This window comes from Callithrix jacchus, chromosome 19, assembly GCF_049354715.1.
Source record: "Callithrix jacchus isolate 240 chromosome 19, calJac240_pri, whole genome shotgun sequence".
NCBI lineage: Eukaryota > Metazoa > Chordata > Mammalia > Primates > Cebidae > Callithrix > Callithrix jacchus.
In genome coordinates this window covers 30513398-30583244 of record NC_133520.1, presented here as the reverse complement: position 1 = coordinate 30583244, position 69847 = coordinate 30513398, and the positions used below count along the sequence as shown (strand labels likewise).

At 50.8% G+C, this 69847-nt stretch overlaps 2 protein-coding genes across 5 annotated transcripts; both read right to left on the bottom strand.

Annotated features, from left to right (window-relative positions):
- Positions 1 to 25626: 25626 nt before the first annotated feature.
- On the bottom strand, positions 25627 to 35666 carry OPTC (opticin). 2 transcript variants are annotated; one of them, XM_035280893.3, is made up of 8 exons: positions 35570 to 35666; positions 32915 to 33197; positions 32015 to 32153; positions 30269 to 30427; positions 29280 to 29482; positions 26867 to 26962; positions 26148 to 26343; positions 25627 to 25912 (listed from the first exon to the last, which is right to left on the bottom strand). In XM_035280893.3, the coding sequence occupies exons 2-7, from the start codon at positions 33143 to 33145 to the stop codon at positions 26173 to 26175; spliced, it is 999 nt and encodes a 332-aa protein (XP_035136784.3). In that variant the 5' UTR covers positions 33146 to 33197; positions 35570 to 35666; the 3' UTR covers positions 25627 to 25912; positions 26148 to 26172. The 2 variants fall into 2 exon arrangements, with proteins under 2 accessions (XP_035136784.3, XP_078212553.1); XM_078356427.1 differs by lacking the exon at positions 30269 to 30427.
- Positions 35667 to 40049: 4383 nt separating this feature from the next.
- Positions 40050 to 54493, bottom strand: PRELP (proline and arginine rich end leucine rich repeat protein). 3 transcript variants are annotated; one of them, XM_054247992.2, is made up of 4 exons: positions 54347 to 54493; positions 48167 to 48458; positions 45523 to 46511; positions 40050 to 42947 (listed from the first exon to the last, which is right to left on the bottom strand). In XM_054247992.2, exons 2-4 carry the CDS (start codon positions 48271 to 48273, stop codon positions 42772 to 42774), a joined length of 1272 nt encoding a protein of 423 aa, XP_054103967.1. In that variant the 5' UTR covers positions 48274 to 48458; positions 54347 to 54493; the 3' UTR covers positions 40050 to 42771. The 3 variants fall into 3 exon arrangements, with proteins under 3 accessions (XP_054103967.1, XP_035136531.1, XP_078212554.1); XM_035280640.3 differs by having other exon boundaries at positions 48423 to 48458; XM_078356428.1 differs by lacking the exon at positions 48167 to 48458.
- Between the last annotated feature and the right edge of the window lie 15354 nt (positions 54494 to 69847).

Below are 69847 nucleotides of genomic sequence, written 5' to 3'. Positions count from 1 at the left end.
TCATGTGAGTGTGTGTGAGTGATGTGTGAACCTATGTGTGTGTGATGTGGAGCCTATGTGTGTGTGTGGTGTGTGAGCCTATGTGTGTGTGTGTGTGTGTGTGTGTGTGTGGTGTGTGAGTGCAGGAGTGGGGTGTGTGTGTGTGTGTGTGAGAGAGTGCGTTTGTGTCAAGTGCAGAAAGCTCTTTGGGAAGGATTTGGCTGCTGCTCTTCTGGGAGCTGGTCAAGGAAGGCCTGTTCATCTCTCTGGGCTCAGCCAAGCCCTCAGGGAGGGGAGGTGCCTCGCACTGGGGAAGGGAGGAGCTGGGGAAAGTTGACTCAGGGCAAAGTTCCCTGCTTCTCTTCCCCGAGGATGCCTCTCCCTCAGGCCCTTAGCATCCCTTGCCAGGGACTCCATAAACTCTCACAGGGAAACCTGGACAGAATTGAGTGCCGAGTGTGGTACCCAAATGGCAAATCAATGAAGTCTGAATTAAATATTGATTTCCTCCCTTTTCTTTCAGGGAAGTTTCTTGAGAGGAGTTGCTGGTTTTGTGTTTTGCTTTTTAAATTTTTCATCCTGATCCTTAAACGCTACTGCTGAAAGACTAATCGTGCAAGGCATAGCCTAGTCCTCTCTTACCCGCCTCCCCTCCTCACTCTGGTAACTTTCCTCTCCCAGTGGGAGAAGTGGGTCATAAGAACATGACTGTCTGCCATCAGCCCACGAGGCTGTGGCTGGGCAAAGGGCGGTTCCACCCCCGGATGCCCCTTGGCTGGGACATTTAGTCCCAAGTGGGAGGTCAACACTTTATCCCAGGCCGAGTAAGCGATGCCAACTAAAGGTCCCCATCTTTAGCGTCTCCTGTGAGCTGCCAGCACCGGGGTAAGGTATTTTATTTAGGGCATCCTGGGCTATAAAAAGATGATGGTGCTACAGCTGGGAATGGTGGCTCACGCCTGTAATCCCAGCATTTTGGGAGGCCGAGGCAGGTGGATCTCCTGAGGTTGGGGGTTCGAGACTAGCCTGGCCAAAATGGTGAAACACTGTCTTTACTAAAAATACAAAAATTAGCAGGGCATGGTGACGGGCACCTGTAATCCCAGCTATTCGGATTACAGAATTGCTTGAACCCAGAAGGTGGAGGTTGAAGTGAGCCGAGATCGCACCACTGCACTCCAGCCTGGGCGACAGAGCAAGACTCTGTTTCAAAAAACGTAAAAGGAAAAAAAGATGATGGTGCTTTCCTCACTGCCCCCACATCCCCATATAACATAAAAGTAAACATGAGATAAAAAAGAATAAGAAACACCAAGAGCACTGTTCCTTCCCACAGTGATGGCTAGGATATCAAGCAGTAAGTCATGATAGATTTTGGTTTGTTTGTTTTAGAGAAAGGGTCTCACTTTGTCACCCAGGCTGGCATACAAGTGGTACGACAATGGCTCCACCTCCTCATTTCAAGTGATCCTCCCACCTCGCCCTCCCAAAGTGCTGGAATTACAGGTGTGAACCACTGCCCCGGGCCTGGGTGGGCGCATTTCTGAGGGAAGCTAGAATCTCACACCCTGGGCCTGGTGGTCTGTGGTCCAGGGGGCTTCCCCAGCCTCCCTGGAGAACTTGCCAGTGGCAGGTTCCAGGCAGCATTTGAACCCCTCACCCCCATCCCCAAGCCCCATTCTTTTTCCTCCTGTGTGCCAGCAGCTTCCTGGACCTCCTGCACTTTCAGCCAGCAACTGGCTATGAAGCAGAAAAAGAAAACGGCCAGGTCTCTATTCCCAAAGGACCAGTCTGGAGGGTGTTCCGGGATGAGCTTGTTAGCAGAGAAATGTAATTACTGCCCTCCTGCCAGGCTGAAGGTTCTGTGGCTCCGTACAGTCTCCTTCCAAGCATCACAGTTTCTTTATGAAAAGGGTTGTGGGCCTCAAGGTGAAGGTGTGGAGAATGGAAAATCTCAGGCTGACTCAAGAGATCGCAGAGTTTTCTCTAGGAGAAGACCCCAGGGCTTCAGCCTTGGTGCCTTCTCCCACTGTGCCTTCTTCCACTTTGCTGGAAATTCATCAGTCTCGGTCTCTGGAATGGGTCAAATCTGGGTTTGAATGGCAGACAGCATTCATTCGCAAACACCCAATGAGGCCTATTGTGCCAGGAGTGCTAAGGTAAAGAAATACTGGAACAAAAACACAGCCTGTGATCTGAAAGGCGTCTCCCTTGGGAGAGAGACCCATAAACCATCACGCTGTAGTGGGACAAGTACTGCCATAGGTCCATCCACTCAAGCACGTTAAGAGGGACATGTACAGCATGCGCGTGTGGGGTTGGGGTGCAGAGGGCAGGGCTGATTCTGAGCTGTGAGAGATGATGGGGCGTGCACATGGGCCTTGGCATCAAATTGCAGAGGCAAACTGCCCAAGTGCGCATTGGATTCTGGGATGCTGGGAAGTCTATACAATGGGAACAAATAGGAACGGCTTCGTGGGGCTTTGGGGAGGTAATGAGCAAATGAGATGATCTATATGAAGTACTCAGCACAGTGTCTAGCTTGGGGTTAGCATCTATATATGGCAGTTAGCAGCTCATATCATTACTGATGAGTTGTATGATCTTGTGAAAGTTACTTTATCGCTCCCATCCTCAGTTTTCTCGTCTGTAAAATGGTTGTTTTGTTTGTTACAGTCTATTCATTTGTGAGCAGATCAAGGGACTGCCTCACTGACTTTAGCTTCGCATCTCCTAAGGCAGTGCCCAGTATACAAAGATCAGTCTCTCTTCCTTCCCTTTCTCTTCATTCTTCCAGCCTGCTTAGGGCCTAGCTAGTCAAGAGTGGCTATTTGTTTTCCTTTCAGTTCTGGGTACATTTTGCTCTATACACGCCTTCTAAAAATAGATCTGACTCGAAGTTCTGTACTCTTTCCACTAAACTCCAGTTGCCACAACAAATTTTTAGTCTAACAATGATGTATAGATTTTTGCCTAAAAAATTAGCAATGCATTTTTTAAATCCCGTGGTAGTAAGTTTACACAGAAACAGACAAGTTGCTACATCGCTAATATAATGTTTTAGATGCAATATACAAACCACTAAAATCGTCTAGGAGAGCTAACTGATAATATGCATCAAAAGACTAAAAATGTTCAGGTTATTTTTTTCTCAGTTATTCTTGATTCTGACAAGCCCAAGGGAATAGTCGTAAAAACACAAAGAAACTTGTTGCACAAATATATTTGTTGCTGTGTTACTGATAAAAAAAGTAAAGTCAGAAACAATCTGTATAATCAATCCTAAGAGAATAGTTAACCAAATCGTGATAGAGCCACCTCCGCAAATTTATGCGGTACCTAGGGGAGTCACATTCACAGAGACAGAAGGTAGAATCGTGGTTGGGCCTAGGGGAGAGGAGGGCAGGAAGTTGTTTAACGGGTACGGAGTTTCAGTTTTGGAAGATTGAAAAGAGTTCTAGAGATAGATTTGGATGGGGGTGATGGTTACACAGCAGCGTGAATGTACTTAATGCTACTGACCTGTACACTTAAAGACGGCTAAAATGCAAAGTGTTATGTTATGAATATTTTATACAATTAAAAAATGCATCGAAGACTAAAAAAAATTAAAAATTATATTTCCTAAAACCCAATTTATTGAAGTAGAACTTGTCTGGAGTCTGGCATATGAGATAGTGAATGAGATCAATGAGGACATGCATTCATTCATGTATTCATTTGTATAATGAAACAAATACACAGTTAGCAGGCACGGTGCCGGGTGCGGGACGCTCGGTGTGACAAGGCAGGCCTGCACCAGGACCTGCTTTCTCCTCAGTATTCATCTGAATGGGAGGACTTGCAGCTCCAGGTCTCCTCTGTTAAACTGTCTGGGAGAATATAAACTGATGCCTCGAGTGCCCTGATTTCGCGTGCTGGGGCTGGGTTTCTCCGACGGCGCCGTGAGGTCTCCGGTGGATGAGGTGTGCCTGGCCACTTCTTTCACTTCTTTTTCTTGTCTTTCTTTCTTTCTTTCTTTCTTTCTTTTTTGAGATGGAATCTCACTCTGTTGCCCAGGCTGGAGTGCAGTGGTGCGATCTTGGCTCACCACAGCCTCTGCCTCTCAGGTTCAAGCAATTCTCCTGCCTCAGCCTCCCAAGTAGTTGGAATTACAGGCGCCCGCCACCACATGTGGCTAATTTTTGTATTTTCAGTAGAGATGGGTTTTCATCATGTTGGCCAGGCTGGTCTCGAGCTCCTGACCTCAGGTAACCTGCCCACCTTGGCCTCCCAAAGTGCTGGGATTACAGGCATGAGCCACCATGCCTGGCCTCACATGGCCATTTCTAATGAATCCCTCAATATCACCCTCATAAAACTCCTCCTCTGGAAACAAACAAACTCCTGAAAGGTGGTGGCTGGGTAGACCGGCTCACTTTTTTTGGGGTTTTTAAGAGCAGTTCAGACACATGGAATGGCTAGGCAAGGATGTCCCCAGACAAGCACTCTGGAGGCCTCTGGGTTGGTGTCATGTCCCCACAGCCATGAATAGGGCCTGGTTGGTGTTCAAGACTTAGACAAAGTGGAGAAGAAGGAACAAGAGGTGCTCTGCCACAGACCCAGGACTCTTCCACGCTTGCCAATGCTCACTAGAAACGCATTTTGAAACATTCTCAGACTCTGAGTTGGGGGGCTTACGTACAAAGGGGAGTGGGATAGTGCTAAAGGTCATAATTAGGAGGGGCTGGGAGTGCGAGTATGAGGAGGAGGGCCTTGGGGCAGCCTAGTGCAGCATTAGTCAATACAGTTAAGAGTGTCTGCCATGTGCCAGCCATAGGAGGTATAGAAGGTATACAGAAATGGTTAAGTGCACAGACGGTAAATTTGGGCCACCTGGTTCAAGTCCTGGGTCTGCCACTTAACGTTTATCACGTTGGATACATTATTTAACCAACTCGGTGACTCAGTTTCCCCATCTGCAATGTGAGGATAACCTCTACCTTTTTGGTTATTATGAGATTTCAATGAATTTATAGCAGCAAAATGCTTTAAATAATGCCTGGCACATGGTAAGCATTATGTATATTTCTATTAAATGAGATTCAATAAATTATCAGTCCCATGCTGCTAAGGAAGTGAGACACTCAAAACCTGAACACCAAACCCCAGACTCAGGTCAGGCTCGGCAGTTTCCTCTGGTCTGTGCGGAGCTCCTCCACTTCTCTCTTTCCTTATCCACCTCCCTAATATTCCCTTTGTCTCCTCTCATCCAGGCCGGGAGGTTTTATTCAGGTGGGTGAAAGGAGTGGGCGTGGGGGCTGCTGAGCTCCAGGGGCCGGGGGGCAGGGGGGCGGCAGGGCGAAGCCAGGTTGGCCGCTCTGGCCATGCCTCCTGCCAGGCTCCGGGAGGGCATGCCAAGAGCAGACGGTTGCAGCTTGGGCTGGAGGCAGATTAATATAATCACTGTATTACCAGCCCCACTCACTCCCCCGCTCTGTCTCCTAATGGTGATTATTATACTTATTAGAGGCTCAGCTGCCAATGGTTATTGATTCTCCCTGCTGCAGCATTTAAATCAGGGCTGGAAGCTATTGTTGGAAATATGAGCCTCCGGGGGCCCCAGGACAGGTGCAGAGTGGGGCATCGGGACATTTTCAGCCAGGCAGGAAAGGTCCCCAGGGTTCCAGAGTCATAGAGAGTACTCAACCCAGAAATTCCCTGTCTCTGTCTGGTGGTAGGGAAGCAGGGATGGAGAGGGGAATGGCACCACCCTAGGCTTCCCATGGATGCCAGCTGGTTTTTTCCAGACGGTAGGGTTTTTTCCCCACTGGGGCACTGCTGGGGCTGCCTCTTCTGGGTACACCACCAAGTGCAGGGAGGATTCTCCCTGTCCCCTCCTCTATCACCCAGCATCCTCCCCACTCCCCTGTGCCCGCTGGTGCTGAGGGGCAAACTGCATCTGTTTGGGTGTCTGGAACACTTAAGGAGTAGTGATAGGAGGTGGGAAGTGCCTAGCCGGGCTGTGCCCGAGACATGCTGGTCATTTCCCTGGGGTGGGGGTGAGGGTGAGAGTAAATTCATGCTTGTTGAACCCACATCGGTTTCAGGCATGTGTCAGGAGTTACAACCACATTATCTCCTTTATCACGATCAGCCTTTCCAATGCTGCACCTTCCAGCACACATGATAGAAGAAATAGAAACTCAGAGAATAGAGTGGTATGCCTAAGGTCACTCAGCTGGGATGGGGCAGAGCTGGGATTGGAGCCAGGTCATACACTCTTGTAGGTGAGAAAAACCCCACTGCAGATCATTGATGGCAGAATCTTCCAGAGCTACACAACTGTCAGTCCTGCATGGCCCAACTCTGTTCTCTGCAGGCTCTGAGCACCCTGGATGAGCTTAGAGTCATTCCACATGTGATCACCAGAGAACTAAACCTGTCGCATGTGAAAGCCATCAGCCTGGGCTCTGGAGCCAGTGATGGCTCTGGACTGGGGGGGCATCCTGTGGCCCCAGCTCTGACTTCTGGTGTGCTCACTAGGCACCCTCTTGCATTAGTGTGCTGAGGGTAAGGCCACCCTGCTTGGCAGAAGCCTTTGTCTATGAACGCACTGGGGTTACTGGGGGCGGGGCAGGGGGGCCAGTTTCTGAGGCTGGCTGGGGCATGGCACCCTCCCACTGCTCAGGATGCGATTATGTCTTGAGTTCATACAAGTTCATGGCACATAAAGCCCAGACAGCAAATGCAGAGGGGAAGAGTGGCCAATAAAAGCCAAGTGGAAATTCAATAAATCAAAAGTATTAAATATTATGAAAATGGATTTCATATACCCACAAATAGTGGTGTAATGTGAGCATTTTTCAGTTCTACTGAAAATATGATGTGGATTAGGTGTTAACAGTTAAAAATGATGGCAGGCCTTTGTGGTTGACACTGTGAGCTCTGGGTCCAGATGAGGACTCTCCTGTCTACTCCAGAGGGACACATTGTTGCTGAATGTCTGTACTAAAACATCGCTTAGAAATCCTGTAGCTGGACTGGGCATGGTGGCTCACACCTATAATCCCAGCATTTTGGGATGCTTAGGTGCACAGATTACCTGAGGTCAGAAGTTCGAGACCAGCCCAGCCAACATGGTAAAACCCCATCGCTACTAAAAATAAGAAAATTAGCCGGGTGTGGTGGCAGATGCCTATAATCCCAGCTATTCAGGAGGCTGAGGCGGGAGAATCACTTGAACCCAGGAGGCGGAGATCATGCTATTGCACTCCAGCCTGGCGGACAAGAGCAAGACTGAATCTTAAAAAATAAAAAGAGAGAAATCCTGTAGCTGGTGGTCTTTTGACACCTGGGCCCCTCTACTTTCTAAGAGAAGGCAGGATGGAGGAGGCAGACACAAGTGCCTCCTGGGCACCCTGCACATCAGAAGCCAAGAAAAGGGCTTTCTTTCCTCCTCAGGGTACACCAAGAATGGCCCTGCTCGCCTCCGTCTCCCTGGCTTCTCTCCTTCCCCTTGTTTCTGTCTCTTCTGAGTCACCTTAGGGACTCACGCAATGGTGGACAATGATGTCATCTCCGAGATCACTTTGGCAGACTGGCTTCTGGGCCTCTGATGGAATTGCCTACTTCCCCTGTCTCTCCTGCGGGCTGGCCAGACACAGTCTTGGTCCAGTCTTCCCTGCTGGGTCCCACCTTGAAGGCCAGGTCTCCTTGGCATTAGAGCCAGACCTTTACAAAACAAAACAAAACTGGTTTGTATCTTTTTCTCTGCCCTCTCTTCACAATGCACCAGCTCCTCTGGGATCTTTCAGAGGACAGCAGATGCACCCTGGGCCCAGCTCCCCACCCAAAGGGCCTCTGGTGTTGAATGGCCCCAGTCCAGGCTTTCTGACCCCACTACCCACCCTGTGTGTTGCTCCCAGCCTCTGCAGTTCAGGCCCAGCCACCCCTGGCCTGACTGGCTCGGCCAAGTCTAATCCTTTGTCTCCTGAGCACCATCATTCTCAGGCCTGCACCCCCAGATGCAGACACCCAACCCTGCTCACAGTGAGGATGCATTCCTTTCCAGGAGGAAGCACCTTGGGGAGGTAGGGCTGGCAGCCCCCGGATGAACGCTCTGTGCATCATGTGGCAAAGAATATCACGGTCCTGAGCCTTAGAGATTTTTCTTAACTGTAAAATGCAAATGGGACCTGATTGAATGTGTGGATCAAATGAGACTGTGGGTGTACAGTGCTTAATCCCATGTCTGGCACACAGTGGGTGTCCCATAGGCCCTACTCCCTGTCTTCCTTTCCTCTTTCTGGCTAAGTTGTGTCCTCGCTGTAGCATATGGTTGGGACAGGGAATGTGATAGACCTAGGAGGCGTTCAGCACCTGGGAGGCCTCTTGTTGGCTGGGGCTGCAGTATTGCTGCTGGGTCACCTTGCTCTCACCTGTGTCACCTGCTTTCCACTCCAAGGAGTGAGGTATCTGGATCCACACAACTCCAGTGACTCCTAATCAGCCCTGACACTTGATGAATGAGTCACAGCAAGTGATACACAGAGATGAAAGGAGCCAGCGTTGTGATCTTGGTTATGATAATGAGTATGATGAGCTTCTCCCAGGGAAACTTGGAGATGTATCAGAGAGGCAGGCCGCCTCAGTCCCTGCCCTGACAAATGGATGCTAACACAAAGGGTCTCTGTTAACTCCCCCATCTCCCTCCACAAACACACACCTGCTCCTGGGCTGTTCTGAGGGGACTGAAGGGAGGGTGGAGGTATCCTGGGAAGGTAAGCTTTCCGGGGAGAATCAGCAACTCCAGTGGGGAGGGGCTGTTCTGAGGGGACTGAAGGGAGGGTGGAGGTATCCTGGGAAGGTAAGCTTTCCGGGGAGAATCAGCAACTCCAGTGGGAGGGCTGTTCTGAGGGGACTGAAGGGAGGGTGGAGGTATCCTGGGAAGGTAAGCTTTCCGGGGAGAATCAGCAACTCCAGTGGGAGGGGCTGAGATACGTGCTCCAGGAACTGCCCAGTGGTTTCTCACAAGTGCAGAGCAGCCCCATACCTCAGTCACCAGGACTGCTGGCTGGTCTCAAAAGGGGCTCAAAGCCTGGGAGCACATCATACTTCTCTTACAGAAGGACATTAGCTTCTGTTTGTTGAGCTCTATGTATCAAATAGCGGTAAGCACGATGTGTGTGCACATTATTTTATTATTTTTGAGACAGAGTTTTGCTCTTGTTGCTAAGGCTGTAGTGCAAATGGCATGATCTTGGCTCACTGCAACCTCTGCCCCCTGGGTTCAAGCGATTCTCCTGCCTCAGTGTCCTGAGTAGCTGGGATTACAGACATGCACCACCGAACCTGGCTAATTTTGTATTTTTAATAGAAATGGGTTTTCTCCATGTTGGTCAGGCTTGTCTTGAACTCCCGACCTCAGGTGATCCGCCTGCCTTAGCCTCCCAAAGGGCTGGGATTACAGGCATGAGCCACTGCACTCAGCCATGTGTGCACATTATTTAATTCAATCCTCATGACAGCCCTGAGTGGGGTAGCATTCCCATTTTGCAGATTAGTAGAGTAAAACATGAGAAAAATAACTTACCTAGTGGCAGAACTAAGATTCAAACCCAGGTCCATCTGCATGCATTAACCAGACCAGGCCTTATTTGTGAAGGAAGTGCAGTCTAAAGTATCTTTTTCTCTATTTTCTCCTCCTGGTTAGGGGAGCAGGTGCAAGGTGTGTATTAGCGGAAGTCCAGCAGAAGAGATGGCAAATGTAACCGGGCTGGGCTAAGGGGAGCTGGTGAGGGAGTGTGGAGCACCCCGAAGGCAGCAGAGCAGAGCCATTTGAGACCTGGAGAGCCCCATGGCTGGAGGAGGGGCTGCCCACGGGAGTGTGGTCTTCACACGCGACCGCCACGGTCACGCCAGGCCCAACAGGGAGTGTAAATGAGTGGAGAGCAATCCACAGCCTTTCATCCTCAGTCAGGTCTCCATGGCTAACCCTACCAAAGGCTTGGTTGGTGCAGCCTTAGAGTTCAATCCTCCAGATACACGGTACAGAGCAGGGTGGGGGCAGGGTAGAGGGTGGGGGATGGGGTACAGGGAGCCTCTGGAGCTTTCCTTTTGTTATTATTTTGTGTGTGCTTTGAGACAAGGTCTTACTGTGTTGCCCAGGCTGGAGTGCAGTGGCATGATCACAGCTCACTACAGACTCAACTTCCTGGCCTCAAGTGATCCTCCTACTTCAGCCTCCCCAGTAGCTGGGACTACAGGTGCACATCACCATGCCTGGATGACTTTTTAATTTTTTGGGTAGATATGAGGTCTCACTGTATTGCCCAGGTTGGCCTCAAACTCCTGGGGTCAAGCCATCCTCCAGCCTTGGCCTCCCGAAGTGCTGGGATTATAGGTATGAGACACCATGCCCGGCCTCTCTGGAGCTTTCTGAAGGGCAGACAGGCTGGCAGTGATGCTGTGTTCCCAAGGTGGTGGGCTGGGAGGTAGAATGTGCTATTCTGCCTGAGTCCAGGGCGGCTTCATCCTTCTGGCTTCTCTGATCAGCACCATGCTGGTGCAAGAGCCGGGGGAAGGGCCTCTGTTCTTTCCCTGGGGGACCCAGAGGATTTCCCAGACTTGCATAGGAGCTTACCTGGGAGTCAGGACGGCGAGGAGTCAGGAAGAAGCAGCCACCTCTGAGAGGAGAGTGGGAGAGCCAGTAGCAGAGCTGCCTTCCAGCTTTTCACTTTCAGAAAGGCACTCACTGCCACAGTCTTACTCTTTCTACAAATCTGTACTGCACCCTGACTGTGGGCAGGGCCAGTTCCTGCCAAGTGCAAGCTTGTGCTTACGTAGCTGTCAGTGTGGCCACGCCCTCCATGGGCCGCCTGGCTGCAGAGCCGGCTCTCTAAGAGAATGAGGAGGGGCAGTGTAGGTTCACCAGCTGCCTCCTCCAAGGAAGCTTCCAGCCCACGACTCCCTCCGTGTCCCAAGCCCCATGTCTGTCACTGTTAGCATTATTGCCTACAGTTATTGCCCCCCAAGTCTACCCAGGATCCATACCTGGGAGGGAGAGAACTACAGGAGCTACAGCAGGGGAGGCCTCTGCTCAGAGATGCTCTGTAATCCTGACTGCCCTGTGCTCACCTCCAGAAAGAGAGGCAGTTCAATTACCCGACCAATAATGCAGTCATTTCCTGTCCATTGGGCAGGTGAGACCAATACTACCAGCTTCCCCAGCCCCAGTCCCCCTCCCCAGGCCCAGCATCTTAGCACATGAGCTGCTTAGCAAGGGAGAGTAGTTCCCATGACTTTCTGTTTCTTTGCTCCCCGCTCACCTAGCAGCTGATGGGGAGCGGGAGGACAGTGGTCGCCTTCAGGTTCCCTGCTGTCTTGTGTGCATATGGCAGGGGTGCCATGCAGCCTGGAGGCCTGGACAAATGGAATTCAAGGGCTGGCGGAAGAGTGGGCTGAGGACTCACCCGTCACACCCACAGGCTGCCAAGCCTGCCAGGCAGCTTAAATTGCAGGGTTCAGCTCCCAGAGAGAACACGGCTGCTGCTCTATTCTACCTCGGTCCCTGGGATGGAATCTTGGTTGGATTGAATCCTAGGATATGTCATTTTCCCTCTGCTGCTGCTGGCCCCAGCATCTCCCATGCCTGATGGCGTGAGGTTGGATGGGAACCTGTATCTATGCCTGCAGTCTGGGGCTTGGCCTGTTTTCCGGGGCACTGGGGCACTGGGGCAGGGACTAGGTCTTGGCTGCTAGGTGAGCTACTCCTCAGTGCACCCAGGAGCTTCCCAAGTCCATAGCCCTGAAAAGAGATGATCCCACAGACCCCTGATCTTTCACCTTCCCCTCTCTGCTGGCCCCAACCTGTCATTTGTGCCACAGAACTGGGGACTTAGTTGGAGAGAAAGACGGGTGAGATAGATAGCTGAGAGAGAGACCCAGTTGCCCCGCCCCCTGACTGGCTGGCTAGTCCCTGAGAGTCTCCTTCTCAAATTGCTTTGCATCGTATTTCTCCTCTCAGCCCCACTGGCCCCAGCAGCTCTGGCCTCCTCATCCATCACGCTGGCTGCAGGGCAGCAGAGTACGACTCATAGAGAAGCCTTTCTGCCCCAAGCCTCCGAGGAGAGGGGCTCGGCTGTCAGAGAAGAGGGCCATTTCCAAAGGGGTCAGAGCGCCGCACCCTCCAGGATTGATGAGCTATGAATTATGGATGTCGCATCCGGCAGTCCTATGGATGTCGCATCCGGTGCTCCAGAGCTAGAGGGGGTGTCTCCGCCTTCCTTCCACGTTGGCCTCTTCTCTCAGGCGATCCTTCAGCATGCGCTCGTTTCAACACAGCATGCGTTCCTGTGTTGATGTTACTTGTTGGTTGCTTTGTTTAATGGGCAGGGGTTGTGGCACACACTCCCTAACCAACTCATTCTTTCCTCCTTTACCCCGATGTCTTCCTTCCTTCCTTCCTTTAGGGTGGCTGGCCTCTCCTGCTGCCCCCGCCCTCTGATTTCTCCTCTTCTCCTCTGCTGGTATCCCCAGGCCTGGCAGGTGCTCTCCCAAGCAGTGTTCCATCTGCCCAGCCCCACCTCTACCTTTCTCCCCTGCCACGTGCCCACATGCTCTGGTAACCCTCTTATGCCCTCCCCTGGATTCAGCTGAGCAGGAGGGCTGCTCCTCTTCCATGGCTAGAGCCTGGCTCGAGGGCCAAGCCGCCAGCCATACTGAGGTGCTCAGTGTCGCACAGTCACCTAGCCTTAGGAAGAATGAGGGGTGTCCAGCGGGGTGGCTCACCCCTGTAATCCCAGTACTTTGGGAGGCCAAAGGGGATGGATCATGAGGTCAGGAGTTCGAGACCAGCCTGGCCAACATGGTGGGTGAAACCGCGTCTCTAATAAAAATGCAAAAAATTACCTGGGCATGGTGGCGGGCACCTGTAAACCCAGCTAACTCAGGAGGCTGAGGCAGGAAAATCGCCTGGGAGATGGAGATTGCAGTCAGCCAAGACTGCGCCATTGCACTCCAGCCTGGGCAACAAGAGTGAAAATCTGTCTAAAAACAAAACAAAGAATGAAGGGTGGTTTCAGGAGTCTATGAAGTCAGCAGTGAGGCCAGACGGTGTACGGAGCAGCCACTGGGACCAACGTCCTCCCCTAGCAAACAGCATTTCACTGTGCTCTGAGTGAGGATCACCCCAATTCTTTCCTCCTTTACCCCCACCCCTTCCTTCCTTCCTGTAGGGTGGCTGGACTCTCCTTCTGCTGCCCCTGCCCTCTGGTTTCTCCTCTTCTCCTCTGCCCACATCCCCAGGTCTGTTCCTGGCAGGTGCTCTCCCAAGCAGTGTTCCCTCTGCCTTGCCCTACCTCCACCCTTCTCCCCTGCCATGTGCCCAGGTGCTCGGGTAGCCCCCTCGTGCCCCCCCCTGGATTCAGCTGTCCCCTCTGTTGCAGAGTCCCACCTCTGTGGAACGATTTCAGGCTTTTACCATTAATGGCTCCTTGGACACTTCCCACCCCTTCTCCCGTCCAAATTTGCTATCTCTGTTCTCACCCAGAACTCAGATCTTTCTTCTAACCTACATGGCAACAGCTCCTCACCAATTCCTCAGACTCCGGGCTTGTCCCCATCACAGCCACCTTTCACAGAACTTCCCAAACACCCACCTGAGCCTTCTGACCAGCCACCCCTCCATGAAACCCCAGCAGAAACTCCTTCCTGCTCTGCCCGCTCAGGCTGCCTCTCCTGCCCTCTCCACCCCTACCTCTGCTCACATCCCATGCGCCCGCTGCCCCCCTGAATAGTGCGCCCTCTGTTGAGGGTCCCCGAGTGCCTTCCTTCTCCAGCCTATACCCCCAGAGCTTCCAGCAGCGCTAGGTGTCCTGGTCCAGCATCCCTGTCTTCAGGAGCCTTCTCATGACTGGCTGCTACACGTGGCGCTGCCATTGGCCATGTGCCTGCCTCTGTGAAGCAGTAAGTGCTTTTAAAATAAAATGATTTTATTTTTGAGACAGAGTCTTACTCTGTCACCCAGGCTGGAGTGCAGTGGTGTGTTCTCAGCTCACTGCAACCTCCGCCTCCCGGGTTCAAGCGATTCTCCTGCCTCAGCCTCCTGAGTAGCTGATATTACAGGTCTCTGCCATCATGCCCAGCTAATTTTTGTATTTTTAATAGAGATGGGGTTTGGACATGTTGGCCAGGCTGGTCTCGAACTCCTGACCTCAGGCAATCAACGTGCCTCACCATCCCAAAGTGCTGGGATTACAGGCGTGAGCTTCCATGCCCTGCCACTGCTTTGTATTTTAACGGTCTATTCCTGTATCTGGAACTCCTGCCCCACCTCCCACCCTGCTGTGTCTCTCATCTCCAGCACCTGGAGTCCCTGGCACCTAAGAAACGCCTCTAAATCCTGAATGAGGGAAATACTGTGAATGAAGGAATGACTAGGAGTGAGCGGGTCCAGTGGGCAAAGGCTCAAAGGTGGAGGCTGAAAGCCGGGGTGACTGTAGAGGCAGGTCAGAGGAGCAGCATTTGAGGTAAATTAGAAAATAGCGGCAGATTCAGCCGCAGGGGGAGAAAGGCTTTGAATATACAAAACACCCCTTCCTTCGCTGCCAGCACCTTCTCAAAGCGAGGAAAATAAATCTGTTTTCCTTATGACAAAGCCTGATTTGATGATAAACCCTCTCGGCTTCCCGGGAGGTGCCAGAGACTCTGATAGGTGGGGAGGAGGCAGGAGTAGGTAAAGAAGTGGGGGCTGGGGGAAGAAAAAGGAGAGGAGAGAGAGAGACAGAGGCGGGGGAGGAGAGGGTGAGAAAACGCCTGTTCTGTGCGCTGATTACTAATGTGGTGGAAAGCTGGGCAGGTTCTGGAGGGAGGCATTTATCCTGCGTGAGAAAGCAGGCAGTGTGTTTCAGAAGCTATCCACGGGCTCCCACCGCCCAACTAGAGGGGAGCAGAGGGGGAAGGGGGGCCGGGCAGGGCCTGGGGCTTGGCTCTGCCCTGAGCCACAGCGTGAGGAGGGAGAGACCCGTGGAACTCTCTGCTCCCAGGGCTGCAGTCACCTGGGGTCTCTCCAGAAGAGCAAGGAGCTCTTCTCTTTCCAGAGGACTGCTCTAACCTCCGAGGTCACAGCCTCCTGCCTTGGGGACATGTCTACAGGGTCGCTTGGCTTCTTTCTCCACCTTCCTGGGGGTGGGGAGAACCCAGCTCCATTCCTGGCACTTGAAGATGAAACCTTAGAGAGGCTTCTGGGAGTCCCTGTCTCCGAGGGAGGGGTGGCATCTTTGGGGCAGCTGGGTGTGAGCCATGTGTGGATGTCGGGGAGCCAGGAGGTGTACCCCTGTAACTTTCCTCCCTTACTGTGGGGAGGAGCAGGGTTAGGCAGCTCACCCCTCATCCCTGCGGGGACCCCTCTCTGAGCAGCATTCCCATCAAGAAAACAAAAGAGCATGTGGGATCACAGAGCTGCAGACTGTGCACCTTGGAAATCACTGAATCTTCTCTTGGCCAGAGGAGGGAACAGAAGAAAACAGAAAGGCCTGAGGCCATGCAGCTGATTAGTGTCCAAGCGGGAGCAGTCGCGGCTTCTACCCGAATTCCACTCTCTACACTGCAGCCCCAAACAGGGGCCTCTGCTTCTCCCGTAACCCAAATCGAACAAGGCCTTCCTGCCTCCACTGTGCAGCACACTTCCAGCTGGAGCTATTCCGTAAAGGACCCAACATCTGACTCCGAAAGCTGTAAGACACCGTGAAGCACATACCTGAGTCTTCTGGAGACAGTTACCTGCATGACACCCAAGCTTGCTTCAAATGCTCTCTGTCCCCTTTCCTCAAAGCCCCACACCTGGAAGCTGCTCCCATTCTCCCTCCCTTGCAGGCCCCCAGCCCAGGAGGGGTTTCTACGCTTTCCCTCCCTGCTTTTAGGGCCCTTCTTCTTTCTCCACTTCCATTCCCCATTTCCACACATTACCCTAAGCAGACCTGGTAGGCAAGCAGCAGATCCGTCCTCTTTAAAAGGTTAAACTTGCTCTGGTCACTGTCACCCTGCAGTCTGTGAGTCATGCTGTCCTTCCCTCCTGCCTCGTGTTTTTAGCATGACTAACAGTCAGAGAAGGCGGCGAGGGGTGTGCGTTTCTCAGAGAATGATCCCGTGCACTCACAGTAGAATCTTCGGAGGCTTTCCTATCCAGGGCCCTGCTGCCTCTGACCACACCCCAAGCCCTCTCTGCTGCTCACAGGCCTCCTCTCTCCTTTGTGCTTTTCTTTCCTTTTTTTTTTTTTGAGATGGAGTCTCATTCTGCAGCCCAGGCTGGAGTGCAGTGGCACGATCTCGGCTCACTGCAACCTCTGCCTCCTGGGTTCAAGTGATTCTCCTGCCTCAGCCTCCCAAGTAGCTGGGACTACAGGTGCCTGCCACCAAGCCCAGCTAATTTTGTATTTTTAGTAGAGATGGGGTTTCACCATGTTGGCCAGGCTGGTCTCGGACTCCTGACTTCAGGTGATCTGCCTGCCTCGGCCTCCCAAAGTGCTGGGATTACACGTGTGAGCCACCACCCAGCCTCCTTTGTGGTTTTCTCCTGTTTCCACTCCCTGGAAAACGCTCCCCTCACATTTTGCATGGCTGCTGCCTTCTCCTCATGGAGGTCTCAGGTCAACCATCACGACCCCAGGAGGCCTTCCGTGACTGCCCTGTCTCAGGTCACTGGCCTCCCTACCAGTCACTGACAGGTCCCTTCCTTTTGTTGCCATCTAGCACCTGTCCCTGTCTGAATTGTATCGTTTGTCTGATATTATTTGTTTATTCTGTTCCTGCCTATCTCCCTGAGGCCAGGGACCTTGTCTGTCTTTATTATTATGCTGACCCTGGTGCTCAGCACTTAATAAAGAATCGTTAAATAAAATGAATGAAGGACACTAAAGGTGGGTGAGATTGAGGCAGGGCCCAGATCGGTGTAAATCTCTTTGTCAATGGGGCCGTGTACACTCAAGGGTTCCTTCTCCACCCTGCTTAGAAAGCTTGACTCAGTATTCACAGGAGAACGGGACCTCCTTGGTGAAGGGTTAGGACATCCTCATCCGCCTCTGAGATGCAGGATCTGTGGCTGCCTGCTCTGTTCTGGGTGGGGTGTGTGCTTTTGCTTCTAGGGTGTTGATGCCCCCACCTTGTTTATTTCTGCATCGTTGCAGGATGTCATAGAAGTTACTTGGACACCACCACCCAGCGCTGGGGAGTGGGGTGGTGGTGAGGGCAACAAACACTTTCCCCTTCCCACTTCCCTTCCGGTATTCCAGGTGGGAGGTGGGCAGTTCCAGGACTTCATGGAAGGAAAGAGGCAGTAAGTTTGGTGCTGTACCCACTTGCCCCCCAAACTGTAATGCTCTAGAATGGACAGGAGCAGCGGAGAGGCAGGGGCGCACCAGGCCTCTAGGAGTTCATATCCCCATTAGAAAAAAAAAAAAAAACTGGAACAAGAAGGCTGAGAGAGAGTCTCGATCAAGAGCTCAAACGTGGCCTAGAACACACTGGGACTTGTGATTCTGTTTACCAATAAGCAGGAAGGAGCCTATTGTACTCAGGGTTAGAGAAGCGGAAAGAAATCTCGTGAACAGGAGCACAGGCGCCAAGAAATTGGGCTCAGAGACAATAGATAGGAAGGGAGGGGTGTGGGAAGGGAGATGGAGAATGGTGAGGCTTGGAAGAGAAATCCAGGCGTGCAGGGCCCCACTTAGGAACGTCAGGAGAGGGAGGGGCAGAAAAGGAGCCGATTACATGTCAGATTTCTGCCGCAGGTCTGTCTCCCGCTGTGCTGTGGAGCTGGCCTGGCACAAGGTTTATTGGTTATGTTTTATGAGCAAGGAAGTGTGAGGTGAGATGGGATTCAGCAGGTGTGTCAGACACGCAGCTCCAAGGCCAGAGGCCAGCAGGTTTTGCAGTCATGTCAAATTTGAATATCTAGTCTGCCTCTTACTCCTCACTGTGTGACCTTGGACCAAAACCTAACCTCTCTGCCTTTTTTTTTTTGAGAAGGAGTCTCACTCTGTCTCCTAGGCTGGCGTGCAGTGGTGTGATCTTGGCTCACTGCAAGCTCTGCTTTCCGGGTTCAAGCAATTCTCCTGCCTCAGCCTCCCAAGTAGCTGGGACTACAGGTATGCACTAATTTTGTATTTTTAGTAGAGACATCAGCAGATGATCAGGCTGATCTCGAACTCCTGACCTCAGGTGATCTGCCCGCCTCAGCCTCCCTAAGTCTGCCTTCTATAAAATTGCGGCAATGCCCACCTTATTAGGCTACGATGGGGATGAAATGCAGTGATGCATGTAATGTGCAGGGCTATGTGATGTCCTACAGATGGTGGCAGGTGCTTTCTGCAGCCCACACCTCTGGCCCTGGCGTAAACCAGAGAAGATACTCATCTGCACTAGGTAAAGCGCTGTCTGCACATAGGTGCATGCACCAAAGGACCCTGAGGACTCTTTGGTCCTTTGAAATATTGACTTTCTGACAGCTTCCTGTCTTTCTCTATTTCCTATCATCTCTGCAGGGATAATGTATTGATCTGCTGACTTTAAGAAGGACCCTGTTTTCAGTCTGACTTCTTCAAAGGGGCAGCAGCTACCTTGGCAAGGTGATCACAACCCAAGCACACAGCTGATGTGGAAGACTTGAGTCCCAAAAGATGACTTTCCCCCCTTCTCTGCAGGATGCTGTAGCTGGAAACATCTGGGTAACTGCTTAACACCTTCCTATTTTGCAGAACAGTCCCAGCATGGGGGCTGTTTTCACCTTTCTGGGCTAGTATTTTTCAGGATTATTAAAAAAGCCAAGGACCTCGTGCACTGTGGGAGGTCTTGCTCTTCTCCGCCCACCCCATTTCTCCTGCCCCCACTCCCACCCCCAACACTCCCCCAAGGGCAGAGGTTCATCCTCCACTGCAGGTCGCCAAGGTTAAAACCTGCCATCTTGCCTGTCTCCCAGGATGTGGCTCCTTCAGGGATTTCTTAGATCTCCAAGAGAGGTGCTGCAGCTCTCTCAGGTGCTGGGCTCGGGAGTCTGTCCTGGGAAACAGGGGCCTCTCTGTGGGAGGAAGCACCTCTCCGGAGACTGCCCAGTGATTTTTTTGTGGGGCAGTGATTATGGGCAATGTGTAGTTCAAGGGTTGTTACCTTTGGTTTCAGGATGGGTCAGGAAGGGCGTGAAGAGCTTGGGTTATTCTCTCTTCTTCGTGGACCAGAGAAGAGTCAGGAAGGCCTGCAGCTAAGCCAGCCTTTTTTTTCTTTTTCAGATGGAGTCTTGTTCTGTTGTCCAGGCTGGAGTGCAGTGGTGCAATCTCGGCTCACTGCAACCTCTGTCTCCCAGGTTCGAGCGATTCTCCTGCCTTAGCCTCCTGAGTAGCTTGGACTACAGGTGTGCGCCACTACGCCCAGCTAATTTTTGTATTTTTAGTAGAGATGGGGTTTCACTGTGTTGGCCAGGCTGGTCTCGATCTCTTGACCTAGTAACCGCCTGCCTCGGCCTCCCAAAGTGCTGGGATTACAGGCGTGAGCCGCCCCACCAGTCAGTGAAGCCAGCTTTAAAGCCACCATATAGTTGATCTGGGCTCAGAAAGCTTAGCTTGTGAGACTGGACTGATTGTGTGTCTATATTTTCTGTGCTTCCTTCCTTTTCTCCTTTACCATTTGATATCTCTTTATCAATGGTGGTCTGTACCACTGGGGAGAGTAGGAGAGGGCTGGGTCTTTGTCCTTAGACTAGAAACGCAGGAAGATGGGGATAGGCACCACACCCCTTGGGCTTGGATATGCTTTGAGCAACAAATTTGGAGTGAGGGAGCTTCAAGGGGCCACGACAGAGTGAGGTGCTGGTGTGATGTGCTGTAGGATACACAGCATATCAGGGTGTGGGGCGGTCACACTCAGGTCTTTGGACTCTCATTCCAGTGCTCACTCCCTTGCATCACCGTCCCTTTACAGGTGCCCCAGCAAAAAACACTTCCACCCCCCACTGCGTCTGAACTTCGTGTCAGACACAAGAGGAAAGAATTCTGGGGTCGGCACACTGCTGCACATCTGTAATCCAAGCTACTCAGGAGGCTGAGGCAGGTGGATCGCTTGAGCCCAAGAGTTCAAATCCAGCCTAGGCGACATCGTGAGACCCAGTCTTTTAACAAAAGAGAGTGGCTGGCTGCAGTGGCTCACTCCTGTACTCCCAGCACTTTGGAGGCCAAGGTGGGCAGATCACTGAGGTCAGGAATTCAAGACCAGTCTGGCCAACATGGCAAAACCCCGTCTCTACTAAAAATACAAAAATTAGCCAGATGTGGTGGCGCATGCCTGCAGTCCCAGCTACTCAGGAGGCTAAGTCATGAGAATCACTTGAACCTGGGAGGCGGAGGCTGCAGCAAGCTGAGATAGTGCCATTGCACTCCAGCCTCAGCGACAGAGCGAGTCTCCATCTCAAAAAAAAAAAAAAAAAGAAAAAAGAGAGAAAATAATTCCTGAACTCAGGGCTGGGACTGGTAGTGCCAGGAGAAAGCAAAAAGCAATTTGCTCTGGTGCCTGGGCACAGAAAGAGAACAGAGAAAAGGGAGGCAGAGGGAGTGCAGAGGGAAGGAAGGGGCGAGCGGGTGCTCTATGAGGGCTCGTCTGAAAGGAAATACACAAGCACATCCAGCCCTCAGTTTGGCCATGTCTGGAAGGGCTGGACAGGCTGAAGACAAGAAGGCCTCAGTGCGGGGAATTCTATGACAATGGAAGGAGGTAGTCCTTGGGTTTCTTTGTCACCTGGGGGAGAAGGGAGATGTAAGAGCTGTGGGGAAAGAAGCCGGCATCCTCCCTCTACACGGAGACCTTTGTCCACGCTGCTGCCGTGCGAGATGGCGGCTGCTGGAGAATGTGTTGCCGGCTGGTCCAAGAGATGACCTTGAGAGAGGAGAGACAAAATTGAGCTGGTGTCTAGTGTTGGGGAGAGAGGAGGGGCAGGTGAAGTGGGAGGAGAAAGCCGAGAGGGAGCTAGACAAGGAGGGGGCGGGGCAGACCAGGGCCACCTCCCTGTCTGCTCTGTCTGCCTCCCTCCTGGCCAGAAGCAAGGAGGACACAGACACAGGCGTGTGGGGGTGCAGCAGAGATCGGGGCGGGGGGGCATGTGTCCTTGAGCCCCAAGGTTCTCCTGAGCTGAGATCTTCATTACCTCATGCTCGTCCTAGGGATACAGGCCTTGATCCTGCTGGGGGCAGGCCCTGGACTCAAGCTCTGCAGGTGGCCCCCCTTTTTCTAGCCTGGGCGATGCCCTCCAAAGTCCTTGCTTTTCAAAGCATTTCAGGGGGACATGGTGGGGGTCACCCATCCTCTGCTGCAGGAGTTGGAGATGAGATTTGCCACTTCTCCCCCAAGAATTCCCAAGATGTCTGTCGCTGCAGCCCCACTCCCGTGCCCATCTTTTTTTCTGTTATAGATTGTTTGTGTCAAGTCGTTTTTCTCTGGGACAAAGTACTTAGCCTCTCATTTTCTATCAGTAAAAGGCAGCATAATAATTCCTTCCTCACAGAGTTGTGGGGACTACCAGATTCCATAAGTGAAAGAGCTGGCTGAAGTGCAAAGTCACAGCAAAAACCTAAGAGGTTACTATTCCCAGGGAAGAGGCAAAGGGAAAAGGAAGCAGGAAGGGAGTCCAGGCAAGGTCAGGGTGGGGAAGCGACCCGGGCTCCTAAAACAGACTTAGCTCCAGCCCTTCCAGCAGCCCCTCCCACCCTCCCTTCTCCACGAGCCTCCTCTGGCCCTGGGTCTTGCTGGGTAGCCTTCAGAAAAACAGGACCCTGGAGCCCAGAATGGGACAGGCAGAGGAGGAGGTGATTGCAAACTCATCCTTTCACTCACAGAGAGGAGGGGCCCTGGCCTCTTTCCCCTGACCTCCTCCCGATGATACTCACAGGACAGGTTAGGGCAGGACCCTCCTGAAGGCCACAGGGTGCCCCAGAGGAGGGAGGCAATCCCCTTCACACAGGGCTGGGGAATAGTCACCAGGATGCCTCCCAGAGCAAGTGCCCTTGCCAAGGTCAAATATGGGTGCTACTGGGCCACAAAGGACCTGTATGAGTGAGGTTAGGAAAGACTGGTGTTGGAGGAGGTGGATTTGAAGCAAACCTAGCTGCCAGCTGGCATGAGGCCCTCAAGCTGGCTGCCATGCCTGGCTGGACCCCACCGCCCCTCCTCTCCCTCCCTTCCTTTGTGTTCTCTCGGGGCTGGCTTTCATCTGCCCTGTGTCATTCTCCCCATCTTTCCCAAGCTGCAGGCTCTGGCTGAAAAGGTGCTCTCTGCCTTTCCTGCCAGTTGCCCAACCCTAACCCCTTTGGGTCCCTGAGAAACAGGAGGCCTAGCTGTTCACATCAAGATGGAGAAGCAACAGCTGTGGGATTTCTCTCTCTCTCTCTGCCCCCACGTCCTCCTTCCTCCCTCCCTGGGCCTGAGGGACAGATGCTCTGTTTAGAATTTCTTCAGGGAGACAGCCAACAAGGGGATTCTTTCTATTCCTTGGGCTTCCCTAGCCAAAAATGGGGGATTAGTCAAGAGGCAGCTGCAGAGGCAGCGGCCCTTGGGGAACTCCTACCCGGAGTAGCAGCCATGGCCTCGGGAAAGAAACTGTCTGGAGCCGGCCTCCTTTCATTGGAACTTGAAAGTGATGTCTGCATTGGAGTGTGACAGAGAGCAGGACTGCAGGCTCTGTAGATGGACCTGGGGTTGAATCCTAGCTCTGCCACTCTCTCGATGTTTGGATTGGGGCACTCCCATTTCAGAAGCTCGTTTCTTCATCTGCAGTATGGAGACGAGCATCCTTACTCTCCAGGGTCATTGCTGGAATTAAATGAGTGGATGCACAGAAAAGCGTCTGTGATAGGTCTGGCAAACTCCAGGAGTCCAGGGATTGTTAGATCCCCTGCCACACAATAGAGCAGGAGCCAGACTACTTCCTGTACTCAGCAAAGAGTGACCAAGAGGCGTGTGGCAATGATGTGGCTTCCAGATCCCAAAAGCCCAGTTCTGGAAAACCTAATTTTTTTTTTATTGGATTTAAAAAAAAATAGTGTTCCTCAATCCAGGGTCTCTTGCAGTTGGGGAACTTGAGGCTTTCAGCTGTTGCATGCCTAGGCCTTGTCCTAATCCAATAAGGCAGGATATGGAATGGGATGCTGGTTATGGAACAGGATAGGATTGGTGGATGAAACAGAAAGGGGGAGAGGGAGAGTACAGACACACACACACACTCACACACACACTTTCACACACACACTCTCACACTCACTTTCACACACACTCTCTCACCTTTACACACACATACACACACACTTTCATACACACACATACACACACACTCTCACTTTCACACACATACACACACTCTCACCTTTACTCACACACTCACACATACACTTTCATACACACACATACACACTCACACTCTCACACTCACTTTCACACACACTCTCACCTTTACACACACACTCACACTCACACACACTTTCATACACTCACACACATACACACTCACACTCACTTTCACACACATACACATACTCTCACACACTTGCACAAACACACGCGCACACACTTTCACACACACACTCACTTTCACACACACTCACTTTCACACACACTCACACACTCTCACACTCACTTTCACACATACACACACTCTCACACTTTCACACACGTGCACACACACTTTCACACACCCACATACACACTTTCACACACTCACACACTTACACACACTCACTCACTTTCACACACTCACTTTCACACACAGATATACTCACACACATTCATACACTCACATACACACACTCACACTTCACTTTCACACACACATACACACACTCTCTCACTTTCACACACACTCACACACACTTTTACACACATACACACACTCACACACTTACTTTCACACATACACTCACACACACTCTCACTTTCACACACACTTTCACACACACTCACACATTCTCACACTCTCACTTTCACACACACACACTCACTTTCATACACACACACACACACACACACACACAGATTCTGCTGTAACAGAGATGGAAAGAGGAGGCAAAGGAGGAGAAGGGCCAGTGACAGCCCTGCTGCTCTGAAAGGCAAGGAGCCCTTGGCTCACTACCTTCCTGTCCTCCCCTAGGTTCACGTGCACTGGGATCCTAGACTCCCTAGGAGTGAGGACGGGCACCACAAAGGCATGAAGGCACCTCCTACCACCTTCAAGACTTCCCACTGCCAGTCTGTAGCCTGTTGTCGAGTCCTGGTCCAACCCTGAGTCACCCGTGTGAGCTGGGGTCCATGATTGGTCTCTAGTTCTCCGTCTCTTCATCTGAAGAATGTGAAGAGTAACTTCTGCCTTTGCTGCTTACAGGACGGTCGTGAGGATCCAAGGGCACAGTGAGGTGCTAGACAGAGGTGGGGGAGGCAGGCACATGGATTCCTTTCCATGTGGCTCTCAAGAAACACCTGTCCCTCCAGACTCGGGGACTGCCTGGGACCTTGAATAATTGCCTTGGCAACTTATCGCCTGGCTAACTACCACTCCTTTGGGTTTCGGCTTAAACGTCAGTTCTGCAAGATCTTCTGGACCCCTAAGCTGGGTTCTCCTCTTATAAGCATGCACAGCATTCTGTACCTTCCCATCGCAGCACTTTTATAAGTTGAACAGCGTGGTTATTGGTGTGATTATTTAACACCTGCCTTTTGCACTACACTCTAAGCTCTATGAGGAAAGGACTATGTTTCGTTGTGCACCATCGTATCACCATGTGGCAGTCTCCATAAGACCCTGCTGCGTGGGTAAGTGAATTCCCTGCCTCATACCTCTCTCATGCCTTAGCATGGGGCCTGAGGCCAAGCACCCATCCGTCACATCCCCCTTGCCCAAAGCCTCCTTATAAGGGGCAGGGAAAGGGTGGCGTCTCCTCTCCCTTCTAACTCAAGGAACAAATCATTGGCTACATGACAGTTGCCCTTCTTCCCATCCTCCCAGCATAGCAGCCCCTGTCCTGGATCCAAAGGCAGAGGTGAGTAATTGCTATTTTTATTTATCTTTGCACAAGGCTGCCCTCTGGTGTTGGAACATGCAGGAGCGAATGGGAAGGATGGACGCCCCAGTGGCCAGGAACCAGAGGGCTGAGCCTTGCTCAGACACTGCCAGTGAGCCAGGGAGTAGGTAAGTGCTACAAGAGGTGCATCTTTCAGTTCTCCATCCTTATGGATGGTTCCCTCCAAATCTAACAGGAGGCCCTGGCCTCAGAAGAGCTGGAGGTGAAGGAATGCCCCTTAGAAATCCTACCCATCTCAGCCCCAGTAGCATGGCGTGTGGGTAGGGGGAGCTGGTTTAAGTAGCCATTCTTTCTCCTCAGTGGCAGGCAGGCAAAGATTTTATAGTCAGCTCTCAAAAAAGGAAATTCCAACTTCTGTAGTGTAAATGCCCCTGCCATGGCCAATTTGAAACCACCAATGTGGTGTCACTGAAGGAAGAGCTGGAAGAGCTGCCCCGGAGCACACCATGGTCCAGCGTTTCTCCCACACAGATACCACCGACAGAAATAACTTCGAGGGCATGGTTAATAGTGGAATATAGTAAGCTAATTGAAAAGTGATGGTTTTTGAATAATTATTACATTTGTTTTCAATATAATGTATTTAATTGTGAGTTTATATAATTTAATTTTTCATAATGGCTATGTTTAACAACTGACTTGCAAAATTCTGGAAAATTTAATAATCTGCTCCTGCAAGTAGTAAGAGCAGGCTCCAGCACATCACTGCTTCTCCTCCTCTTCCCCCGTTCTTCCTCCTCTTCCCCTCCTCCTCTTCCTCTCCCACGACTTTCTCGGCATTCTGTGTGGGTACGAGAGATGGGGAATATGGAAAGGAGCGCCACCGAAGACATTGCTGTTCTCTGAGCCTGGAGCCATAGGTGTCAAGGAAAGAAGATGAGAAATGCAAATTTGGTTACTGAAAGACATTTCCATGCTCATTTCACTGAGTGTGTGTGCGCCCACACATGCACATGCGTGGGTGTGATTTTTGCAAGGGATCAAAAGGTTGATTGATGCCTGGGCTAAGAGCAGTGTTTAAAGATAAGGAATTGGGCTTCACAGCTAAAGGCCCATGCCGGCATGGTTTTGGAGGGCTCTTACCTGGGATGAGTGGAAGGGGTCCAAGCTAGGTGAAGCAGCCAATGGGGAGCCGAGGCAGGCAGAAATAGGCACTGGGGAAGAGGCTAAGGTTGATGGGGTTGCCATCCAGGCGGATGTCTTCCAGCTGCCTGCGGGTGTATTTGTGTTCCTCGGGGTCACAGAAGACGTCTCTCTGCATGGTCTCTATCAGGTTATTCTGGGAAGAACACATACCAGCTGAGCCCCACCAAGAGGGTCCGCCCCTTTAGCAGCACCGAAGGCTCACATCAGCTGTCCCCACCAGCTCTGCCGAGAAACGGAAGCTCCTAGAGCCAAAGCCACACAACGGGAGTGAGAGGAGTCCCGGGGGTGGGTGGAGAGACAGGGTACAGATGAGAGGGAGGAAGACAAAGGGAGAGAGGATGGAGGGAAGGACTGAAGGGAAGGAAAGAGACAGAGGGTAGGACAAAGGGAGAAGGAAAAGCAGTTAGGTGAGATAAAATAAAGTGGTGGAGAGAGTGAAAGTGCTTTAAAAGAAAAAATGGAGAAAGTCAAACTGGGGCCATGAAAAATTATATAGACAAGACCTCCCAATCCATGTCTCCAATAAACCCTCAGCTAAAGGAGACCCCACAGCTGCCTAAGCCTCATGCCTCTCACTGCCATGACCTGCTCCCTGGTATCTAACTCCCATCCACCACGCTCTGTGTGTCCCCCTTGCTCTGGGTGAGGCTCCTTACCTGCAGGTGTAGAGAGCGCAGGCTCAGGGGAAAAGGCCCCGGGATGGAATCCAGCAGGTTGTCTGAGAGGTAGAGGAACCGCAGTTTCTCCAGCGCCTGTGGAGAAAGCAAAGAGTGTAGGAGGTTGATGGGTCCTGTTGGGTCCTGGCAGTGAGAGGGCGATAAGGCCAGAGACAGGTGGCCCCATTTGTTTACTCGGGACTCAGCCTCAGCCATGTGCCAGGCTCTGTGCTGGGTGCTACAGGGGGTGCCCAGGTCTTTAAGGAGCTTACAGACACTAACTCCAGCTGGATGCAGGAGGAAAGCTGCTGCCATTGAGGTGCCGGCCACTGGAGTAGGAAAGAGATAGCTGGTAATGACACTGGGTGGGGCAGGGCAGGGGCAGGACTGGGTGGAAGGGAGGACCAGGGGACATTTCAGCTTTGTCTCAACTCCTATGCTCTCAGAAGGAACTTGCCCCAATGACAAGTCTCCAAATGCTAAACCTGGAGCAGGTACGGAGCAGACACTCGGGAGACAGCCAGATCAGCAGGAGAACCACAGGCACAGAGAGACACTCAGCATGAGCATGGGACCGAGCTCTCAGAGTCCCAGTGTTCATCAGAGAAGGGTTTGGAAAGAGACGAGCCTTCAGCAGGGCTCAGGGAACAAAGAAAAATGATAGCTACTATTTATGGAGTTTCCACCCTGCATATCTCACCCTCCCGTGCTCTTTGTAAATGCTCTTATTTAACTTGCCAGCAGCTCTATCAAGCAGGGTATTATTACTCTCATTCTGCAGATGAGGAAACAAGATCAGAGAGGTTGGGTGACTCTCCCACAAACCCAGGTCTCTGGGTTTGGTCTCTCGCTCCAAAGCCCAGGCCTTATCCTGGGCTGAGAAAACAGCTCTGAGTCAAGGCAAAGCAGCGCCTCCTAATATGGAGACAGCTGGGATGTTGCTGAGGCTGAGCAGCGGGGAACCTCAGGGATCATGCGAGTCTGTCCTTTACTTAGAGACTGAAAAACTGAGGCCCCAGGTCATGGGGCCGGCTTCTGATTCCCAGGCTAGTGCTCTTCCACCTCGACAGTGGTAGTGTCACTGTGTTCTGGAAAACTCCCTCAAGAACCACTGCAGACAGAAGACTGAGAGGGTGGAAGGCACTGGGGAGGCCTCTGTTACCGCGTCTTGTTTCAAAAAGGCAAGTCTAATTTGGTTTATTTGAGGGTTCTAAATGTGAATTAGATTGCAAAAAAGATTCTACTACTTGAGAGAGAGAGCGAGAAAGAGAGAGAGCACGTGAGCGAGCACACCTGGGGCTCTTCCTAGATCTATTGAATGGACCGCCCCAGGGGGTATATTTGTGTCATATAACTTAGCCCTTTCCATCAAAATTGGTCAGCCAATGACCAAGTAATCTCTCTTGGATGGGCACAGTGGCTCACACCTGCAATCCCAGCACTTTGGGAGACCAAGGTGGCAGATCAACTGAGGTCAGGAGTTCAAGACCAGCCCAGCCAACATGGTAAAACCCTATCTCTACTAAAAATACAAAACCTAGCTGGGTGTGGTAGCATGCACCTGTAATCCTAGCTACTTGAGAGGCTGAGGCAGGGGAATTGCTTAAACCTAGGAGGCAGAGGTTGCAGTGACCTGAGATTGTGCCACTGTGCTCCAGCCTGGGGGTCAGAGCAAGCGCTGTCTCAAAACAAAACAAAAAAAGTCTCTTTTGAGCATTTGATCATAGGAAGACAATGATTAATCAGTCACTTAGTGGCTGGTTTTGGAAATAAAAGGATATGTAGAGTTAGGGCCAGAATCAGCACTATTCCAAGCCAAACTAACGTGCCAGTTTTCAGGGAGCGGAACCTGTGAGTGTGAGAAGACAGGTGAGTGGAGCAGATACACAGGAAGAAGTCAAGACAACAGCCCGTGTGCCCCAAAGAGGGTGAGGGAGTGTCCACCTTGACTTCTGAACCCCCATTCCTGGTACAGGTTGAGCATCCCAAATTGAAATATCTGAAATACTACAAAATCCAGAACTTTTGAACATCAACAAGGTGTTCCAATGAAATGCTTCTCGGAGCATTTTGGATTCTGGATTTCAGGTTAGGGATGCTCAGCCAGTAACAGGCTTGATAGCAGTGTTTCCACATACGGAGGTTCTTGGGATGGCCTTTTCTTGGGTCAGAATCAGTTTCTTGTAACTGAAAGAATCAATAAATGGCAAATTTAAAAGGATGAAAACAGTGGCTGGTGGTGGTGGTTGGTAGGTGGTGGTGGAGGTGGTGATGGAGGTGGAGGTGGGTGGTTGTGGTAGTTGGTAGGTGGTGGTGGAGGTGGTGATGGAGGTGGAGGTGGGTGGTGGTGGTGGTGATGGTGGAGGTGGGTCATGGTGGTGATGGTGACGGTGGACCTACCACCTCAACTCACCCTGAAGGCTGCAGGCTGTATTCCCGAGCTCCGCAGCCGATTTAGGCGGACATCCAGGATCTCAATGCCAGTGGGAAGCACGGGCAGAGCTTTCAACAGGTTCTCTGGGAGGATGAGGTCCCGGAGAGCATGCAGCAGGCAGAAGGCATTGTTATCAATGTAGGAGATGAGGTTGCTGGAGAGATCAATCCTCTTTAACTTTGCTGAGAGAGGTGGAGGGAGAACAAAGAGAGAAACCAGAAGACACTGTCTTTCCTTGCCCGGGTTGGAGCTGTATCCACACCTTGCTCTCTCCCTCTCAGGAGAAAGGGACTCTAACCAGCTCTCCACCTGCACTAGGCCCAAACCAGAGGACTCCTTGGAAAGCCCTTGGATGCCTCCGTGCCCTTCCCTGGAGTTCTGTCCTGTGCGGTGGACGTCCACCTTGGATCTTTTGGAGGAAACCTCTTGAGAGCAAGAACCAACAGGCCCAGGAATCCCTGGATCCACTTCACCTCCACTTGCGGGTCTATGCAATCGTACACCGAGGCCTAGAAAGGCTGTGGGTAATTAGTGTAGACTCTAGATCAGAGCCCAGGTCTCCTGTCTCAAGCAAGGCATAGGCATAAAGAAGCAAAAAGCACACAAACAGCCATGTCAACAGCATCAGTGCCATGGACGGCAAGTTTAAGACAGTCCTGTCCAGAGGCCAGCTGATCACACGGCTGTCACTGCTGGGACATCCCGAAGCTGTTGGCAGATCATACCTTCCCTTCCCAGCTTCCCAGAACTTTTTGGAGAACAAATAAAAACAGGTCACTTCCACCATCTAAACACTTCAAGGAAGGGACTTATAGAGACTTGGGGCTAATTACTTTTGACAGCTGGAGGAACAGAGAGCTGACAGGTTAGCTCCAGGAAAGAGCTAACACAGTGTTGGTGACTGTTCTTGTGGTGACTCTTCTCCCTCTGCCTGTCCCCAATGCCTCTTTTCCCAGAGCATTACATACTCAGCCCTTTGAAGTCTTCGGCCCTGATATGGCTGATACGGTTGAAGCGGGCGTACAGGTAGGCAGTCCTCCGGGGAAGAGGAGGAATGTCCTCCAAGTCAATGTCATCGCAATACACAGAGGAACCGAGGCACACGCAGACTAGGCAGGTGGGCAGGCCTGGCCCAGGTGGAAGACAGAACAAAAGGAGATTCCTTCAGCCTCTGTGACCAACAGCCCTCACCCCAGGGAGTGGCTGAACCATGGCTAGCTGTGCCTTTTTGATAGCCTACGAGTTGCTGCCCAGAACTGATGGGCACCATGTACTCATTGCTGTTGCATGCTCCGAGCCTGTCACTCTGCCCTCGATCCCAGAGAAGCAGGTCCACCCTCAGTTACTACACGGTCTAAGCCCGTTTGCATTTTTAGCAGACCCTGGTTCTGTGTACATTTTTCTGGGTCTATGTGGCTGTTTCTAGGACATCCATTTATCTCTTTTCCATAGGATTCCTCTCTGGTCCCAAAAAGTAAAGCTGGAATTAAGTGGGATGGCCAGTGGTTGCTAGCTCTGCCATCTGCCTTGGGGAAGAGAAATTAGATATGTTCTGTGTGGCTCCAAGAAGCACAATAGAACCAAGGTGGAGAGTACAATGCCCGCCCAGCATCCACTTCCCCTTCTTACTGCATCAGCATGCCAGTGTTTCTTGGGAAGCGGCCCTCTCCTGCTCTCCGTCCGTGACCGCACCTCTGTACCCAGCGGTTATGAGGTTAATTAAGCCAGATCACCCACCGGCCTGAAAAGGCTGGGGAGACTTTATTGGATCATACAACTGAATAGCACAGGTGATTTCTGTCACTTGCTATCTCAAAGCACAGAGATTACTGAGAGACCAGTGTAGCTCAGCTCAAGGAAGAAGTCTGCTAGGAGTTAGGAGTGACATAGCTCCAAGACTGAGGAGTTCTCTGCCAGCAGTGACCAGTAGGAGTGGGTGGAGCAGAGGGGCTCCAGCATCTTTCTTATCCCAAGGCTTTGAATAGTGGGTTCAGCTGAGGCCCTTTACGGTCCCTTTGAGTCTGAGACTGTAGTTCTGAAAGGTTATGAATTCCTAACTGAATGGTTTTCCTGCCATGCCCCAGTAGCCCACATCCAACCAAGACAAACATCGAAGGAAGAGAACAGGGAAGCTGGGAAGCTGCGGGCAAGCAGGCCCAGAATGAACTTCACCCCTCCTCTGCCTGCTTCTGATTTCCAGCAGAGCGCCAAGGCCTCACTGCCAAGGATGCCAGCCCCAGCCTCCAGGAGGGCATCCGGGAAAGAAAGAGATCTGCTGAGGAGGGACTTTGAAGCTGAAAGCAGTGTGACTGCTTCATTTGCTCCCATGCCAAGTGACAGCCACAAAGTTATTTAGTCTTCTCTACAGGCTTTTAATTGTCTCTAATCTAATTACCACTCAACCTGCTTCCCCCGTCATGCTGTTAATTAAGGCAGGGTGGCTTTGCTAGGGCATAGGGGAGTTCTGGCATTTCTTTGCTTCCTACTCAACTTGTACATTCAGGTAAAAGTATTAGGGACAGCTAGTGCCTGTTTGATTTCCATTTTTCTTTTTGTTCTGTGGCTATTTCCCCTCCTCTCTCTGCTAGTAGAAGTAGCTGTGACCCTCCACACCCCAACATCTACCATGTTCCTCTTTGGTGCTCCCTGGTGCTGGGTCATAGCTGCTTGGCCTAGGACCTAGGGATATTGGGACTGTGTGACTGCACACTTACCATGGTTGGGCTGGGAACTCAGTATCAGCCCCGCTGTAGTAGGTCTTGTCATCGTGGGGTTTGATGAGGGTGTCTTTGGAGCCGCAGTACTCTTGGTGGGACTGGTCCTGGTTGCAGGAGCCAGGCTAGTCACCTTAACCTGGAGAGGTAGCACAGAGTACACCATAGCCCAGCTTTTGCCTGACAGGGACTTAGCTTTGGACTCTGGGAACCTCAGTGATGGATTTCAAACTTGCAAAGACTCACTGTGGAGAAGGAGGAGGGAGGGATACAGAAAGAATGTGCAAAAAGGGGGACCTGAGAGAGCATCTGGTCCAGCCTGTCCATTGATAGACGAAGAAACTGAGGCCCTGAGAGGAGAGGGATGAGGACCAAGGAACCAGCAGGTGGTCAAGGCAGAGATGGAAGCTGCTCTCCAGGTTTCCCAGGCCAGTGCTCTTCCCCTTCTCCACACTGATCAAGCCCATGTAGCAATCGAGTGAGGGCTTCTGGGCTTGCACCCAAGCTGCTGCAGAGAGGCCAAGTGGGCCTGGGAAAGAACTTCAGACTGGAGGACAGTTTCAGAAAAGAGATGGGGGATGTGGCTCTTTTATTTCCTAGAGAATATGACGAGGACATTGGGAACCCCCCCGCCACCACTCAGTGAGACATGGCTTCGGGTCCTACTTGATGGCAGTGGGAGGGATGTATGACTTCTGAAGAAGGAGGAGTCCCAGGTTTGTGTTCTCTTTCTTAGTATCATCTAAGTGACAAGTCCTTATGGAGGGACAAGAATTTCCACCTCATAGAGTAAGAGGTGGAGGCTTGAGACAGCCATACTATGGGGCAGGTGGGAGGGCCTGGGCCTCTTTGACTCCCAGTGTCATGCAGGGAGTGCAGACGGTCTGCTGTGTCCCTCACCTCAGGGGGCTGGTCCCCATAGTCTGTGAGCTCCTCGAAGTTGCTCAGATCAATGACCTCACCATAGTTGTCTGGGTTCAGGACATCGTTCCCCAGAGGCAGAACTTCAGAGGCATCACCATCCTCAGGCATCTGTTTCTCTCTCCTCTTCCTCTCCTTCCTTGGGAAAGAAGCTGTCCCTGCCTCCTGTGGCACCAAGGCCAGCAGACTCAGGAAAGCCAGGAGCCTCATGGGGAGTAGGATGGGGATGAGAATCCCTTCAGCGGCCAGTCCTGGCGAGTGGCTAGGAGGAAGGGCAGCAGTCTGAGGGGCAGGCCCTCTGAAGGGTTGTGGGAATGGCTCACAGATTGACCCCACTTCCCACCCGCCCACTTGCAGACTCAGTGCCCTCATCATATGCACAAACTCCCTACCAGCTGCGTAGACTATGTCCAGACTGTCTTGGGGGTATCTCCTAGCAGCTCCCTCCCACCACCGCCCCACTTGAGTGTTTTCACATGCTCACCCAAACACTGATATTCACTCACAGAAGCATGTGCAGACGTGTCTCAACACAGACACATTCACAAGAGTCCCCTTGTACAAACAAGGCATACGCTGGTGCCTGCACACAGATGTCCTCCCTTACACAACCCCATGCTCAGAATATGACTGCTAATCACCAAGCTCGATTAAGAGAATGTCAACTCAAAGAATCTTGTAGGGTTTTTGGTTTTGTTTTGAGATGGAGCTTCGCTCTTGTTGCCCAGGCTGAGGTGGAGTGGCTCACTACAACCTTCGCTTCCCAGGTTCAAGCTATTCTCCTGCCTCAGCCACCTGAGTAGCTGGGATTACAGGCACCCACCATGCCTGGCTAATTTTTGCATTTTTAGTAGAGATAGGGTTTCACCATGTTGACCAGGCTGGTCTCGAACTCCTGACCTCAGGTGATCCACCTGCGTTGGCCTCCCAAAGTGCTGGGATTACACAAGTGAGCCCCTGAGCCTAGCCGAATCTTGTGTTTTTTTTAAAAAAGATCATCCATTCATGCATTTGCTCAACAAAATTTATGGGTGTCTATTAAGTTCCAGGCACAGGATTTGTCTCTGTGGGTACAGAATGAATAAGGCACAGCCCTTCCTAGGAACACCTACTCTGTTTAGGAGATATGGACTTACAATGCAACATACAGTGTAAAAAGGAATGTTAGTTTATAAAATATACTTGTAAATGCAGCTCTTTAGAGACAGATTATTGGCCAGGCATGGTGGCTTAAGTGTGTAATCCCAGCACTTTGGGAGGCCGAGGCGAGTGGATCACGAGGTCAAGAGATTGAGACCATCCTGGCCAACATGGTGAAACCCCATCTCTACTAAAAATACAAAAAAAAATAATAACTGGGTGTGGTGGCGTGCACCTGTAGTCCCAGCTGTTGGGAGGCTGAGGCAGGAGGATTCCTCGAACCCGGGAGGTGGAGGTTGCAGTGAGCCGAGATCGTGCCACTGCACTCCAGCCTAATGCCTGGCAACAGAGCGAGACTCTGTCTCAAAAAAAAAAAAAAAAAAAAGAAAGAAAGAAACAGATTATTACAAATACAAGAGTTCTTTGTGTGCAGTTGTGTGAGTGTGTATGCATCTGGAAAGTTCCTTAGATTCCTGTGTACATTTGTGTGTGTGTGTGCACAGATGCCTACGTATGTATGTGAGATGCATGTGAGTACAAATGTTCATGTAGTTAGTATATGCACAGATGGGTCAGGAAAGTCATGTGGTGTGGGTGTCATATCCAGGTGTGTAGGCTTAACACGGCCCTCCCCAAAGCAAGCTGCACAAGTTTCTAGTAGATTCTCCCCCTTTCTTTCTTTAAAAAATGTTTTTAATCTTTTAATTTTTATTTTATTTTTTAATTTTTAAGACACGATGTCACTCTGTTGCCCAGGCTGGAGTATTATGGCATGATCACAGCTCACTGCAGCCTTAACCTCCTGGTCTCAGGCAGTCCTCCTGCCTCAGCCTCCAGAGTAGCTGGGACTACAGGTATGTGCCACCATGCCCAGTTAATATCTCCCACCCTTTCTTCCTTCCTTTTTTTTTGAGATGGAATTTTTGCTCTTATTTCCCAGGCTGGAGTGCAATTGCGCCATCTTGGCTCACTGCAACCTCCGACTCTCGGGTTCTAGCGATTTTCCTGCCCCAGCCTCCCAAGTAGCTGAGATTACAGGCATGTGCCACCATGCTGGGCTAATTCTGTATTTTTTTGTACAGGTGATGTTTCTCCATATTGTTCAGGCTGGTCTCAAACTCCTGACCTCAGGTGATCTGCCTGCCTCAGCCTCCCAAAGTGCTGGGATTACAGGCGTGAGCCACCGTGCCTTGCCAACCTCCCCTGTTTTGCCCCGCTTTTTAATTTCAGCTGGGCAAAGCGGCAAGCCCCCAGCAGTAGGAAGAGGTGTTTCTTCACCTTACCTCCCATACCTCACTTCAAACGAATTACATCTTTAAAAAACAATTTCTAAGACAGTTCAGTGCCCACCCAGAAAGAAGTCTTGCCCAACTTCTTTGTTCAGAAGCCTAAATAAACTCTCTTCATTCTCCCTGCCCAATCCCCTGCCCCCGCCAAACACTTTGTTCTCATTTGCATACCGATGTGCCGAAGGCCTCAAACCTTGAACCTTACCCCTTCAGTGCTTCTGGATCCTGGATGGAGAGCCCTGCCGCTTCCAGGAAGGTGGGGACTCTGGTGGAGGCTGTCTGAAATGGGGCTTGGGTTAGACAGTGGTGCCTGGGGACTGGCGGCAGTAAGGAGTTGGCCAGGCCTGTGACCAATCAGACTCTCATTCCTTCTGATGTCCAGCTGTTTTCCCTCCTCTTTCCTCAGGGGGTCCCCTAACCCATTCCTTTGTTTGACAAAAGGGAATTTTCCCCCCACCTTCCACTTCACCCCCACTCCAGCTTCTGCTGTGTCTCTCCTCTTACTCTGTCAGCTCCTTCTTTCTCTTCCTGGACTACCCTCCTGATAAGGCCACATTTTTGAGGAACAGGCAGTGCCATCCCCCAAGGAAGGGGCCCCATCCCTCAGATTCTGAGCCCTCAGAGAAACCTGGAGTAGGAGGATGTGAAGAGACAGTTTCTCATTCCAGCTTCTTTCTCCAGCCAGAGAGTAGCCAGAATACAAAGGTAAAAAGAGGTGGAACTGAGGCCCTTCACCCCTACCCCCAGTCCCACCCAGAGCCCCAGGATAGAGACTATAACTGAACAAAATCACCAGAGGCAGGAGCTGAAGGCCTAGATGGCTAAAAGAGAAGGGGTACGGGGGATGACTCAGGATTTGAAAGCCAACTTCCAGTTCACAGATAATGATCATGAGGATATGGGAAATTCTCTAAATCTGTTAGGAAGAAAGCAAATGGAAATTGGGAGATGGGCCTAGAAAGGATCATCAACACCAGAAGACATTGTGTTGGGTCTTTGGGGGCCTGGGAAGCATCCTCTCCCCCACCCTCACAGATGTACAGTCATTCCTCAGTAACCATGGGGGATTGGTTCTGAATGCCCCGTGGATACCAAATCCACATATGCTGAGGTCTTTTATATACGGTGAATTTGCAAATAACCTATACACATCCTCCGGGTACTTTAAATCATCTCTAGATTGCCTATAACACTATATGCGACTCTTACACCTCATGCCATTCATGTGGATTCCACATAGTACTGGCACACAGCAAATTCAAGTTTTGCTTTTTTGGAACTTTGTGAAAAACATTTTTTTCTGAATATTTTCAATCTGCGGTTGGTTGAATCCATGGATGTGGAACCCACAGACCCAGAGGGCCAACGGCACAAATCCGGAAACGCTTCCGTTTCCTTGCTGCCTCGAGCAGGCTGCTGAGCAAGTCCAAGGCAGAGGGTGGGGTAGCTAAGTGGCCTTTTCCCAGCTTCTGGCAGCCTGTGCCCTGGTGCCCACCCCGGTTTCTCAGTGACACTCCTTGTTCCCTACTCCTTCCCACTGACCAGATACTGAATTCCAGCTGTGAGGCCCCCTAAAGATCTAGTCCAAATCCCTGTGGTATAAATGAGGAAAGTGAGGCCCCGAGGTGAGGTGGCTTGCCCTCAGTCACACAGAGCCAGGGCCAATGCCTAGACTTTTTGACTCTCAGGTCAGTGAGTTTTCTTTAGTTCATATGACCCTCCCCATCCCCACCTTCTTCCCAGGAGTCCTGAGTTCACGTGTTTCCAGGCCCTCAGAGCAGATGGCTTGGCAGAACTCATCTTTGCCCTGGCACTCCAGGTGAAGAGGCAGATCTAATAGCCTGGCCCAGAGGCCAGCACTTGGCTGGCTGTGTTCCTGGGCACCAGCTGGTGTGAGAGGGGGCTTCCCCCAGCCCAAGAGCCTGGTCATCAGAGAAGAGTCTGTTCCTGTACCCCTGCAGCTCCCGACCTGGGGAGAGACGCCATCAGAGGCTCTGCTGGGTGGAGGAAAAGATAGGCCTGGATCAGGGAGGGCGCCTGGGAGGCAGATGGCACATTTGGCAGGTTGTGTGCCTCCATCTTCTCTCCACAGCCTGGGCTTTGCAGCCAGAGGCCCTCCGCCCCCACAGCCAGCCTAGGTGCATCCCTCCTCCCACCCCACACATTTATTCCTGGGAGAAATGGAAATGCAAGTGTTCATTGACTCTCCCTGCCACCTGCTCCCACTCTCCCTCCCTGCTTTCCCAGTGACACACACAGTCCTGCCATCCCTGCTTGATTGCTGCATCCCACCACTGTTCCTCCCAATGCATACACACCTGCTCCCCTACTCCTGCCAGGAGCCACATCCGGACACAGGCTCACATCCTAGACCCTTTCCCAAACTTCTACTCTGCTTTCCCAAGCTCGCAGGTCCCACGCTCTTGTTCTCAAGAATATAAGGGGCTGTTCACAGATGCGTACAGGTGACCTGGGGAGTAAACGGCTAACCCAGACTGTTGTTCCAGGCAGCCCAGCTCCCCGAGAGCCTGGCAAAGGAAGCAGGAGGTGTGGGAGGTGTCTTAATCCTAATCTCTCATTAAGAAAGGCACAAGGCGTGTTGATGAATTGGAGGTGGCAGGTGGTATGGACAGAAGTCTGGCCAGCCAACCCTGTGGTTGCCCTTTTCATGGACAGGGAGAGAGAGGTGGGGAAGTTCAGGCACCCTCCTGCGTTTTGGAGGACAGGGGTATATCCCCTGCTGAGGGCTTGCAGCCACATAACTCCATGACCAGAACATGACCCTGTCCTCTGTTTCAGACACACAAACCCCACAGGGTAGACTCCACACCTTCCTACCTTTTCACTCATGCTGTTTCCCATCTTGGTTGTGTCTTTTTTACTTTTTCTTTTTTCTTTCTTTCTTTTTTTTTTTTTTTTGAGATGGAGTCCACCCTGTCACCTAGGCTGGAGTGCAATGATGCGATCTTGGCTCACTGCAGCCTCCTCCACCTCACTGGCTCAAATGATTCTAATGCCTCAGCCTCCCAAGTAGCTGGAATTGCAGGCACTTGCCACCACACGCAGCTAATTTTTGTATTTTTAGTAGAGACGGGGTTTTATTTTGGCCAGGCTGGTCTTGAACTCCTGACCTTGTGATCCACCCACCTTGGTCTCCCAAAGTGCTGGGATTACAGGTGTGAGCCACCATACCTGGCCTGTGTCTTTTTTTCTTTCTTCCACTTGGTCAAATCTGATTTATCCCTTAAAAGCCAGCTCACATGATAGGAACGTTTCTGGTTTTCCATAGATAGAGGTAAAAGCCTTCTCTATGTTGTTCATACACAGCATTTTTACAAACACTTAAGACATAGAGGTATCCATTCATGGATTTATTTCCCCTTACTCAAAGGTATGTTGTGTATATTACTCATCCGTGAATTCTTAGCTGTGGACCTGGCATGTGGCCGGTGTCCACTGAACATTCGTGAAGTGAACCAAAGTAGATGTCTAGTAGGCAGGTGGGAGCAGTGAGGGAGTCACCTGGCAGTTCTCATTCTAAAGAAGATGGGTAGCCTGGAAGGGTCATGAACCCCACTTCTGCAACCAACCTTCCCTTTGAAGAGAGATTCAGGGGCACCCTGTTCTAACCCTTCTGTGGACTTCCGCATGGCCTTCAGACCATTCCAGATGACTGGCTCTATGCTCTCTGCCCTCAAGGCAGCTCTTTCACTGTTTTGTGTGCACACTGCATCTCCCCAGCTAGTCTGTAAGCTTTACTTGGGCAGGAAAGGCAACCGTTTTGTGTCTTTCTGTCTCTACCTCTATACCAAGCTCCTGGGAGACCCTCAACAATTTAGTATGTGCAGGTTGAAAGAACCCGATGCTTTGGATTTCAAATGCAGCTGTCAGATTTCTGATCTGACTTTAAGAATATATATATATATATTTGTCTGTGTGTGGGCAGTCTTGTGGAATTGAGGATTAATTTTTCATGAGGGTTGTGAGTTTGTGAGAAATTCTTCAAAGAAAGGCTTTGGAGCTGGGCACAGTGGCTCGCACTTGTAGTCCCAGCACTTTGGGAGGCCAAGGTGGGGGATTGCTTGAGGCCAAGAGTTCTAGACCAGCCTGGGCAACATAATGAGACCCTGCCGCTATTAAAAGAAAGAAGAGGAAGAAGAAGTAGAAGAAGAGGAGGAGGAGGAAGAGTGAAGAGGCTTTAGAATAGCTTTCCTAGGAATTTCTTATGAATATAATCTTTTCTCCACTCATCTTGTTAAAGCAAGTAAGAGGCTCTGGGGCTGGGAAATGGTGGCTCAATGGTAGGGGGTGGGTAGCAAGATGACTTTGTTTTATTTTTATCTTTTTATTTTTAGATGAAGTCCCCGTCTGTCACCCAGGCTGGAGTGCAGTGTTGCTATCCCCCTTCCCTGCACCCCGGGTTCAAGCAATTCTCCTGCCTCAGCCTTCTGAGTAGCTGTGATTACAGGCATGTGCCACAACATCCAGCCAATTTTTTGTATTTTTAGTAGAGAAGGGGCTTCACCATATTGGCCAGGCTGGTCTTGAATTCCTGACCTCAGGCGATCCTCCCACCTCGGCCTCCCAAACTGCTGGGATTACAGACAAAAGCCACTGTGCCCGGCCAGCAAGATGACTTCAAAATGTTATTCTTGACCTGTTCACGTTGTCAAGTTCAAGCAGGGTGTTTTTCATATTACTTTATTTCCTCTACTGTGAAGCATGTTGAAATGTGGAAGTTATTTCACAAAGTTACCACGGTCTTCAAGAGAGAAGAGCTACACATGCAGAGTACACATACACACCTGTATATGTCGATGACGACAGTTGGAGGGAATGATCTTGTGCATGGAGAAGGGGGCTTTTTTAAACACAAAAACCAGCACATGGTGTGTGTGTTTGGGGAGGGGAGCCTGTAAAGCCAATTTACCTTGAATCCCCTCTGGCTTACAGCTGCAGAGAGCGATGGAGAGAGCAGACATATTCTAGATTGGGCAGTGGGATGAGGGAGATTGCCCTGCTGCTAAACGAGTCTGGGTTTGTAGGATCAAGGGAATGACCTCTTCCCCGAAAGCCTCATCAACCTTGAGGTTGCAAGCTGTGAATAAGATGCAGAAGCGGGGCTTATCCAGGCCCAAGTTGCTTTCAGCCATAATAATATGTCGACTTTAAGCAGGAGCCTTGGAGAAACCAGCTGCAGCTAGGATGAATGCCGCAATTGTCACGGAGCACAGGAGAAGGAGGCTATGATGAAATGGGCTCTATTTTCCCTAATTAGCCAAAGAGAAAAGTGAGAAGGAGCGTCATGGGAATTTCTTGAAGTTAGGGACCCAGCTAACTTCAGACCCAATTTCTTAAAGACCTCTGGAACCTTTCGCAACCTAACTTGGGGGTAGGCACTGTGTCTTACTCATTTCTAGAACATCCATCCCCTGCGCCTCCCACCAACATACACATGCAGAGGGCTGAGAAGGGGCATCATCCCTTGGAGGAAGTTAGGGGGAAAGGTGAAGTTGAGGCAGCCTTGTCTGGGCCGGGTTCCACTTGAAGACCTGCCAAGCTGCTCACCTAGGCCAGGCATGGAGGGTGGAGAAGCCTCTGGGGGAGGAACAGTCCATATAAAAAATAAATTACTGCAAGGGAAGGGGCAAATATTTAGGACTTGTCCTGTATTCGAGAATGATTTAAAGTGTGGAGCCGCAGATTCGGAACATGAGCGTCGGAGGGACCTCAGAAGAGCATCTTTTTCTTTTTCTTTTTTGAGATAGAGTCTCACTCTGCCGCCCAATCTGGAGTGCAGTGGCATGATCTTGGCTCACCGCAGCCTCCACCTCCCAGGCTCAAGCGATTCTCCTGCCTCAGCCTCCCAGTAGCTGGGATTACAAGCCTGCGCCACTACACTTGGCTAATTTTTTTGTATCTTAGTAGAGACGGGGTTTCACCATATTGATCAGGGTGGTTTCGAACTCCTCAGCTCAGGCAATAATCTGCCCGCCTCGGCCTCCCAAAATGCTGGGATTACAGGCGTGAGCCACCACGCCCAGCCAGGAGCATCTATTTTATCCACCTCCTCGGTTTACAGATGCGGTAACTGAGAAGGCACCACCAGGAAAGGGCATACAACAAACGGGAGCCGCCTATGTCCTCACCTGGGCTCACTCACGATGGGAATGAGCCCCAGCCTGGGGGCCATTGTGCCCTTTAGACCCTAGAGAAGAGCGACACCATGCACACGGCCCACGGCTCTTCCATATTGGGATCCCACGGGGCTCCTCCACGGACAAAAATAACCCGAGGGAGAGGGCCTGGCGGAAGACTCGGGCCAGCTGTTACCCTCACCAGCCACTAGGTGGCACCGACGCGTCTGTCTCCGAGGCGGAGGCGCGTTTTCAAACATGGAGGGACTTCGTGGAGATGTCCAGATGCTCCGCCCCTTCCTCTCTGTTTCTCGGGAGCCGCCTCCCGGGGGTGGCAGTGGCCGGGCAGCGCTCACTGATGCAGAACAGATGGCGGGGGCGGGGCTGCTGTCTCTTCCCTCCCTGCCCCCACACAAACACTGTGAACGCCGCTCCCGAGCCCGAGGTTGGGCCAGGGGGCCGCAGGACCCGTCGACGCCACGGGGGCCCATCCCTGGCTTGAACCGCCCTCCTCCCATGGCTGCTTCCTAGTTCCTTGGGCCGTTCTTCTCCTTGGCTGTTCCTCCTGAGGCCCGGCCAGGAGGGCGTGTGCTCTGTTCACCCTGGAGCGGGAGGGGCCCCCGAACATCCCTGTGGCCAGCTGGCCAGATGCAGGCCCCCGCGGGAGCTCTGACCCTGCAGCCCCTCCGTCATTCCCTCACTCCTCCTTCCCGGAGACCTGGGCCAGCAGGGCCAGGGCGATGTCTGGTACCGGGGAACCGCGCGGCGGAGCAGCAGCTTTGCCGGAAGGGATCCGAGGCCAAGGAGAACTGGGTTTCTCGGCCTCTTTGAGCCAGAGCTGCCCAAGATGGAGGAGTCCCCAGGGGGGCTTTCTGAACCTTACCTCCGGGCCGCTTGCTGAGCCAGGACCAAGATCAGATGCAGTCAGTCTGTGGCCCAGAAGTTGCCAGGAGCGGCGGATGGGGGAGGAGAGAGAGGGGACACCACGTCTTTAGACACATCTGTGTTTCTGGAGCAAAGGGAAACCACGGAAGGCCAGGAGTGTGGGTGTGCACTGGGTGTCTTTCAACGGGGTGGGACCAAACCGAGCCCTTGGAAGTCTCGCTCCTGAGGCTGCAGCAGAATGGAAGGCTTTTCCCTGCCTCGAGGGTGGGATAAGGGAGGCAAAGCTGGGAGCAAGAAAGGGAGAGAGAGAAAACGAATGGTGGGCACAGGCGCCTGGGCCCCAGCCTTCAAGTGCGGTCAGATCGGATCCGTGGCGGAGCAGGGCCTAGATGACCACGGACTGCAGGAGGCGGAAGCACATCATGAGGTCCAGCGGGATGGGCGGCTTCAGGTAGTTCCCATCCAGCCGCAGGTAGCGCAGGTGTGGCACGTTCTCCAGGTCCGAGGAGAAGTCATGGAACGCTACTAGGTCGTTGGGGCAAATCTGGGTTCCGTTGATTTCTATGGAGAAAGAAGAGAAGTCAGCAGGGAATGGAGGTGGAGGAATCGGGACAGACCGAGGCTGGCGGCCAAGATGAGGAAGGGGAAGGGGGAGGACACCCGACAGCCAGGACTGCAGACTTCTCTCTGAAACTGGCTGGCTTTGGGAATGTGTGATCAGAGATGAGCTGCCTTGACCTCCGGGCTCAGTTTACTCATTTGTAAAATGAATCAAGTTGGATTGACCAACAACTGTTCTTGCAAGTTCACTCTAGAGAACTGGAAGTAAATTTTGAGCTGGGCCTTCAAGAATCCGTAGGATTACAACAGGTGGAGATCTAGGGGATGGTGTTCTGACAGAGGAATCTGTTTGAATGAAGTTGTGGAGGCCAAAATTCTGCATATGGCCGAATCTGGGAATAGTAATAGTGCAATGTGGTGTGCTAAGGAGAGTAGGCTGGGAGGTAGTTAGGCTCTCAAACAGTATTTCACTAAGAGGCTTTTGATTTCCGGTCTGAGGAATGGCAGTGAACAGGCCTGTCTTTATGAGAACGATATTATTAAGAGGATACTTGAACCATGGTCTCCTGGAGTGTTAAGTCTGGAGGGGTCCTTGGGATCCCTATGTTCAGGTTTATGCTGTACAAAGATGAATCTGGCTAGTGTGGAGAAGCAATGGAGTAAGGTGAGATCTGAAGCCAGCACGTGGATGTGAAAATTACTCTGCAGGTTTTCCTTTAAATCAGATGTGAGGCATGAGGATGGGCGAAAGATGGTAACTGAAATAGGGATGATGAAAAGAGAGAAGACGGTCTAGGGAGGGCTCCAGAGCCCCAAGGACATGATGAGCCTACTGATTCTGAAGGGTCCATGGCCTGAGATTCCATTTCCTCCATCACCTCTTGTTAGATGCCTGTGGCACCAGACATACCAGGGTTTAAATGAACTGTTTGATTATCCCTAAGCCTTGCCTCACTTGTCATTTATGGAGGAGGAGGAGGAAGAGTAGGCATCATCTTCATTGTGGTTGTCTTCCTCTTCCTTTTCCTTCTCTTTCTCCTTTGTCATTGGAGATGCAGAAGGGCCCTGAGACAGGGGCTTTCTCTTATGAGTTTTGTGACTTCGGGCCATTACCTAGCCACCCTGATGCTGAGTTCTTCAGTCTGTGAAATGGTAAGAATGGTGCCTGACCTGTAATCGGGAGAGAGAATGTTGGCAAAAGCATTTTGCAATCTGTTTGAAGACAGTGGCAGTGGCAACATTACTGTCATTGTGAAGAACATAATCATCACACTGACCTAGGTCCCACTGAGCCCATTCTGTCTGTGAAAGGCACAGGAGACAGGCTGGATGGGGGTGGGTTCATGTGGGTGAGGCGTGAGTCTGACTTCAACCTCAGAAGGCTGGGATATCCCCCAGCAACCTGTTCTTCCATATCTGGTAGAGACCTAGCAGCCATTTATTAATCAAGGTATCTTTTCTGTCTACATTTTGGCCTTATAGCTTCCTGAAGGTAATGTGTTTTATTTTCACGTGCTGTCTCCAGAGTAAAATTAGACAGTGTTCCCCCTTTCCCAAACATTTTTTCTAAGATTAAAAAAAATTCTCCCCTACTTCTTGAAATTATCCCAAATGAGTGAATGGATCTATTTCCCATCCATTTGTTTCAAGACTGTAGAGACCAATAATCTCTCTCTCATTATTTGGCTTGGAAACTGAAAGATCCCTAAATATCATTCTAGGGGTCCTGCTCTTTTCCCTCAATCCGTTTCTTCCCTTCTGCTGCTGCATCCCTTGGGTGAATATAGGCTGATTTTGTTCAAGAACCAGAAAATGTTATTTCACTTCTAAATCTTTCTGCTGACACTCTGTTGCTCAGAGCTGAAATTTTTGATTGAAGCAAAACTGCAACTTCCAATCTCCTCTCCTGGGCTGTAGCTGATACTACAAGTCCAGAACCCTGTAAATGTCACTTAGGCAAACTCTCCCTTAAAGGTAGCTCAACATTGCAACCTTCCAGATAAATTGAGAAAGCACTGGCATACAGACCTTTACTTCCTGGCTGCCACATTTTTACCAGTTGCATACCGTGAGTTGAAACCGAGGCTCAGGTTTGGGAAGAAGTGTCCTCCCACAGGGACAGGGTTTCTGCAGAGGGCAGGCCCAGGACGTATTTAAATGTCTCTGTTCTGTTTTTAGCAGAATGTCTAGGAGTATATTCCATAACTACCCTACCTATAGATCCAGTTGCCAAGGAACTGGGGCTGAGGAGGAATGGAGGAAGAAAGCCTCTGACCCTCCCAGTATGGTAGTCTGGGTCCTGTCTCCATATTACATCTCTACTGCATCTTCGTTTCACCTTTGTAATAGAAGATTATTATTAGCATTCTCATTTTACAGATGAGGAAACTTCCCAGAAAGGTCAAATATCTTTTCAAGGTCACCTAGGTAGCAAGTGGCAAGCCCACAAGTTGAAATCCAGTGCCAAAGTGGATGCTTTTGATACCACCCCACCCTGAGACTTCCTAGAGAGGGTAGAGGCGCTACACAAGCCAGCCTCCTTGCCTGTGGCCCTGCCCCGGCCCAGCCCACTCACTCTCGATGCTGTTGTTGTTGAGGTACAGGTGTTCCAGCCTGTTGTTGATGGCGGGCATGCTGCTGATCCTGTTGTGTGACAGGTGGAGCACAAGCAGGTTGGAGATGTTAAAGGAGTTCTTGGGGAGTCCCCTGTCTGTCAGCTTATTGTAGTTGAGTCGAATGAAGGCAAGATTGGGAAAGCTCTTGAAGTAACCGTTAGGGATGTTCTCAATCTTGTTGCTGTCCAGGTAGAGCTGGTGAATGGCGGTGGGGACCCTGGGCGGCATCTTTCTCAGGATGTTGTGGGCCAGGTTGAGCTGCATGAGGTTCTTGAGGCCCTGGAAGGTGTCGGGCTTGAAGACGCCGTCGCTCAGCCTGTTGTGCTGGAGATCCAGGAGTAGCAGGTTCTCCAGCTTGCTGAAGACGCCAGGCGGGATTCTGGAGATGTGGTTCTGGCTCAGCCGCAGCTGCTCCAGGTTCCGGGGCAGGGCTGAGGGGACCTCTTCCAGCTGGTTCTTCTCCATGTAGAGGAACACTAGGCCGGGCAGTTTCTCCAGCACCCTCTGGTCTATCTTGCGGATCCGGTTGTTGTCCAGGTTAATCCATCGCAGGCCTGTGGCATTCTGGAAGGACTCCACGGGGAGCTCAGTGATGAAGTTGTTCTGGAGATAGAGGTAATGGATGCGGGGTGGGATGATAGGGACCTTGCGCAGGTTGCGGCTATCACAGTAGAGGGCAGATGGGAAATCAGGGGGACAGTAGCATTCGCGCGGACAGTCAGGGAAGATGGATGGAGGGCCTGGAGGGAGGGGAGGAGGCAGGTCTGTTGGCTCTGCTGGTTCATAAGGTTGAGGAAAGCTGGGTGTGGGCCGGGGCCTGGGTCTGGGTCTGCGCCCGGGCCCAGTCCCAGGTCTTGGTCGTCTTGTTGGCTGGCCTTGGGCCACTGAGGCCAAGATGAGAAGTGGGAGGAGCCAGCAGAGGGATGACCTCATGATCCAGGTGATGCACCTGCAGGGAAGAGACACAGGAAATCATTAGCCTTGGGCCCTCAGTCACTAGGTGTTATGCTTTCCAATCCACAGTTGGGCAGAAGTAGAGCTCCAGGGAAGATGAGCAGAGCTCAGGGAGCTGTAGAAGCATCTCCTTGTTTGCCTGTCCCCAGCAGGTGAGGGAGTAACAAGGGCTTGGGGCAATGGATTCCCTGCCCATTGTCTTAGCCACTTGCTATGTTGAGCCTGCTCTAAACAGGGGGTGCCATGCTAATAGAAAGCATATGAGGCCAGGCAAGTTGGTGCACACCTGTAATCCCAGCTCTTTGGGAGGCCAGAGTGGGTGGATTACCTGGGGTCAGTAGTTCGAGACCAGCCTGACCAACATGGCAAAACCCTGTCTCTACTAAATACAAAAAAATTAGCTGGGTGTGGTGGTATGTGCCTATAACTCCAGCTACTTGGGAGGCTGAGGCAAGAAAATAGTTTGAACCAGGGAGGCAGAGGTTGCAGTGAGCTGAGATTGCACTCCAGCCTGGGCAACAATAGTGAAACTCTGTATTTAAAAAAAGAAAGCACAGTGGACTCTAAGTCAGGAGTCCTGGGGCTTGTCAGAGAAGATTCTTAACTACTCTGGCCCTCAGTCCTCCCATTCATAGCGTGAGAAAATCATCTTCAAGAGAGGTGTTAGGATATATAAAGCATATATAGAGTCCTGGGTGCTAAATCCAGAAAGGCCCTTGAAGATCCATAACACAGTGGTTTCAAACTCTGCCTTTATTTCTGTGGAGCACCCCTGTAGGGAGGAGACTGAGGAGGTGGCCCTGGGGTGCCCTCAACCCATCCCCATGCCAACCTGAGCAGCTCCCTTTAAAAAAACCTATTATATATATTGAGTTTTAGCCAAAGCATTCATTTGGGGTGGGGGGAACATGTTTCTTTGATAAAAATGGTTTGAAATCCACCAATCAACTCCAGACCCCACTGTTTACAAAAACTGAGGACTGGAGGGAAGAAGTGACTCTCCAGGGCCAGTATGCCATTTAACAGCAGACCCAGGACAAAAACCAAGGTCCCCTCCCTTCCAGAGGAGAGGTGGTGTGGATCTTGGGAAGGGAGGGAAGTGCTGCCGACACCTTTGCATCTACCCTGGCTCACAGATGCTCTGGCCTCCCCACCCCTCTCCCCACTCCCTGCACTTGACTCTTTGCCATTGGGAGATATGCCAAGACTTTCACCCCAGATGTGGAGGCTCCCGGGAAATTAACAGTGGAGGGATTGAAAGATGTGCAGAAAACACTTTCCTTTCTTTTGGTCTGGTATTGCTGCTCCTATACCCTTTGGAGTTGGTAGTATTGAGGTGGGATATCAAGAAGAACCTCCTGCTAGCCTCGGTAACATTGAAATATGGAGCTGAAGGATGTTTTGGTGTTGCCCTCCTTCCCATTGGCCCAGTGACCCTCCCAATAGGGTTTGAGTTGAATTGAAACTGGGGAAATAACAGACCCATGGCTGCAGACAGAAAGCCACAGCCCCGACAGGTCTCCTCCCCTGGACTAGGCTGGGAGGGGATGCCCTGTATTTGGAATAATATCCTCTCCAAGGCTATTATTCCTATGACACCTCCAGCCACGATTCCTGTGGATGCACATTGCTTCAGCTGGCCCTCCTCACCTCTTCCTCAGAATTGGGGTGTTCTTTCCACTGCCTCGAGGTCTGGCCACACTGGGATGCAGGCTTCTCTGAGATAGGCTGGGCTGGAGTATGTCCCCAGCTTGCATCTGGACCCTGTGATCTCTGGGTTGATTCAGACACCCTGCCTCTGCTGCCTTCCCTTTGAACCTGTGTCAGCTGAGACTCTTTTCTTCCCTGACCCAGTGCCTGGCTCCTCGCTGGCTTTGATCAAAGGAAGGCAACAGAAGCCACTCACCAGCTGCTGAATTCTAGGTCAGATGCTCAGGAAAAGCTGAATGTGACAAGAAATGGGAAAGAGAAGGGCTTAGCCATGGGTGGGTAGAGGGTGTCTCACTGCAGCTTATGCGTACGGGGACACACACACATACATACATACACACACACACACACACACACACCTTTGACCCCCCCCACCCCCCCCAGTCTGCCACTCTCATACACACCTTTTCAGGTCCCATGCACATAAGCAAACTCTCGCTTATCCTGTGTGTGTGTATATGAACGCTTATGCAGCATTCTGAGTATTGGAAGGGAAGAAGGAAGGCAGGAGACCATCTTGCAGCCTGTGTTGCTTCTCCACCTTCCACTAAGGTGGCCTCTTTCAAGAAAGGCCTCTCCAAGGGGGTCTGGAAGGCCATTTCCCCTGGCCTCCTATCACAAATGATCTTGGAGTGAGATTTTTGGCTTGATCTCCTGTTAAGGATGTAACATTCTCAGAGACACATTGCAAGTATTAAAAAGAGAAGGCATTAATTGCAAAACTTTAAGCTTGAGTCTTGTTGGCTGAACCCCACATCACTTGTAATTGGTGAACTATGAATTAACATTTTTCCCTGTAATTTTCTGGAAAACAGAATAGTCATCTTGCATATAAATTAAGGGGGTGGTTAAAGCATCAGTATTCTAAAACAAACATTTCTAAAAGCCTCAAGTTTTGTGACCCTGATTTAAAAAAAAAATAAATTCTTTATTTTCTAATCACCCAGAAGCCTAGAAATGAGCAAGGAATCTTTCATACTGTGAGACCCCCTCACAAGGAGGCTCCCAGCCTCTTTGGGGTGGGGGGGGGTTTCTACATCCCTTCATTGCCTTTGTCACTGAAAGCATATGCCAGAGACTAGGCAGCAATTTGCCCAGGGCTTCCAGCAAAAGCAGTGAGGTACTGTGGCTGTGGCCTGTGCTGGGAGTGGGTTTCCTTGGCTCAGTGCCAGGGCAGCCCTGGTCTTCATTGTCAGGGGTGAGAGGAGCAGGCAGGCCACTCACAGCTCCACCCAGCAGGCTGGCTGCCCCACCGTCTCATCCACAGTAAACACAGGCCTTCCTCAACCCCACGTGCAGCACCAGACCCTTAGGGAACTTATCTTTTCCCTAGCCCTCTGACCCTTTTACATTCCAAACCTCTGGGCCTAGCCAAGTTCCTCCCAGAGCCAACAGGAGGTTCCCGAGGAAATGCTCCCAGGAGCAAGTTATGTGGGGAAACTGAACCGGCTCTCCTCCCCTTCTCTCAACCCCAGGGCTGAATCAGAACCATTCTGTGTGCAGGGATGCTTCTCAAGGAAATAGCATTCATTGCTAAGGCTTTTCTCATGGGGTGACGCCCCTTCCTGCTGGAGCTTTGCAGGAAGGTGGGATGAGAAGTCATGACAGCTGACAGCATGGCCATTCTCTCTGGCAGTGCTCCATAATGTCCTAGGTCTCCGAAATCACAATCTGTGTGACAGACTGAGGGTATCTGGACTCCATGGGTGGTCATAGTCCCTCCTACAAAGCCTCAGAGCCACACTCTATGCTCCTGCCTTCTAGAAACTTCTGTCCAATCACACAATTCCTTGGGTTGGGTCCATGTATGTGTTTTTAAATTTTTCTAAGGCTTTTGCAAGTGCACCTCTCCTCCCACAGCTTTCTATTGGGCTCTACTCATTGCTCAATCAGTGAAGGCTTATTGACTACCTACAACAGCCAATTGCGTGCAGCTCTGTTCTCCACCATCGGTTCTGGAAAAGCTGCTGCTTCATGGAAGAGAAAAGCATTTGCTTTGCCCAACCCAACATTCACTCTCCACATTTAAGAATGTTTCCTAAGAGAATCTTAATTTTTTTTTTCTTTTTTCACTTTAAACAAAAATGAGATGGGGGTCTCACTATATTGCCCAGGCTGGTCTTAAACTCCTAAGCTCAAGTGATCGTCTCGGCCTTTCAAAGTGCTGGGATTACAGGAGTGAGCCACCACACCCAGACCCTTAGAGAGTTTTAAATTCAGTTTTCAATTCCAACGATTGTGGATCTGGGCTTAGCTCCTGGCTCTGACTCTCCACCCCAGGCTCCTCATCTGTGTGAGGATCAAACCAGATCGTGCATTTGAAGGCATGCTATAAAGTGTAAAATCTCTGCAAGTGGCAGAGGCTTACTTATTCATTTATTTGTTTATAAAAGAGCAGATTCAAGACTCCTTGTTTTTGGTTTTTTTTTTTTAAGACAAGATCTCTCTTTGTCCCCCAGGCTGGAGTGCAGTAGTACGATCACATCTCACTGCAGACTCATCCACCCTGGGCTCAGGTGATCCTCCCATCTCAGCATCCCAAGTAGCTGGAACTGTAGGCATGTACTTTTCTGTAGAGATGGGGTTTTATCATGTTGGCCAGGCTGGTTTTACCCCTGAGCTCAAGCGATCGGCCTGCCTTAGCCTCCCAAAGGGCTGGGATTACAGGTATGAGCCACAGTGCCCTACAGACCCCTTGATTTTGAAAGTGAGATAGTCCCCTTCCCTATCTATCTAATTAATTTAATGTAAAAGTCCAGGACTGGTGGAATATTTATACTCAGGGCAGGGATGGGTGGAGGTCCTGATGGGCTTGTCATTAGGAGCAGCTGTTATTTAAAGCTAATTGGTTTTGTGTGGAGAGGTTGAGGTTGGGCTGGGAACGAGGTTGGGTTTGTCTTCCAGGGCTAGGCGGGGTTAGCAGCAGGGTTCTCCACACTCGGTTCGGGCATTCTTCTCAAGTGTCAGATCTTCTGTCTAATTGGTCAGCCCTAAGCCTCCATGCCTTGACCCAGAGCTACCGTGCTGTGCAGAATGGGTGCCTGCGAACACTGAAACAGACCCAGAGCTGTGCCTGTGAACATTGGAACACCCCTGTCTCTTTCTTCCCTTCTTTCTGTTCTCAGCCTAGATATCCAAAAGCTATCCTGCTGTCTTTATCTCTTCCTGTGGTCCAGAAGGGAGTTGGAAGCAGGGGGAATGAAATAGTCTTCACCAGTTTATGAGCAGAGTTAGCAGAGAAGTGAGTCTAAGGCCCTTTCAAGGCCCCCATTAGGGCTGATACAGTCCTGAGATAACACAGGGGCAGTATGGGGCATGCTGACTTCAAGCTGCCCCTTTCCGGAAAGGTGAAATGATGCAAGGGTGAGCCTTCCTCCAACAGTGGGAGGAGAGCCTGTGGTGCACTAGATTCTTGCACCTCCACCATTATCTAGTGATGCAACCCTGTTCTGGGCCTCAGTTTTCTTATCTGTAAAATGGGAATAACAAAATCTTCCCTGTACCTGTATTCCTTACCCAGTTGTCAGAAACAAGTGTGGTTAGCAACTTTAAAATGCACTACAGATCAAAAAGTGCTAAAAATAAAAATAACACTATTATGGAGAGACCATCTGTCTCCCCAGTGTCTACCACAAGGCAAAGTGTAAACAGAATGAAGATTTTCTGGCCTCAGGCCACTAGTCTAGAAGAGCAAATTTTCCATTCTGAGGAACGGAGGAGAAACCAGGGTGAGACGGCACTTCTTTGACAGCTTGCCGCCTACCATATTCTTCTCTGCCCCGCTCCCCCAGCATCTCCAACCCTTGAAGAAAGCCTGGGAGAGTGTGTCTGATGCCTTGAGTGGTTATAGATCTGACACCCAAGCCTGCAGTTCTTCAGATGCTTAGCTGGATAGACGTAGGCAAAGCAATTGCTTTTCTCATCTGTAAAATGGGCATGCTAACACCTTCTTTTCTGTTTTGAGGGTTAAATGAGTCAATACATGCAAAGTGAGTGTTCTGTGAATGTTAAGGTTTTGTTGACATTATTTCAAAGTAATAGGGTCTCTTTCCTTCCAGCTGGCTAGAGGGCAGACCCAGGGGCTGCTCAAAGGCAGGGATCCTTGGGGGTGCTGGCTCTTCTACACAGAGCAACTGCCTTCCCTTTGTGGCTTGTGAGATCACACTTGGATCTCAGAAACAACAAATTGAGGAGACCCCAGAAGCCCCCAGCCACCTAGGGAAAGCTTGTTCTGTCTTTCTAATTCACCAGCTTCTCACCCATGCTTTCTGCAACAGGTGAGGGGACACTGTCTGAAGGCGCAAGCCTGCCTTCCTCAGCGGGCCACAGAGTTCCACTGTGATTCGTGACTTCTCCAAGCCTTGTGCACTCAGCTTTTTGCCCTTTCCAGCCTTGAACATGCCCAATAAACGGGGTTGCCCGCCAGGGAGATGGAGAGGGAGTAACGAGTTCAGCCCACCCTCTGTGAAAGTCCAGACAGGCAGCTGCTGGGCAGGAGAAGCAGGGACTTAGAAGGGTTAGGGGAAGGGCCCAGCACATTCTCCTGGGGTCCTGGGGCAGGCAAATTAGCAGGTGAGAGGAAACATCAGCCCTGTGGAGCCATCTTGGGGAACTTTCTTACTGGAATATTCCTCTGTGGTAAATGTGGCTGCTTGTGCTTGCAAAGGAGGAGAGAGGGAGGCAGCTCAGAGGAGCTCTTCCCTGTTTACTCCCACTCCCCAAAACGGATGGCCTATTTGGAATACTCTGGAGCTCCTTTTCCAGGACATAGTCCTTCTGCCCAGCTAACACTGCCAGTCTTGGGCTCATGAATTACAGCAAAGCTCTCTCTCAGGAGCCTGATTCATGTTCTCAAGCCCTGGTGGACCATCAGAATCTCCTGAAGATTCCTGGGTCTTGATTCTGCAGATCTGTAGTGAGAGCCAACATCTGTATTTTCAGTAAGCCCTCCACACACCTCCCTCTCCTGCCTTCAGGTGACTGTGAAGATCAGCTGTGTGTGTGACCCCTGATCCCTGATCCTCCTACACCCTGCCTGCCTTGGGACAGACCCTCTCTATGAATGGAATGGAATGAGCAGGGGAGCAGGAGAGGGACCACCCTTCAGTTGCCCCTCCCCAACTGCTGAAGAAACTGCTGTCTTTTTCTTTTTTCTCCTCTGCCACAGGACCTTGTGCCAACCTGAATGGTTGGAATTATTTCAGAAAGGCTTTAAAGAAAAATATTTTTCTGGCTGTCTGCAAGAAAAAAAAAATGAACTGCCCCAGAGCTGGGAATTAGGACCTTCAAGGATTGGAAACTGGGTTGCTTACTTCTCTTTCTTTCCAAAAGCCAAGTGGTTTGGACCAGTGAGACAAATTCAGAGCTGCTGAGAAGACATTGTGCAGGTTGGAAAGTCACTTTTCTCTCCCTCCTACCCATTCAAGCCCTGAATAATGGAGAAACCCTTCCAGCTTCTGCTCTTGCTTATCACCTCCCTATTCGGCCTGAACGTGGGATGCAAGATTTTCTTCTGGCTTTGCCATCTCAGCTGGAAGACATGCTTTATCTTTGCTCTGATGGTTGGGGAGGCATGTGAGGACAGGAGATGAGATGCAGGCAACGTGTGTGCGTGTGTGTTGATATCTGGTGACAACATCTGGCTCTGCACGTTAGATGCAGAGGTAGAGGTGAAGGGACAGGATGTTTTCATTTGGTTGCCCGTGTGGGGTGGTAGTAGTGAAAGTGCAGCCTGTGAGTGATATGTGTGACTTCGACAATATGTGACAATACAGAAAAGGTGCAAAGAAATGGGTTCTAGAGTCCAGTTTCTATGGAAACACCTGGTATGTAGAATTATTGTTTGCAGTGTGGCTGTCTGTTCTACAGCAAACATCTGTAGCAGGAAAGCTTAACTTTTGCAGCAAGCAAATAGAGGGGCATAGAGTGATGAAAAGCAGAAGAGGCTACAGGAAAGAAATTAGGAAGACTAAATTTGAACACATTTGTGAGGAGAAAGAGGTGGGAGGAAGGAAGGAGTGAGAATAGAGACTAGATCAGTAAAAGCTGGACAGATCAGGAGGAAACTTACTGGATGAAAGATTCTTCCCAGTCTGCTGCTCATCTCCCGACTGGGCTTACCTGCACACGCCTTCCTCTCCTCTCAGCTGTGAGTTTAGTCCTCGTCTTCCGCCCCTCCCTTCGGCGGAGCTGTGGCAGCAGAGAGCCAGCTAGAAGTTCTGATCTCCCAGTGGTGCGTGCGTGCTGTGTTTGCCTGACTTTTCTTCCACCAGATCCTATTGGGGTGGGGAGGTTAGCTTAGTGGGAGGGAGGGGCAGATCATAGGGAGGGAGGGGAAGAGAAGAGGGAGGAGTGAGGGAGGGAGGAGAGGAGAGAGGGAGGGAGCTTGGGAAAGGAGGAATGACAATAAAGTCTTTATTTGGCAGCCAAAACTCCCAAAGACTTCATCCACACGCCATGCCCACTAACAGACTCATTTTTAATAACATTTCCTTCTGCTGCTGCTGCTTCTGGAGAGGGGTTGTTTGACCCATGTTTGGAAAAGAAGCCAAATTAACAGAGGGAAAGGGCATGAAAGCAACCTCTGTGTAAGCCAAGAGTGAATGGCGGGGTCCAGCACCAGCCTGTATAATTCTTAACAATTGCCTTGCCTTCTGGGGCTGTTGGACCTGCGGTGTTAAATTCCTCAACCAGTGAGGGGTTTGGGACGCTTCCTCTGAGCAGTGACAGTCTTTTGCTAAGTTATCTTCTCCAGGAGGTTGCTAAGGAAGGGGAGTCTCAGGCTGGCATGGGAGATAACTTCAGTTTGGCTGCTAGAGAGCTGTTCTGAGAACCAGAGAGGGAGAAGTCTGGCCTGAGTTACAGAGCAAAGTTAAGGAGAATTAAGATTTAACGTAAGACCTAAAGGCACTATTCCTAGCTCACGCGGACAATGTAGTGGCTTCTTTCAGCTTCTCCATAGCACACTTAGCTGAGATTTGGGGGCTGTATGGTCATCACACAAAGTGATGGGAAATCCAAATCTCTCCTGTGCACATCAGCATCCCAGAAGACCCATCCAAGTAACACTGTTACCTCTAATAACAATAACCTCTAACAGCGCTCCTCAGTTAAGAAAGCACAGCACACTTGCAGATAAGTAGATGTCCCTCTACTTATAAGCAGAACTTCCTGCCATGGCCGGATATGGTGGCTCACATCTGTAATCCCAGTACTTTGGGAGGCAGACTCAGGTGGATCACCTGAAGTCAGGAGTCTGAGACCAGCCTGGCCAACATGGTGAAACCTGTCTCTACTAAAAATATCAACAAATTATCTGGGCATGATGGCGGGTGCCTGTAATCCCAGCTACTAGGGAGGCTGAGGCAGGAGAATCACTTGAACCCAGGAAGCAGAGGTTGCAGTGAGCTGAGATCACACCACTGCACTCCAGCCTGGGCGACAGAGTGAGACTCCATCTCAAAAAAAAAAAAAAAAGGAAAGAAAGAAAAGGAGAAGGAAAAATAAAAGCCACACCTTTCTCCAACCCCCTTCCACTCCAAATCTTCAAATCTCCAAATCTCATGGCTTCACACCCTATTGGTGAGGTCTTGCTGGAAGACAGCACAGCTCCTCTCCAGGTTCACATTAACCGTGGCTGTGCCAGGCTGCTCAGGAACTTCATTTCTCATCCAGATGGGATATGGCCTATTCTGCAGGCCGGGAACATCAGATCCCAGGTTTGCTTGTTTCCCTTGGTATGGTGGGTGGTAGATGATAGAGTGCAAAAAAGACTGACTGGGCACAGAGACTCATGTCTGTAATCCCAGCACTATGGGAGGCCAAGGCAGAAGATCAGTTGAGCCCAGGAGTTTGAGACCAGCCTGTGCCACAGAGGGGGACCCCGTCTGTACAAATAATTTAAAAATTAGCTGGGCATGGTGGTATGCACCTGTGATCCCCCCTACTTAGGAGACTGAGGTGAGAGGATCACTTGAGGCCAGGCGACCAAGGCTTCAGTGAGCTGTGATTACGCCATTATAGTCCAGCCTGGGTCACAGAGCGAGACCCTGTCTCAAAAAATAATAAGGTGAGCAAATTACAGTGAGGTGCAGGGAGGACAGGTAGAGTGCCGGGGGATGGACAGATCATAAAGAGTGTGGAGTGTGGGCAGGGATGGGTGTCTCCTGTATCTGTTTGTACAAGATCCAAATCCTGAGTCTATGCTCTTGGAAATGGATGGCGAACTTCCAAGCCCTGCCCAAGCCAGTTATCTCCCTTCTGCCCTCTCCTATCTCCCTCACCCCACGCTATGCAGAGAGAACTGGAAGGAAGCATAGACATGGCCAGCAGCATATTCAGGAGTATCTAGAGTAGAGTTTGCTAAACAGTGGCCTGTGGATCTAATATGACTTGAGTACCTAATTTTTTTTTTTGACATCACATTAATATTTTTAAAGTTTGTGGAAATGTTAAAAACATATACATATTTACAAAGGATAGTATTAATATCCCCATTACCTAATACCTAGCTTCAACAACTACCGACTCATGGCCAATCTTGTTTCTTCTGTGTTCCCCACTCCCACAAGACCTATTGGTATATTTTGAAGCACTGGTTTAAAAAAAATGGATTTGAACGCCTTTAGATTGGACAAGCACTTCCCAGTTCAACACAGCTGCCATCCTGGGAGACAGAGGGCCAAGTTCTTGGGACTGGCTTTGCCCTGCTGCATGCTGTGTGACCTTGAAGATGTCCCTCTCCCTCTCTGACCTCAGTTTACCATTTGTAAAATGTGAGGTTATATCAAATGACCTCTCAGTGCTCTTCCAACAATACTGTGAAGGCAGAGTATAAGATTTGGGGTCAGGAAACCTGGATGAAGATGTCAGCTCTGCTGTTCTCTGGCTACCTGGTGAGCAGGTCTCAGCACCTGAGCCTTGGTTTTCTCATCCATACTTGGAAGGTAACAACCCTGCCCCGTCTCCCTCCCAGGGTATACCCAAGACAACATGAGAATCATTGGAAGCAATGGCAGGGAGTATTTTGTGATTCACTGGCTTCATGCACCCTGGGGCTACGTGGATCCTCCAGGAAGAACTTCCTCTACTCTAGAGTCTCGGGGACACCAGTGGTGTGGCTTCAACCCAGGGGAGGTATTTATCTCTTGCTGGTGTGACTAGAGGACAGTCGCAGGCACAGGATGGGAATGCTGGGGCTTGTAGTGAGAAGTCCAGATATGCCCGTTGCTGCTGCTGCTGCTGCCTGGTGCTAGGAGAGGGCTAGGGGCAGCATGGTTAGCAGGCAGAATGCAGGGAAGGCCAGGCAGTAGATGGAGGGGTCTTCAGGGTGGTGGGTTTCAGCTGCATTTGCAGAGTCAGGACCTGCTCACATTTCCCATCCAGACTGAAATCCATCTGGGGGCTCGCCATTTCTTTGACCTTCACAGTGATTGCTGCCTTGGTTACAAGCAGTGAGTGCTTAAAGCAAGAGAAGAAAGGACAGGATTGTGTAATACTCTTTCCATAGAAGCACAGAAGGGTGGTACTCAAGCTTCCCACCTACCCTGTGGCCAGTCCTGAGACTGCCAGGAAGGAGCAGTGTGGGTCTGAAGAGTTTGGCTCAAACTGCCCAGTGGTCACCAGGACCCACAAAGGCTGGCCCTGGACAGACCCTCACCCTGGTTGAGGCTCCCAGTCCAGGGTGGCTAGGGTCTGGGCAAATGTGTACAGGGGAGAAGCTGTGGGAGTCCTGCGGCAGCCCATCCCACCCTCCAGCCTGGGGGGCCTGGGGGCCCTGGGGTGAGTGGGCCCCTGGTGGGCAGAGACAGAGAGACAGCATCCTGTTCATCATGGTATAACCCACAGCACCCACCAACGGCTTGGCACACCCTGGGTGTTCAGTAGGGGTCTGTTTCATTGAATTTAAGAAGGTTGAACAAGGAGATTCTCTGTCACTCTGGTTTTTTTTAAAGGTTATTATTTTTTGAATAGCTAATACATTCTCTTGATTGAAAATCTAAGAGGTATAAGAGGTTGCACAGGGAAAAAAGTCTTTCCTTTGCCTGTCTGCTCATCACTCAGTTTCCCTCAGAAGACCGTGTGCCTATTTCTATGTCCTCGCGGATCTATTAATGCACATACAGGTAACCAATAAGCAGCTGTGCCTATTTCTATGTCCTCGCGGATCTATTAATGCACATACAGGTAACCAATAAGCAGCTGTGCCTATTTCTATGTCCTCGCGGATCTATTAATGCACATACAGGTAACCAATAAGCAGCTGTGCCTATTTCTATGTCCTCGCGGATCTATTAATGCACATACAGGTAACCAATAAGCAGCTGTGCCTATTTCTATGTCCTCGCGGATCTATTAATGCACATACAGGTAACCAATAAGCAGCTGTGCCTATTTCTATGTCCTCGCGGATCTATTAATGCACATACAGGTAACCAATAAGCAGCTGTGCCTATTTCTATGTCCTCGCGGATCTATTAATGCACATACAGGTAACCAATAAGCAGCTGTGCCTATTTCTATGTCCTCGCGGATCTATTAATGCACATACAGGTAACCAATAAGCAGCTGTGCCTATTTCTATGTCCTCGCGGATCTATTAATGCACATACAGGTAACCAATAAGCAGCTGTGCACTTTGATTTTCACTGAGTGGTAGGTATATTTTGAAGATGATCATATTGGCACTTAGGGTACATTCTCTCTTCTCTCTTTCTCTGCCCCCAGCCCCCACTATTTATGTATTTGAGCAGACTCTTTTGGTGGACATTTGGGCTCCTCATTTTTTTTTTTTTTTTTTTTTTTTTTTAATTTGAGACAGTCTCACTCTCATTGCCTACCCTGGAGAACAATGGTGTGATCTCGGCTCACTCCACCTCCCAGGTTCAAGTGATTCTCCTGTCTTAGCCTCCTGAGTAGCCGGGATTACAGGCGCCTGCCATTACACCCGGCTAATTTTTGTATTTTTGGTAGAGATAGGGTTTCACCATGTTGGCCAGGCTGGTCTTGGTCTCGAACTACTGACCTCAGGTGAGCCTCTGCTTTGGTCTCCCAAAGTGCTGGGATTACAGACATGAGCCACCTCTCCTGGCCTGGGCTCCTCATTTTTAAGGTAGGCAGTGCTGGACTTGGAGTCTCACAAACTTGGTTGCAGGCCTGGCTCTGCCTCCTCTGCATGCTAACGAGGTGGTCTTGGCCTATCCACACGCCCTCCCTGAGCCTCAATTCTCTCCTTTTACCATGTCAGGTATTTGCTGCAGTCCGTCAGCTCATCGGGGACAGAAAAACACCTTTATCCTATCATTTCACTTTCCTAATTTCCAGATCCGAGTGCTCACTTCACTGGGACAGTGGAACTCTCCATCTCAGTCCTTCTTGGTGCCCGTAAGGGGCCGCCCAGCAGCTGGAGGCAGGTTTATGCAGTGCCAGCCCCAACTGGGATGGAGAGTGTCTGTGGGGAGGGCACACGCATGGCTCCTGGTTAATAGCGCTGTGGGGCACACCCTCCATCCCACAAGGCCCCTCTGGGTTAACAGCCCTCCGACACTTCCTGGGCTGCATGTAGGGGACAGGAACATTCTGCAGGGCTATTTCCTCTCTGGAAACATGCTGGCTGCCTGGCACTCTGCCAGGGGCAGGCTCACTGATTCCCTCTCTCAGGCCTCTCATTCTCCCCCAGCTCAACCCCTTTTACATGCACATTAAAGCCAGGGGCCCTTTTCTTTTCTCGGGAAAGAAGTTTCCCTGTGTTCGCCTTTCTTCTGGCCAAGACACTGTGTCTGTGCCCAGAAGCCCCCACAAACCTAGGCTTGTGGAAAATGAAGCCAGAGGCACTTGCAGGTGCTTCCGCTTCCTGCCTCCCCACAGATCTGATCTGCTTGTTTCGATGAGAGGAAGGGACAGGGCAAAGGCGGTGGAGGAAGAAATAAAACTTATCTCTTGGCCACACAGTGAGCACAGCCAGACCAGAGAACCCCTAAATGTCTCTCTGTGAATTGTCCGTGATCCTGTTGGGGGGTTGTCAGCTTGTGGACCATCTGAGCAGTCCTGCAGAGAGAGGGCTGTTGACACCTGGTGGGAATGAGGGTGCTGATATGCAAATGCTATGCCAATGCTATAGACGTGTTTAGGCCTAAGCACAAAGGTTACCCCGGCAGCTGGTGTTAGCAGACAGCACTGGCCTGGGCCGCTCGGTAAGCCCTGCTCTAGGCTTCCCCAGGTCTTCCAGAAGCCAGGCTTGCATGAGTGGTGATGACATTTGCCTTCCAAGGTGAGATCCTCCTAGGTTCTGGGATCTCCCAATCACATTATCCTGAAACCCCAGCCTAAACTTAATTTTATGTTCTAAAAGTCACAAGTCACAGCAAGTCACAAGCACCTGGATCGAACATCCAGGTTCCAGGTATCATCCTGAGCAAGCTTCCAAATGCCATCCTGCTCCATGTAATAGATGATTGGGTAAGGACACTGCGTCATACAGGCACAGTCACGCTGCATCCTGTGACGATGGCCAGTCTGTGGATATGTGTGGTCAGTGATGCCATATGTCACAAGGTCTAGGAGGGACAGGAGCAAGGCAGCCCTGCCAGAGACCCCCAAAGATGACTTTGGAGGTCTCCACATCCTATGTACACCAAGCAATGTCTCTCAACTGAGTAACGGTAACAAGAATAAAGCCTCTTGAGAATTATTATAGGCAGAGGGACTGCTATAATACCCATTTAACAGGGGAGAGACTAAGGCACAGACAGTTTACATTCTAAAGGTCACAAATCTAGTAAAGGCAGAGATAAGATTTGAACCCAGGTCGTCTTCCTACGATGTTCTTGTTTGTGCATATGTATACTGTTGTGAAGAGTAAAATCATCTGTAAATTCATGTCGCTTTGATCATTATGTATCATACAAGTCCAACTATCATCACATACTTCTTTTTTAAGTTGAAAAGAAATCTTTACTCCTAAAACTGTTAAGAACCACTGATCTAGGTTTTAGTTACTCCTTCTTAAAAGACGGAGTTCCTTTCAACTGCTCTCTTCACCCAGCTCCCCATGCCCCGGACTCTCCAAGTGCAGTCGGTTCTATTTCCTTGATGGCTTGAAAGCGGACCCCTCTCTCCTGTCATGGCACGGTTTTCCCCTAGATCCTGGCCCACTGCTATGGTGTCCTGATGGGTCTCCCTGCACTCCACTCTTCACCTGGCTCTTCCTAAGGCATAGATCTGACTAGGTCACTTTGCATGGTTTCCTGTCTCCGTGAGCATTGTTCTTGGCCCACAGGGCATGTTAGATTCACCTGAGTGTTCCTGAAAGTGCCTGAGGCCTCAGCCCTAGAGATGTTGGTTCAAATTTATGTTCGTTTTCAAGGCTGTTGTCCTGAGTGATTCTGATCTGTGCCCTTGGCTGATCATTAGACCTGTAGAATGCTACCCAAGCTCCATGGCCTGTCTCCTGCTTACCCTCCCAGTCCTGTTTCTCAAAGTCTAGACTCCAAGCATGTGACTGTCTCACAGCAGCCAGAGTACTCCAAGCTATGTCACCTCTGTATGCCTTTGCCCACTGCTCCTTCCATTTAGAAAGCCCTTCTTCATGGTGGCTCACACCTGTAATCCTAGCACTTTGAGAAGCCAAGGCAGGCAGATCACGAGGTCAGGAGTTCAAGACCAGCCTGGCCAACATAGGGAAACGCTGTCTCAGCTAAACATTAGCCAGGTGTGGTGGCATGCGCCTGTAGTCCCAGCTACTTGGGAGGCGGAGGTTGCAGTGAGCTGAGACCACACCATTGCACTCCAGCCTGAGTGACAGAGTGAGACTCTGTCTCAAAACAAAGAAAGAAAGAACGCCCTTCTTCCCCCAGGTGTTCCATCTTCGAGGATGCTCTCCTGACAGCAATCTCCTCTTTGTTTTTGTTTGTTTGTTTTTGAGATAGAGTCTTGCTCTATCTCGGATGCTGGAGTGCAGTGGTATGATCTCAGCTCACTGCAACCTCCACCTCCCAGGTTCAAGTGATTCTCCTGCTTCAGCCTCCCGAGTAGCTGGGACTACAGGCACCTGCCACCACACCCAGCTAATTTTTTGTATTTTTAGTAGAGACAGGTTTCACCATCTTAACCAGGATGATCTCGATCTGCTGACCTCGTGATCTGCCTGCCTCAGTCCCCCAAAGTGCTGGGATTACAGGTGTGCACCAGCCTTGCACTTTCCTCTTTGACCTCTGGTCTTTCGGTTTGCTGCGGCAGCCCCGTTAGTGAATGACACTCCCAGGAACCGTGCCCCGTCCTTGCCTGTCTCTGCCCTCCTGTCTGCCTCATCCACAAGCTCCCGTGGGCCTGTGCCAAACCGGATTCCTACTTGGAGTCCCAAGACCGAGGTGTTCTGGCACACAGTAGGAGCTCAGGATCCTGCACTCTGGCCCCAGCAGAATCGGGCAGTGAGGCGAGAAGCACTAGAGTAGTTTCTCCTCTTAGTGTGTTTGTCTAAGTCATTGCAAAATCCTCCTGTTTTGATTTTTTTCCTGAAGCCGTCTCATCTTCTAATCTGTTTTCCATGACCCAACAAGGGTGTTATTTCCCCAAACGCAAACTTGATCATGTAATTCCCTTGCTTAAAATTTTGCAATGTCTCTCAGGTATTTATTAAAATTCAGATGCCTTGGCACGACATTTGAGACCCCGCAGCCTGACCTGCCATTCTCATTTCCTCTCGGTTTCTGTGAAACCAGAGAACCAGACTCGTGGGATCCTGGTACCCTGGGTTTTTTGTTTTGTTTTGTTCTCTTTCTGAGACAGAGTCTCGTTCTGTCGCCAAGGCTGGAGAGCCGTGGCACAATCTCGGCCCACTGCAACCTCTGCCTCCCAGGTTCAAGTGATTCTCCTACCTCAGCCTCCCAGGTAGCTGGGACTACAGGTGAACATCACCATGCCTGGCTGTTTTTTGTACTTTTTGGAGAAACGGGGTTATGACGCGTTGGCCAGGCTGGTCTCAAACTCCTGAACTCAGATGGTCCACCTGCCTTGACCTCCCAAAGTGCTGGAATTACAGGTGTGAGCCACCGCATCCAGCTGGTTCCCTGGGTTTGTATGCATCTATGCCTTTGCTCAATCTGAGTTCAGATGTCCTTCTTTTTCCTATTCTCCATGTGAGAGAACTCCTATTCATCTCACAAGGCCCAACTCAAATGTTACCTCTTGTGTGAGACTCTCCTCAGTTCCCACAGGCAGAGTAAGTTTGCTCTTGACTGTGCTCCCTTGAGCCACAGCTCTGCACAGCACAGTTACTGCTTGTTTCCATGTCTACTTCCCGTGTGATTGAAGGGACTCCAGGGAAGAAACCCAGCTCCTGGAAAATAATTAAATAATAAGGGTCAGAATAGCTAGCCCTTACAGAGCGCTTACTATGTGCTGTGCATGTGCTTTACCAGGCCTAACTCGTTTCATCCTCATAACAACCTCAGGAGTAGGGGCTATTAATACCACCCCCACTTTACAGATGAGGACGCTAAGGCAGAGTGTTATCATACAGTCAGTAAGTGTCAAAGCTGGGATTTGAACCCAGGCAGCCTGACTCCGGGATTCATACTGTCTACCCTATCCTGATAAATGCTCTCAGAGTGAATGGTAACCTGCAGGCTCTGAGCTGTGAGTGTGTGTGCATGTGTGTGTGAACAAGACATGACAGGACTGTCCCTGCCCACACTAGCCCTGGGGTCACACTGGGTTGGAAAGGTGTTCTCCTGAGGCCTGGTCTGTGGCTTGCACTAAAATAACAGTGTCGTCATCTCTTCTAGCAGGTGTTACCCACCCTCGCCCACTCCCCTCTTTCTCCCACAAGCCTCGGTCTCCTTTCTTTGTATTTCTCCTTTATTTTGTTCTGCTTGGCCAGTCTGGAAAAATGACTGGTTGGCCTGCAGCTTGGGGAGTGGTGCCTGCTCTCCCTCTTGGCCTCTTCAGGCTCCTCCTTCTAACCCCCATGCACAGCCCTGGCCTTGTTCAGAGCCAAATCACAGGGCTCAGGGGCTGAGCCACGTGTCTGCCCACCCCAGCTGCCTTCTGAGTCTCTGAGCCTCCCGACTCCTGCCCCACCATAGGCAAAGGACCCAGCCAGAGGCAAAGACCAAGACCAAGAACCTGCTCAGTCCGTGTACTCCCTCCCCAGCCTCCCAGGCTTGGAACTGCAACTGCAGAATGTCACCAGTAATGTTCCCTGTCTGTCCACTGCCTGAGCCCTCCTAGGCTGGTGGCATTGGGCAGTAGGCTAAGCCAGAGGGAGAGCGGCCACAGCCATCTTCTGTCATGCCTGTTCCATGCCTGGGCGTGGTTCTCCAGAGAGTGCAGCCACCAGCCTGCTCTGGAATTGTCTTATCACCATTCTCCCCTGGGAGCTGACCCGCCTGAGTAGACCCCTCTGTTGCTATGCTCGCTCTGCCTTCCATTCGCATGCACTCACTTTTGGATTTTCCCTGAACCCCTCCAGCAATACAGACACAAACAGGATGATCTGAGGGCACCAGGACCCGTAACGACTCTCTGGCTCCAAAGGTACATAGCAAAGGATAAAGACTTATGGCTGTGGCTGGTGAAATAGCACAGTGGAGGATCCAGAGCATTGTCATGAGGTGTCCACGCCAAGAGACACCATGTTTCCTTCTAGTGTTTATGCTGGCCTTGGCATCATCAACAGTGAATTTAGCCAAGAGAGCTCCAAGTCGAGGCTGTGAGCTCGGGAAGTAATTTATTGGGTATAAATGCTGCCCCTTCGGTCCAGTCACCTCTCTGCAGTGAGCTAATGCAGCCACCGCAGCCATGCCTGGGGAGACGGTCCTAGGTGCCCTTTCTCGGGAGGAACTCGGGTGGGACTCAGGTCCAGACAGCAGCAAGACCAGACCCTCTATGCCACAGCATCCTCCCCACAGGGTCCCTGGGAGCTGCCCCTTGTGAATCTCAGGACCTCAGGGCCAGCTGTCCCATTCCAGGAGGCCATTCCAAGGACAGAGCAGGGTTCTGGGGCTGGAAACAGTTATGCGAGCAATGGAGCATCCCATCTTGGCCCAGCCCAGGTGTGGGGAACTTTCTAGCCCAATTGAGCCAAGCCACAGAATGAAGGCAAAAAGGCAAAACATGTTTTGGAAGGTGTCTGGCAGCCCCGACTGTCTGCTCCAGGGGCCAGGCCCCATGGACGACTGTGGGGTGACTGAAGTGGTGCGGGCCCTGGGGAAAGGCAGCCCAGGACAGTGACAGCTCTTCTGTCTTAGAGACCCAGAGCAAAGGCTGTCCTCCTCACTGTGCCTCATTCTCGAAGACCTGGCCAGTCTGGCACTCCAAGTCAAAATGGCCTCATTGGGAAGTTCCTCCTTCCATCTACCTTGCCTCTCTCATGCTGGAATTCAGGCTCTTTCTTATACCTAGATCTTCATTGGAAGATAGAGGAGCCTCCTCCATCTTGAGTGGAACTTGGATTTGAGAGAGCTTTGGGCTCCTTGGAGACAGGGGCCGGGTGAAGGGCAGGTGCTGTCCTCAGTACTGGTATGCCATTAGATTACTCATCTGCTGGGCTCCTTCTGAATGCAGTAGCTCTCTGGGCGGGCAGCCACCCTCCCTCCTGTTTGTTCTGGAGAGAGGGGAAAAAAAGGCGGGAGGTGGGGAGATGTAGGAAAGTGTGGGCAGAAAGAGGAAGGGAAAGACAGAGAGAAAAGGGGTGCCAGCAACCTCTAAATCCAGGTTTCTGATGGGCTCCCCTTGCTGTCTCCACTCAGGGCAAGGATGGGCGAAGGGGAATTTGGTTCCTGAGGCTGTTACACTCTGATTGCTGTGGACCCAAGACCCTTTCCCTCCCTCCTCCTTTCTTCCTCCTCCTCCTTCCTCCCTCTCTCCCTCTTCAGCTCTTTCTCCTCGTTTCCTCTCCCTGCCTTGCCTTTCCCCTTCCTCTCTTCGAGTCTCCCCTCTTCTCTCATTTCTTCATCTGCTGTCCCTTTCCTCCCCTCCCGCCACTCACTCTGCTCCCTCCTTGCTCTCTGCTGCTTCTTGCCTCTGTCTTTGGGCTACTCTAGCGGCTGAGCTCAGGGAGGGGATATGAAATTCATTAGCTGCCACATTGCAGTGGGATTGAATCATTCTGGCCGCTTCTCTGGCATCACTCTTCTCTCCATTAGGCCCTCGCAGAGCTACAGGCGCCTCCTGGAGCCCTTTGGTCCTGAGCCCTGGTCTTAACTTGACTGTACCCTAGCTCCTGTTGCCCAGAACCAGGCCCCATCCGTCATCCCGAGCCCATGGTGGCCCATGGTGGGTGGGCGTGGAGGTGGCTCCAAGTCCTCTCTCCAGCTTCTCTTCTAGGAGTTCCCCTTCCAGCCTCTAAGCCCCAAATTTGGTCCTGATTTGACCAAAGGAAAGCACCCCTTTGTCTTCCTTTCTCCCTTGACCCCTGAGCCCATCTTCAGGTGCCCTGCTGCCCTCCTGTGGGGGCCTCTGTGCCAGCCCTGCCAGGTCCCTGCACCGCCCATCTCTTTCCTTCCTGGTCACTCAGGCCTCTTCTCTGACAGCTTCTGCTCTCACAGAGATTCCCCAAGCCACCCTCAGAGGAGTGACCTAAATTACTCTGGCTCCCCCTTTAAACTAAAAGCTCAGTGAGGGCTTACGGTATATCCCAGCACCTGCACAGCCCTGGCATTCACTTGACAAACATTTACTGAGCACCTGCTATGTACTATAGTAAGCTCCGAGGGTGTAGCTGGGAACAAAACACCAGGATGAGACATCATCCCTGTCCTCCTGAGGCATTGGGTCCAGTGGAAAATACAGGAATAAATAAACACGTAAATTAACCTAAGCATATCACAACTGGTGGTGCTATGAAGCAGGGAAAGGACTCGTAGTAGGTCCTTAATACATACGAAATGAATTAACTCCACTTTTTTTTTTGAGAAGGAGCCTCACTCTGCCACCTAGGCTGGAGTGCAGTGATGTGATCTCTGCTCACTGCAACCTCCTCCCAGGTTCGGCAATTCTCCTGCCTCAGCCTCCCAACTAGCTGGGACTACAGGTGTGCACCACCATACCCGTTGTATTCTAGTAGAGATGGGGCTTCACTGTGTTGGTCAGGCTGGTCTCGAACTCCTGGAATCTTGTGATCCACCTGCCTCGCCCTCCCAAAGTGCTGGGATTACAAGCCTGAACCACCGTGCCTGGCCAACTCCACTTTTTTCTCTATTTCCTTTCCTACTTTGCTTCAAAGCCTAAAGGTTGGTCTGGTCTGTGCCACCTCAAAATGTGTCTAATTATATCCTGTCCTAAATTATTCTCTCAGCTGTTCCTCTTTTCTCACAATTAATAATACTAACATATGTCCATGCATTAAATGGCTATTATGCGCCAGGCAACATGTTATGAACCTTAATGTATGGCCTCATTTTAATTTTTATTTCTACTTTAAAGAAAACTGAGAGTCAGATTAAATAACCTATCGAAACCCACACCGCCAGCACCAGAAGATCCATGTCTTATACTTTTGTATTGCCCCATGGGGCAGGGGCCCCCAAGATCCCACAAGAGAAGCCAGAGAACCAGGCTGGTGGGGAGTAGGGGACAGCCCCTGCTAGTCCAGCAAGAGTGAGGTTGGCACCCTCCCCGCTCCATCAAGGGTCTTGCCCTGGTGCCCTCATACACATTCTGGTACCCAAAAAAGGACTCTGATCCCTGGGCCATGCCGCCAACCTCCCAGTACCCCCACCATCTTCACTTTTATGTTCCCCTCCCTTCCCTCCCTTCTATCAAGGTCTGCCCACAAAAGCAGCAGGAGCAAGGCATTCAAGCCCCTTCTCTTCTTGTAAGACAAGGCTTTCTTTTCTAAGAGGCTTCCCTGAGAGTATCCCATCCATGTCCAAGTTGATCTCCTCAGTTGCTCCAGACCCATTTGCATTTAGCCCTGGATCTATTCTGATGAACAACTCCACCCCATGTGCTACCTACTGACCCATCTTAATAATTACACACGCTTGTTAACACTGCATTTATAAAGAGGGGCTTTCCCACCACCTATAATTAGACTCTGGGCACCACAGGTGGCTGGGATGGTGACCACCACCAGCCTTTACACTCCCCATCAAGGGTCCAGTGCAGGGCTTCTTGCCACTGTATGATTCATTCTTCACCAGAAACAAGAGTTCTTACTTTCTGTTTTTTGGGTTTTTTCTCAGATGGAGTCTCACTCTATCACCCAGGTTGGAGTGCAGTGGTACAATCTCGGCTCACTGTAACCTCTGCCTCCCGGGTTCAAGCGATTCTCCTGCCTCAGCCTCCTGAGTAGCTGGGACTATCGGTGCAGGCCACCATGCCCAGGTAATTTTTGTATTTTTAGTGGAGATGGGGTTTCACCATGTTGGCCAGGCTGGTCTTGAATGCCTGAGCTCAAGCAATCCACCCACCTTGGCCTCCCAAAGTGCTAGGATTACAGGCGTGAACCACCGTGCCCAGCCAAATTCTTACTCTTTAAATCAATTTTTGTTTTTTGTTTTTTTGAGACGGAGTTTCACTCTTGTTGCGCAGGCTGGAGTGCAATGGCATGATCTGGGCTCACCGCAACCTCCACCTCCCGGGTTCAAGTGATTCTTCTGCCTCAGCCTCGTGAGTAACTGGAACTAAGGCACGTGCCACCACACTCAGCTAATTTTTGTATTTTTTAGTAGAGATGGGGTTTCACCAGGGTGGTCTCGATCTCTTGACCTCATGATCTGCCCACCTCAGCCTCCCAAAGTGCTGGGATTATAGGCGAGACTCACTGCACCCAGCCCAATTTTTTAAGACTCATAATTTGCACAGAGTAACAGGTACCCATTTGAAGTATACAGTTTGACAAACTTTGACAGACACACACACACACACACACACACACACCCATGTAACCACTACCCAATCAGATACTGAAAAATGTTGCCGGGCATGGTGGCTCACGCCTGTAATCCCAGCACTTTGGGAGGCCGAGGCGGGTGGATCACGAGGTCAAGAGATCGAGACCATCCTGGCCAACATGGTGAAACCCCATCTCTACTAAATACAAAAAAAAATTAGCCGGGCGTGGTGGTGCGTGCCTGTAATCCCAGCTACTTGGGAGGCTGAGACAGGAGAATCGTTTGAACCCAGGAGGCAGAGGTTGCGGTGAGCTGAGAATGCGCCATTGCACTCCAGCCTGGGTAACGAGCAAAACTCCATCTCAGAAAAAAAAAGAAAAGAAAAAAAAAATGTTTTGGCTGGGCGTGGTGGCTCAAGCCTGTAATCCCAGCACTTTGGGAGGCCAAGGTGGGCGGATCACCTGAGGTCAGGAGTTTGAGACCAGCCTGGCCAACATGGTGAAACCCCATCTTAAAAATAAATAAATAAATATCAAGAAAAATGTTTTAAATTGACAAAAGTATATATAATTATGGTATATAACATAATGTGTGTGTATATATAACAAACATTGTGTTCTATACCCTAAATATATATCATTACACACACACACATTGTAGAATGGCTAAATTGAGCTAATTAACACATAAATCATCGCATGTACTTCTCATTTTTGTGGTGAGAATACATCTATTCTCTTAGCAACTTTCCGTGTGCGATATATTGCTATTAACTACAGTCACCATC

Coding starts and splice junctions, on each gene's coding strand:
- OPTC (XM_035280893.3), bottom strand. CDS start 33,145: ATGAGGCTCCTGGCTTTCCTGAGTCTGCTGGCCTTGGTGCCACAGGAG. Junction 29,483..30,268: donor CGAAGACTTCAAAGGGCTGA/GTATGTAATGCT, acceptor CACCTCTCTCAG/CAAAGTTAAAGAGGATTGAT. Junction 26,344..26,866: donor TGCGCTCTCTACACCTGCAG/GTAAGGAGCCTC, acceptor TGTTCTTCCCAG/AATAACCTGATAGAGACCAT.
- PRELP (XM_054247992.2), bottom strand. CDS start 48,273: ATGCAAGCTGGGGACATACTCCAGCCCAGCCTATCTCAGAGAAGCCTG. Junction 46,512..48,166: donor ACCCCAATTCTGAGGAAGAG/GTGAGGAGGGCC, acceptor TCTTCCCTGCAG/GTGCATCACCTGGATCATGA. Junction 42,948..45,522: donor CAACAACAACAGCATCGAGA/GTGAGTGGGCTG, acceptor CTTTCTCCATAG/AAATCAACGGAACCCAGATT.